This window comes from Numenius arquata, chromosome 27 (assembly GCF_964106895.1).
Source record: "Numenius arquata chromosome 27, bNumArq3.hap1.1, whole genome shotgun sequence".
NCBI lineage: Eukaryota > Metazoa > Chordata > Aves > Charadriiformes > Scolopacidae > Numenius > Numenius arquata.
Window position 1 is genome coordinate 1,918,429 of NC_133602.1, and position 60,485 is coordinate 1,978,913.

The 60,485-nt window shown below is 62.8% G+C and overlaps 8 protein-coding genes across 9 annotated transcripts in view; 5 read left to right on the top strand and 3 right to left on the bottom strand.

The window, feature by feature from the left end:
• Positions 1-1,094, bottom strand: part of IQGAP3 (IQ motif containing GTPase activating protein 3) — an 18,219-nt gene extending 17,125 nt beyond the window's left edge. Inside the window, exon 1 of the mRNA XM_074164407.1 lies at positions 966-1,094. Within this exon, the coding sequence (XP_074020508.1) occupies positions 966-1,094 (129 nt within the window). The remainder of the gene's footprint in view (positions 1-965) is intronic.
• Positions 1,095-2,803: 1,709 nt separating this feature from the next.
• TTC24 (tetratricopeptide repeat domain 24) lies at positions 2,804-5,617 on the top strand. Its single transcript, XM_074164408.1, has 6 exons — positions 2,804-3,536; positions 3,620-3,832; positions 3,913-4,041; positions 5,076-5,197; positions 5,316-5,420; positions 5,543-5,617. Exons 1-6 carry the CDS (start codon positions 2,804-2,806, stop codon positions 5,615-5,617), a joined length of 1,377 nt encoding a protein of 458 aa, XP_074020509.1.
• Positions 5,618-8,405: 2,788 nt separating this feature from the next.
• NAXE (NAD(P)HX epimerase) lies at positions 8,406-11,245 on the top strand. The gene is given in 7 exon segments (XM_074164477.1): positions 8,406-8,465; positions 8,467-8,600; positions 9,831-9,939; positions 10,040-10,150; positions 10,290-10,403; positions 10,505-10,652; positions 10,749-11,245. Coding segments are annotated over 7 exon segments (879 nt in total). The 3' UTR covers positions 10,952-11,245.
• Positions 11,209-13,792, bottom strand: GPATCH4 (G-patch domain containing 4). Its single transcript, XM_074164476.1, has 7 exons — positions 13,689-13,792; positions 13,242-13,315; positions 13,066-13,158; positions 12,736-12,843; positions 12,455-12,555; positions 12,275-12,325; positions 11,209-12,134 (listed from the first exon to the last, which is right to left on the bottom strand). The coding sequence occupies exons 1-7, from the start codon at positions 13,762-13,764 to the stop codon at positions 11,570-11,572; spliced, it is 1,068 nt and encodes a 355-aa protein (XP_074020577.1). The 5' UTR covers positions 13,765-13,792; the 3' UTR covers positions 11,209-11,569.
• Positions 13,793-23,831: 10,039 nt separating this feature from the next.
• UBQLN4 (ubiquilin 4) lies at positions 23,832-36,219 on the bottom strand. Its single transcript, XM_074164462.1, has 11 exons — positions 36,061-36,219; positions 33,762-33,913; positions 31,044-31,249; positions 30,449-30,711; positions 29,035-29,193; positions 28,122-28,347; positions 27,612-27,751; positions 27,082-27,165; positions 26,331-26,446; positions 25,516-25,693; positions 23,832-25,075 (listed from the first exon to the last, which is right to left on the bottom strand). The coding sequence occupies exons 1-11, from the start codon at positions 36,217-36,219 to the stop codon at positions 24,923-24,925; spliced, it is 1,836 nt and encodes a 611-aa protein (XP_074020563.1). The 3' UTR covers positions 23,832-24,922.
• Positions 36,220-37,623: 1,404 nt separating this feature from the next.
• Positions 37,624-43,316, top strand: LAMTOR2 (late endosomal/lysosomal adaptor, MAPK and MTOR activator 2). 2 transcript variants are annotated; one of them, XM_074164559.1, is made up of 4 exons: positions 37,624-37,732; positions 41,654-41,816; positions 41,955-42,044; positions 43,045-43,316. In XM_074164559.1, the coding sequence occupies exons 1-4, from the start codon at positions 37,665-37,667 to the stop codon at positions 43,099-43,101; spliced, it is 378 nt and encodes a 125-aa protein (XP_074020660.1). In that variant the 5' UTR covers positions 37,624-37,664; the 3' UTR covers positions 43,102-43,316. The 2 variants fall into 2 exon arrangements, with proteins under 2 accessions (XP_074020660.1, XP_074020661.1); XM_074164560.1 differs by lacking the exon at positions 41,955-42,044 and having other exon boundaries at positions 37,665-37,732; positions 43,045-43,101.
• Positions 43,317-43,720: 404 nt separating this feature from the next.
• Positions 43,721-48,751, top strand: RAB25 (RAB25, member RAS oncogene family). Its single transcript, XM_074164392.1, has 5 exons — positions 43,721-44,031; positions 45,022-45,217; positions 45,338-45,531; positions 46,232-46,312; positions 47,910-48,751. Exons 1-5 carry the CDS (start codon positions 43,992-43,994, stop codon positions 48,038-48,040), a joined length of 642 nt encoding a protein of 213 aa, XP_074020493.1. The 5' UTR covers positions 43,721-43,991; the 3' UTR covers positions 48,041-48,751.
• Positions 48,752-49,967: 1,216 nt separating this feature from the next.
• LOC141475905 (ras-related protein Rab-11A-like) lies at positions 49,968-54,761 on the top strand. Its single transcript, XM_074164463.1, has 5 exons — positions 49,968-50,007; positions 53,740-53,935; positions 54,004-54,197; positions 54,286-54,366; positions 54,622-54,761. The coding sequence occupies exons 1-5, from the start codon at positions 49,968-49,970 to the stop codon at positions 54,759-54,761; spliced, it is 651 nt and encodes a 216-aa protein (XP_074020564.1).
• The last annotated feature ends 5,724 nt before the right edge of the window (positions 54,762-60,485 follow it).

The following is a 60,485-nucleotide window of genomic DNA, read 5'->3' on the forward strand; positions in this document are numbered from 1 at the left end:
GGCACACACGGGGGTGCGGGGGGGGGTCCATGGGTGCGGGGGTGGCACACACGGGGGTGCGGGGGCAGCCCATAGGTGCGGGGGGTGGCACACACCGGGGTGCGGGGGGAGTGTCCATGGGTGCGGGGGGTGGCACACACCGGGGTGCGGGGGGGTGTCCATGGGTGCGGGGGGTGGCACACACCGGGGTGCGGGGGGGTGTCCATGGGTGCGGGGGGTGGCACACACCGGGGTGCGGGGGGGGTGTCCATGGGTGCGGGGGTGGCACACACCGGGGTGCGGGGGGGTGTCCATGGGTGCGGGGGTGGCACACACCAGGGTCCAGGGGATTCCATGGGTGTGGGGGTGGCACACACCGGGGTGCGGGGGGGTCCATGGGTGCGGGGGTGGCACACACCGGGGTGCGGGGGGGGTCCATGGGTGCGGGGGTGGCACACACGGGGGTGCGGGGGGGGGTCCATGGGTGCGGGGATGGCACACACGGGGGTGCGGGGGGCACTGGGGTGCGGGGGGGCCCATGGGTGCGGGGGGTGGCACACACCGGGGTGCGGGGGGGGTGTCCATGGGTGCGGGGGGTGGCACACACCGGGGTGCGGGGGGGGTCCATGGGTGCGGGGGTGGCACACACCGGGGTGCGGGGGGGGTCCATGGGTGCGGGGTGGCACACACGGGGGTGCGGGGGGCACTGGGGTGCGGGGGGGCCCCATGGGTGCGGGGGGGTGGCACACACCGGGGTGGCGGGGGGGGTGTCCATGGGTGCGGGGGGTGGCACACACCGGGGTGCAGGGGGGGAGGGTCCATGGGTGCAGGGGGTGGCACACACCGGGGGGGGGGGGGTGGGCACCCCCAGACACCAGCACCCTCTGGGGGCACCCCCCCCCCAGTGCCAGACGCTCAGCGCTGATGGGGGACGCGGGGGGCTCTGCACACCCCAGGGCACCTGGCTGTCAGTGGGCTCTGCCCACCCGCACGGGGGCTGCTGGGGGGCCCTTCACCCCAGGGGGCCCTTCACCCTGGCTGCACCGTGCCCCCACCAAGGTGTCCCCCATTGAATGTGTCCCCGCGCCTGCCAGGGGCTCCCCGGGACCGTCCATCGCCCGGTTCCCACCAACGCTCGCCCACGTTGCCATGGCACCGGGCACCGGCCAGTGACGGAGGTGAAACCGGAGCCAGCGGGGCCATCACAGGAACCTGCCTTCCCGGGAGACCGGGCTTTGTCCCAGTCTGTCCCTGTCACACGCCACCCTGACCCCCTCCTGGTGCTCGGAATCTCTCCGTGCTCCAGCCCCAGGCACCCGTGACCATCACCCGGGGGGCTGCGACCTGCTCCCCACGCCGGCGGGACTCAGAGCCCCTTCGGACACCCTCCGTCCCTGTCGGAGCCCATCGGACACCCACTGTCCCCATTGGATCTCCTTTGGGCACCCTCCACCCTCGTCGAAGCCCCTTTGGACACCCTCCGTCCCCATCGGAGCCCCTTTGGACACCCTCCGTCCCCATCGGATCTCCTTTGGGCACCCTCCATCCCCGTTGGAGCCTCTTTGGACACCTTCTGTCCCCATCGGAGCCCCTTTGGACACCCTCCATCCCCGTTGGAGCCCCTTTGGACATCCTCTGGACACCCTCCGTCCCTGTTGGAGCCCCTTTCGAAACCCTCTGTCCCCATCGGAGCCCCTTTGGATACCCTCCATCCCCGTTGGAGCCCCTTTGGACACCCTCCGTCCCCATTGGAGCTTCTTCAGACACCCTCTGTCCCCATCGGAGCCCCTTTGGACACCCACTGTCCCCATCTGGAGCCCCTTGGGACACCCTCCATCCCTGTCAGAGCCCTTCAGACACCCACTGTCCCCATCGGATCCCCTTTGGACACCCTCCATCCCCGTTGGAGCCCCTTTGGACACCCTCCGTCCCCATTGGAGCTTCTTCAGACACCCTCTGTCCCCATCGGAGCCCCTTTGGACACCCACTGTCCCCATCTGGAGCCCCTTGGGACACCCTCCATCCCTGTCAGAGCCCTTCAGACACCCACTGTCCCCATCGGATCCCCTTTGGACACCCTCCATCCCAGTTGGAGCCCCTTTGGACACCCTCCGGACACCCTCCGTCCCCATCAGAGCCCCTTTGGACACCCTCCATCCCCGTTGGAGCCCCTTTTGAAACCCTCTGTCCCCATCGGATCCCCTTTGGACACCCTCCAGCCCCGTCGGAGTCCCTTTGGACACCCTCTGTCCCCATCGGATCCCCTTTGGACACCCTCCATCCCCATCGGAGTCCCTTTGGACACCCTCTGTCCCCATCGGAGCCCCTTTGGACACCACCGTCCGCTCCGCAGCCCCTTGGGACACCCTCCCTCCCCGTCCCCATCGCGTGGCTCCTGGTGGCGATGCCCCGTCCCTCCCCTCCCCGCTCTCCGCACCCTTTGCCCCCAACCAGCAAACCGTAAGTGTGTGCAACCGGTCATTCTGCCCCCAAAAGAGACATCCCCCCCCCCCCTCCCCCCCCCCCCATGTTGCAGCGTGTCCCCCTCCTCCTCCCCAGTAACCCCCTTCTCCCTGGTGGCCACCAAGCTCTTCAGGAGGCAAGCACCGAGCGCAGGAGCTGGGCTGGGGTCCTCCATGGAAAGGCCTTTTTCCTCCCGGAAGCTTTAGCAGCAAACAGGCTACAAGACTTTTCTAACTTTTTAATTTTTCTTTTTTTTCTTTTTTTTTTTTTTTAAATGATATAAAATAACGCCGCTGGTTTCAGGAAGCCCCCGGAAGTTTCAAGAAGTTTCTCTCTTGCAGGCGGGTCGCTCACGCTACCCATGGCGTCCGGGGATGCTGCTGACCCGGGGGCACAGCCCGCAGCCCCGCCAGCCCCTTCCGAAGGGAAGAAGAGCCGGAAAAAAAGGAAAGAGAAGCCGGAGGCCGGGAACGATGCCCAGGAGGGAGAGGACGAGGCGGCGGCCGAGATGGAGGGGCTGATGCGAGCCGGGGGCCGGGCGCTGGCGCTGGGCGACGCGCGGGAGGCGGTGGGGTGCTTCAGGCGGGCGCTTCTCCTCGCGGGGGGCACGGCCACCCCCCAGCTCCGCAGGGCTTGTGCCTTCAACCTGGGGGCTGCCTACGTGGAGACCGGGAAGCCCAAAAAGGGTCTCGAGTTCCTTCTCCGGTCCCAGCTCTCGGAGGGAGATGTTGGGGAGCACTGGGGGGACCTTTATTTCAACGTGGGAGCGGCTCGGGAGGGGCTGCGGGATTTTCCGGAGGCTCTGGAGTATTTTGGCCGCGGTGGCGCGGGGGGGGCCGGTGGCCATGCGGGGACGCGGGTGCAGATGGGCTGCTGCTACCTGGGGATGCGGGAGCCGGGGCGGGCGGCACGGTGCTTCCTGGAGGCGGCGCGGGGCTACGCGGCGGCGGCCAGCCCCGAGGCCGCCGCGGTGGCCCTGAGCAGAGCCAGCACCTCCATGCTGCAGAGCCAGCGCTTCGGGGCGGCGGAGATCGCGGGGGTCCTGGCTCAGTGCCGCTCGCTCTGCGAGAGCATCCCCGACCCTGCCCTACGAGGTAACGCCACCCCACAACCTGCCCTCTCCGGTGCCCGGGGGGAGAGCGGTGCCCGCACCCGGCTTTTCCTTTCCATCCCGCAGGGAAACTCTACAACGACATCGGTCTCGGCTACTCCCAGCTCCGCATCTTCTCCTTGGCCACCGAGAGCTTCCAGCGAGCCCTGGCCCTCTGCGGCGAGGAGCGGGACCGTCGCGGGGAGGCTGCGGTGCTGCAGAACCTGGGTGCTGCCCACAACGCCCTGCGCAGCTTCGGCACGGCCCTGGGCTGGCACCGGCGAGCGGCGGCACTGCACGGTGGGTCACACCGGAATCGCTCGCTACCGGCTTTCCCGGACGTGCCAGGCAGGGATGGAGCCCCGTGTTCCCCGTTCCAGGCTCTCTCGGGAACCGGAGGGCGCAGGGACAATGCTTCGGAAACCTGGCATACGCCTGCAGCCGGCTCGGGAACCAGCAGGCTGCCGCGGAGAACTACCTGCACGCCCTGCAAGCCTTCCGGGAGACGGGTGAGGGGGGGACAGGGAAACCATCCCTGTGCTGGGGGGTCTGCAGCATCCGGATGCCAAGCAGAGTTGAGCCAGGCATGTACTGTATCCAAAGGGCATCACAGAACCATGGAATGGTTTGGGTGGGAAGGGACCTTAAAGACCATCCAGTCCCCCCTCCCAGCCCTGGGCAGGGACACCTCCCACCAGCCCAGGTTGCTCCAAGCCCCCTCCAACCTGGCCTTGAACCCCTCCAGGGATGGGGCAGCCACAGCTTCTCTGGGCAACCTGGGCCAGGCTCTCACCACCCTCACAGCAGAGAACTTCTTCCCAATATCTAACCTAAATCTCTCCTTTTTCAGCTTAAAACCCTTCCCCCTCGTCCCATCGCTCCCCTCCCTCATCAAGAGTGTCCCCCCCCCCAGCTTTCCTGGAGCCCCTTTAGGGACTGGAAGGGGCTCCAAGGTCTCCCCGGAGCCTTCTCTTCTCCAGGCTGAACCCCCCCAACTCTCTCAGCGCCCCCTCCCAGCAGAGGGGCTCCAGCCCTCCCAGCATCTCCGGGGCCTCCTCTGGCCCCGCTCCAACAGCTCCGTGTCCTTCTGCTGTTGGTGGCCCCAGAGCTGGAGGCAGCACTGGGTGGGGGGTGTCTTCCCAGAGCAGAGCAGAGGGGCAGAATCCCCCCCCCTCGCCCTGGGGATGCAGCCCAGGGGGTGGGGGGCTTGCTGGGCTGCCAGTGCATGTTGCCGGCCCATGGCCACCTTTCCCTGCCCCCCCAGACCCTTCTCCCTGGGGCTGCTCCCCATCCCTCCATCCCCAGCCTGGGCTGGGACCGGGGGCTGCCCCCACGCAGGGGCAGGACCCTGCCCTTGGCCTGGTTGGACCCCATGAGGGTCACACGGTCCCACCTCTCCAGTCTGTCCAGGTCCCTCTGGATGCCATCCCGTCCCTCAGGAGTGTCACCGCCCCACACAGCGTGGTGCATCATCAGTGCTCCCTCCCTGGGACCTCAGCTGTGATGTGCTGGGCCAGCTCTGATGCTGCCCTTCCCTTCCCAGGGGACGTGCAGGGACAGTGGCAGGCGTGCGAGGGACTGGGAGCCGCCTGCTTCCACCTGGGAGACCCCCAGAAAGCCGTCGGGCACTACAAGGAGGCCCTGACGTTGCTTTCCCACTGCCAGGTAAGACTCACCAGGGAAAACCCTGGGGCCGGACCCTCCCCGTCCATCCCGGGGCGACTGTCCCATCCCTGGGGACATTCCCACTCGTCCCAGCCCACCCGGGCTCTCTCCTCCACAGGACGCCCCCAGAGCTGCCCGTGAGCGGGTCGTCCACAAGCTCACCGAGGCCATCCAGCACCAGCTCTGCCTCCACGGCCGTGGGGGTGCCCGGGCGCCCGCCCCGGTGAGTGTCACCCCGGGGGTGGGGGGCAGATCGGGGTGTTGGAGACTGATGGGGTGGGGTTGTTGGAGAGAGGTGGTTTTGGGGGCAGAAGGACACCCCAGGCCATCCCTGCATCCTCGCAGGACCCCCTCCGGCCGCGGTTCCGCTCCACGCTGCCCCACGCCAGCGAGACACGGCTGCAGGGGAGCGAGGCGTGAGTAGGGAAGCTGCCGTCCCGTCCGTCCTTCCTCCATGGAGGAGTTTTCCCAGCATCATCCATGAGATAAATCCTCCTTCCTTCCACCCCAGGTCCTTCAGGGGGAAAGCCCAACCTGGGGACAAGCTGTACGCGCCTGCGCCAGGTCCACATCCCGGGCATTCAGGTAAGAACATGAAATAAAACCAAAACGAAACCCAAACAATTTCCTTGAGCTGTACATCCGAATTTTTCCGGATCCAGGGCTCCGGCATGGTCCGGTACCGCACTCCTGCCTGGTTGCCCTACCTCCCCGCAGGCACAGGAGCAGCCCCAGCTGACGGCCCCGCACTGGAGCCCCAGGACCCACGCAGCCACCTGGACATCTCTGGGGAGGATGAGGATGGTCCCAGCAGAGCTCCAGGGTCTCACAGTCAGCCCCGCGCTAACGGGTGGGTGGGCGAGGGGGGGGCACCCCAATAAATACAGCTTCTCGCACCCACGTACCCCCTGCAAACGTAAATGCAGCGGGTGGCATTGCCCCGGGGACTTATTGGGGATAAAGGAGAAAATGCAGAGATTTTAAAAGATGTGTAATTCTGGAGAGCCTGTTTTGGGGTAACTCAAGCTGGAATTTGGGGAGGTTTAGGTATCGATGTGACAGTGGGGTTTGTCACACTGGGAGAGTTGGGGGGGTTCAGCCTGGAGAAGAGAAGGCTCCGGGGAGACCTTGGAGCCCCTTCCAGTCCCTAAAGGGGCTCCAGGAAAGCTGGGGGGGACACACTCTTGATGAGGGAGGGGAGCGATGGGACGAGGGGGAAGGGTTTTAAGCTGAAAAAGGAGAGATTTAGGTTAGATATTGGGAAGAAGTTCTTTGCTGTGAGGGTGGTGAGAGCCTGGCCCAGGTTGCCCAGAGAAGCTGTGGCTGCCCCATCCCTGGAGGGGTTGAAGGCCAGGTTGGAGGGGGCTTGGAGTCAACCTGGGCTGGTGGGAGGTGTCCCTGCCCGGGGCTGGGGATGGGACGGGATGGTCTTCAAGGTCCCTTCCCACCCAAACCATTCCACGCTTCTATGCTCTCCATCTCCTCCTCCTGAGCCATCATCTCTGCTTTGCCCCCAGTAACCTGACCACCACCCACCCGTGCCCGGCCCCACCGCGCCACCGGCCAAGTAAGTACCGAACACAACCGGAGCTTGGTTTCCCCAACAAGCCAAGGACTGTGTTTCTCATGTTGCGTTTCCCAGGGCATCGTGGCCACCAACCCCCCCGGCGGAGGCCCCCGGAGCGGTAGGTGACACACCGGAGGAGCGGGCAAGGGAGCGGACGGGAGGCCTGGGCTCCGGGGTGTCCTCTGAGGGGAGGGTTCAGGAATGGAGACACCCCCCCCTCAGCGGGGATTGGGACACCCCCACTCCTCGCAATGGCCGTGTCCCCAAGCCCAAAATCACAGGGGCTTGGCGTTTTGGCACCTTGTAGCCAACCCTGTAGGCAGGGCAGCAGATCTGAGGGTAGACTGAAGCATCCATGTATGAAATCCCCCACTGCCCCCCTATTCTGCATCCCACCGGGCACCCCACACCCCATAACGCCTTGGTGGCCTCGCTGTCCTCCAGCCCCACCGCCAACCCCACTGCCAAGCCCCGCACCGGGAGCAGGATGCTGTCCCTCATCTGCAGCCTCGTGTGACAATGGAGGACACCGGGAGACGGACGCTTCCCAACGGGGGTCAACCAGGAACGTGACCGGGCAGCAGGATCCTGCCTGGACCTGCAGGGCAGGGACGAGCTGCTGGTGGGAGCCTGTTCATGGAGCTTGAATCATGGAATGGTTTGGGTGGGAAGGGACCTTAAAGACCACCCAGTCCCCCCCTGCCCTGGGCAGGGACACCTCCCACCAGCCCAGGTTGCTCCAAGCCCCCTCCAACCTGACCTTGAACCCCTCCAGGGATGGGGCAGCCACAGCTTCTCTGGGCAACCTGGGCCAGGCTCTCACCACCCTCAAAATAAAGAAGTTCTTCCCCAGATCTAACCTAAATCTCTCCTTTTTCAGCTTAAAACCCTTCCCCCTCGTCCCATCGCTCCCCTCCCTCATCAAGAGTGTCCCCCCCCCCCAGCTTTCCTGGAGCCCCTTTAGGGACTGGAAGGGGCTCCAAGGTCTCCCCGGAGCCTTCTCTTCTCCAGGCTGAACCCCCCCAACTCTCTCAGCCCCCCCTCCCAGCAGAGGGGCTCCAGCCCTCCCAGCATCTCCGGGGCCTCCTCTGGCCCCGCTCCAACAGCTCCGTGTCCTTCTGCTGTTGGTGGCCCCAGAGCTGGAGGCAGCACTGGGTGGGGGGGGTGTCTCCCCAGAGCGGAGCAGAGGGGCAGAATCCCCCCCCTCGCCCTGGGGATGCAGCCCAGGGGGTGGGGGGCTTGCTGGGCTGCCAGCGCACGGTGCCGGCCCATGGCCACCTTTCCCCCCCCCCGAGCCCCCCCAGACCCTTCTCCCTGGGGCTGCTCCCCATCCCTCCATCCCCAGCCTGGGCTGGGACCGGGGGCTGCCCCCACCCCGGTTGAAGCACACGGCTGGGGGGGGGTGGGGGTGAGCCCCCCCCGGTTCTGACCCCTCTCCGTTGCCTTCCCGTGCTGGGCACCGGGGGGGGGGGGGGGGGGGTCGGAGGGACGGCGGCTCCGAGCCCGGCACCGCCCCGCGGCCTGGTGGGGGGGGGGGGGGGACACGCTCCGCCCCGGGGCCGCCCCCGCGCCTGCTCCGTGCGGGGCCGCTCCGTGCCGAGCTGCGGGCCGTACCGGGCCGTACCGGGCCGTTCCCGCCGCATGCCGGGCCCGCGGGCGCTGCTGGGGCTGGGGCTGCTGGTGGCGGCGGGGGCGGCGCGGGGGGGGCGGGCGCTGCCCGGGCCGGGGCTGGGGCTTGGGCTGGGAACGGGGCTGGGAACGGGCCCGGTGCCGCCCCCACCGCGCCATGCACGGGGCCAGCGCCGGACACGGCCCGGGGGGGCTCCGCTTCCTCGGGTACGGCTGAGGGGGGGGGAACCGGTGGGGTTTGTTGGGGGGGCCGTGGGGTGCTGGGAGGGGGGTGGGGGGGGTTCGGGGGGGGGAACGGAGGGTGCAAAGGGGTCGGTAGGATGTGGGGAGGGTGCAGAGAAGTCGGGGGGGGGCACAGATGAGTCGGGCAGGACATGGGGGGGTGCGGAGGGGTCGGGGGGGGAGACGAGGGGGTGCAAAGGGGTCAGGCAGGACGTGGGGGGGGGTGCAGAGAAGTCGGGGGGGCAGACGAGGTCAAAGGGGTCACGGGTGGGTGCAGAGAGGTCGAGGGGGGGGAACGGAGGGTGCAAAGGGGTCGGTAGGATGTGGGGAGGGTGCAGAGAAGTCGGGGGGGGCACAGATGAGTCGGGCAGGACATGGGGGGGTGCGGAGGGGTCGGGGGGGGGAGACGAGGGGGTGCAAAGGGGTTGGGAGGAGACGGGGGGTGCAGAGGGGTCGGGGGGGGGAACGGAGGGTGCAAAGGGGTCGGGCAGGACGTGGGGGTGGTGCAGAGAAGTCGGGGGGGGCACAGATGAATCAGGCAGGACATGGGGGGGTGCGGAGGGGTTGGGGGGGGCAGACGAGGGGGTGCAAAGGGGTCGCGGGTGGGGGCAGAGAGGTCGAGGGGGGGGAACGGAGGGTGAAAAGGGGTCGGTGGGATGTGGGGAGGGTGCAGAGAGGTCGGGGGGGGGCACAGATGAATCAGGCAGGAAAATGGGGGTGCAGAGGGGTCGGGGGGGCCAGCAAAGGGGTCAGGTGGGATATGGGGGAGGTGCAGAGGGGACAGGGGAGACACGGGGGGGTGCAGAGGGGTTGGGGGATGGCTGAGGGGTTGGGGCATTACGGGGAGGGGGGGGGGTTTGCAAAAGCTGTCCAGGGGACACGGGGGGCTGCTGAGGGGTCAGAGGAGATGGGGGGGCTGAAGGGACACAGGGGGACTGCAGAAGGGTCGAGAGGGATACGGGGGGGCTGGGGGATACACAGAGGGTTGCAGAGGGGTCGGGGGGGGTGCAGAGGGGTCAGGCAGAGGTGCGTGGAGGGGGGGGGCTCAGCATGGGGAGCTGGACCCTGTCGTGTTCCTCCCCCCCCTCCACGCTGGAGCTCTGTTGAGGGGAGCAGCTGCCCCCGGGCTGCCCCAGCGCCCACAGGGCCAGGGTCTGGCCAGGTCTTGAGTGCCCCCCCCCCCCCCCCGGTGGGTGCCACCTTCAACCCCCCCAGGCAGGAGGAGGCCCAGGCCATTGACCAGGAGCTCTTCACCCAGTACAAGTTCAGCGTGGACCAGCTGATGGAGCTGGCGGGGCTGAGCTGCGCCACCGCCATCGCCAAGGTTGGGCCCTTGAGAGGCTGGGGGGGGGGGGTCCTGGCCCCGTGGGGTGACCCCCCCCCCCCCTTCCCCCCATAACCCCACACCTCCCTTTCCACCCCAGGCCTACCCACCCAGCTCCTTCACCACCAGCCAGCCGGCCGTGCTGGTGGTGTGCGGGCCGGGCAACAACGGCGGCGACGGCTTGGTCTGCGCCCGGCACCTGAAAATGTTTGTGAGTCTCTCCCATGAAAGTTCCCCCCCCCCCCATCCCCGGGCACCCCCAGACCCACGAGCTTTGGGGTCCCCCCCCCCCCCCTCCTCTGGCTGCTCCTGCTGCCAGCGTCCCGCTCAGCCCCCTCCCGCTCCCGCAGGGCTACCAGCCGACCATCTATTACCCCAAGCGCCCCAACAAGCCCCTCTTTGAAGGTCTGACCACCCAGTGCCAGAAGATGGACATCCCCTTCCTCCCCGAGTTCCCGGCCGAGGTGAGGAGCAGCCCCCCCCGGCCCGGGGAGCACCCACCCTGGGAGCCGTGTCCCAGGGCCGTTTGTCACCCGTGGATGTTTGTGTCGTCCCCCCCCCGCAGGCTGCGCTCATCGATGAGCTCTACGGCTTGGTGGTGGATGCCATTTTCGGGTTCAGCTTCAAGGGAGCGGTGCGGGAGCCCTTCGGCAGCATCCTCGGCACCCTGGAGCACATCACGGTGCCCATCGTCAGCATCGACATCCCCTCGGGTGAGTAACGGCCGGACACCCCCCCCACCCCCCCCGCAGGAAGGTGCCCGGCTGGGGGTTTCCTGGCTCCAGCGCATCCTGGGGGCTTTGTTGCAGGTTGGGATGTGGAGAAGGGGAAGGCGGACGGTCTCCAGCCCGACATGCTCATCTCCCTCACGGCACCCAAGAAGGCGGCCAAGCATTTCACCGGCCGCTACCACTTCCTGGGGGGCAGGTTTGTGCCCCCCGCGCTGCAGGAGAAATACGCTTTGAACCTGCCGCCGTACCCCGAGACGGACTGCGTCCTGCAGCTCACCTAGGGCTGGGGCTCCGCGGGGTGCAGATGAGGGCCAGGTTCTGCCAAGCTCTCTGCCAGGAGGATGCTCAGCACCTCCCTGGGCTCCAGTTCTACCCAGCTCCACCAGCGGGATCGAAGTTCAGGACAGAACAAAGCCCCCGGGAGCTTTTTGGGGGGCTGCCAGGCGGGCGGTGTTGGGGGTTGGTACCGAATCGGGGTGCTTCGAGGTGTAGACGCGACGCAGGATCCCGGGGCTCACCACAAACCTCACCCTTCAGGGTAGTTTCACTGCAATAAAGATTTATTCAAGCCCTTGAAAAAATATTTCCATTCTCTGTGGGGTCTGTCCCCCTGCGTCCCCCTGCGTCAGACCCACAGCAAATAGGTCCCTGCCCCCCAGGGCTTGGTGGGAACTGGGGTCACCCCTGATGGGAGGAAGGCTCAGGGAGTGAAATAAAGCTCGATCCAGCTCCAGACCAACCAGTCCCAGCCCAGCGTCCCCAGGCAGCGAACACGCAGTTGGGCCACAGCGCTGGGCTCCACCTGGGAAGAGCCCGGAGCACCCTTGGGCACTCCCCAGCGCCATCAAGCAGGATCGGGACCCTCACAGCCAGACGGGACCAGCAGCCTTCACCCTTCATCACTCTGGCTCCCTCTTCTTCTTCTTCTTCTTCCTCTTCTTCCTGGGGCTGTGCCCAGCCTGGTCTGGCCCATCTGTGTCTTCTAGAGGTACCTCTGTCTCAGCCGGCTCTTCTGTATCATTCTCCATCTTCTTCTTGTCCTTCTTCCTCTTGTTCTTCTTCTCTGTCTGAACTGGCTCTTCTTTGTCCTCCTCCTCCTCCTGCTTCTTCTTCTTCTTCCTCTTCACAACCTTCTCCTCCTCTCCTGCCACCTCCTCTTCTTCGCTTGGCTCCTGGTTCTCCTGGTTCTTCTTCTTCTTCTTCTTCCTCTTCATGACTTTATCTTCCTCTCCCGCCACCTCCTTTTCCTCGTTTGGCTCCTGGCTCTGCAGCACCTCGGGATCAGCTCCATCCCTGGACCATTTCCTTTTTTTCTTCTTTCTTTTCTCCTGCCCCCCTGCCGGGGGGCTGCTCTCCGGGGGCTGCTGCCGCCGCTCCGTGTGTCGGTAGGTGGCCAGGAAGGCTCGCTCCTGCTCCTCCAGACGTGCCAGCTTGGCGCTCATGGTCAGGCCGTGACGGGCACCCCTGCAACGATGGTGGGCACACACAGTCCGGCACCTCCCTGGCAGGGAACGTGCCCCCCCCCCCCCCCCCCCCAGCCCAGCCTGCTTTCAAGCCCACCAGGAGGGGGGAGCCCAACCATGCAGCCCCCCACAACCACTTACTTGTGCGCCGTGCGGCCCCCGCACGCTCGCATCAGCTCCTCATCCGTCAGCCTGTGGGATACAGACGGGACGTGTCACCCCCAGAACTGGCACTGGGGGGGGGGGGGCACAGTCCGGAGCGGGGCTCCCCCTCGCAGCCCTCGTTGCCCACCGCCACATGCACCCCTGCCCCAGCCTCGCCTCCTGGCCGAAGAGAGGTCCAGCTTCTCCTCCTCCTCGCTGCTCTCAGAGGCAGGGGGCACCTTCGTGGACTCCTCCCCGCGTGCCGTGAGCGTGGCTGACTGCGGCGGGGAGAGGCAGAGGGGCCATGAGAAAGGGGGACACAGAAAAGGGGGCCCTGGGGGGCCACAGCAGCGATGGGCTGGGGGTTGGCCGCGCTGCCATGGCGGGGTGCGGAGTTCACAGCAGCCTTCACAGAGACGCCGGCTGCTCCCCGAGCCACGTCCCCGGGGCCGGGTTACCTTCACGAAGCGGCCGTACAACATGCTGTCGGTGCTGCCGGCCTTGCGGGGCTTCTTGTTGCTGATCTTGAGCCCCTCCTCGGAAAGCGTCTTCATGGAGATGCCATCCTGGGGGGAAGAGGGACGCAAAAGGCTCAGGAGCGTTTTGCCCGAGGGGCTTCATCCGCTCCAGCAGCGCATCTCTGCCACCACCGTCCCCGTGCAAGATGCTGCGGGGATATACAGTGGCAGTGGGCTACATGGGGGACCCCAAGGGAGACCCTAAAGCCCTCCCCTGCCTTCAGCCCCATCCCGGCCCCACCAGGGTGTCCCCAGCCACCAAGCCCCTACCTGCCCGGCCTCCACGGTGATGTTGGCAGCTGCCTTGTTGAAGACGTGGTCCCACCAGTGGAAGGAGAACGGCTCTGCCGCGTCGTGTCCCACCTGCGGGCGACAGAGGAGCCAGCGGAATGGCCGCAGCCGGCGGTGGCTACTGGGGCCGAGCAGGGGCAGGGGGCTGCACTCACCCCCGCCGTGTCACACTTCACCTTCACCCGGATGGCCTCGGCGATGCCGTCCCCCCGCTTCCCCAGCCCCTGCCCTGGGGACAAGGGCACCCGTCACTCGCCGCAGCGGCTGCCCCGGTGGCCACCGGGGGCGGGGGCTGCTGCGAGACCCCCAAGCGCGGGGGCGTGAGGTCGAGCCCTGCTCCTGCGGGAAGGGGACTGGGGACGGAGGGGGGAAACGGGCCGTGAGAGAGAGGAGGGCCGGGGAACGGGGACCGCCGGGGAACGGGAACCGCCGGGGAACGGGAACCGCCGGGGCCTGCGGGGGGCCGGGGTCTGGATGGGGGGGGGGGGGCCGCGTGTGTGCTAAGGCCCGCGGACCACCGGGGCCTGTGGACCGCCGGGGGCCCTCAGGGAGGAACAAAGGCCGTCGGGACATGGCGGGGAACACCCCAGGGCGGGCCCCACCTCGCCGCCAGCCGTGCCGCCGCAGCTGCCTCTCGGCGAACCGCATCCCGCGGCCCGGCGGCTCCGGCGCGCTCATGGCGGCGGCTCCACGGCGGCGCCGGGCAGGAAGCGGCGGGTGCGCATGCGCGGGCGGGCGGGGGCGGGGACTGCGCAGGGGGGCGGGGCCTGCGCAGGGGGGCGGGGCCTGCGCGGGGGGGCGGGGCCTGCGCGGGGGGGCGGGGCCTGCGCAGGGGGGCGGGGCCTGCGCAGGGGGGCGGGGAATGCGCAGGCGCACTGGGAGGGCTGGGCAGGGGGCTCTGCGCATGCGCAGGGGGCGGGGGCGCGCCCGGGGCGAGGGCAGACGTGTGGACATGGATGGACATGGATGGACATGGATGGACATGGATGGACATGGATGGATACACGGGGACACACACATAGACACGTACAGACGTGTACACATATACGCACATGCACACATGCACATACACAGTCATATACACACGTATACACATATGCACATATATATACATGTATGTACAAGTGTGCACATGTATACACACAGACACACGTAGACACGCATATATGCACACAAATATACACATGGATACACATGTACACACACGCGTGTGTACACACATACACATGTATACACACATACACAAACACGTGCACACAGAGACACGTGCATACACACCTATACACACATGCACACATGTACAAAACCATGCATGCACATACACACGCATACACACCCACTCGCGCGCACACAGGCACACACATGCACACACACGTGGACACACATGCGCACCCACCCATCTCCACCAGAGCATTGCACACGCACAGATGCACCCCCAGCTGTGTGTGCAACACACACACACACACAGAGCTCACCATGTGTTGCACACATGCACACACGTGTCATTTTGCACACACACACCCACGTGTCTTGTGTTTCATGCCCACAGGCCTCTCCCCACATGTGCCTGCCACCTCACACACGTGCTGGTGCCCGGGTGTGTGTGCATGTGGGTGGGTGCACACATGTGTGCACAAAGACACGTGTGCAGACACACCTATACACACACATGCACACACATGTACAAAACCATGTATATACATGCCCATACACACACGCACACACATGAACATGTGTTCACACGCACGCACACCCACTTGCATGCACACACAGATGTGTGTGCACGTGCACACACACGTGTACACACACCCCCATCTCCACCAGAGCATTGCACACGCACAGACGCACCCCCAGCTGTGTGTCCCCCACTCACACACACGCAGCTCACTGTACGTTCCACACGTGCACACACGTGTCATTTCACACACACACGTGCCCACGTATCTCATGTGTTTCATGCCCACAGGCCTCTCCCCACGCGTGCCCCCGCCTCACACGTGTGCTGGTGCCCAGGAGGGAAGGGGTGTGTGTGTGCGTGTGAGTGCACACGTGTCTGCACACAGACACGTGTGCATACACGCCTATACACACACATGCACACATGTACAAAACCATGCATGCACATGCCCATACACACAAGCACACACACCTACACGTGCACACACATACCCACTTGTATGCACACACGTGGGTGCACATGCACACACACGTGTACACACACACATGCACCCACCCATCTCCACCAGAGCATTGCACACGCACAGACGCACCCCCAGCTGTGTCCCCCACTCACACACACACAGCTCACCGTGCATTACACACGTGCACATATGTGTCATTTCACACACACACGCGCCCATGTATCTCATGTGTTTTGTGCCCACAGGCCTCTCCCCACGCGTGCCCCCGCCTCACACGTGTGCTGGTGCCCGGGAGGGAAGGGGGGTGTGTGTGCGTGTGAGTGCACACGCGTGTGCACACAGACACGTGTGCCCGGCCCAGCACAAACCAGTGCTCGCCCCCGCGGGCTGGGGGGGGGCCCGATCCTGAGGGGCTGCCCGTCGTCCCCCCCCCGGCCGAGCCACGCCGCGTCCTTGTCCCTCCCAGCCCCGGCCCTTCGCCGGCTGCCACTCGAGCTGTCACCAAGGGCCACCTACTGCCAGGCCCCGCTCGCCACAGGGCTCCCAGCCGCTGGCAGCTGCCGGGCTCGGGCACCCCGGGTTTGGGCAACCTGGGCTCGCCCCCCCCCTCGCCCCGCTGCCCGGGGGCCCGTCCGGGAGGTGCCACAGGGACAGGGATGGCGACACGCACCCGTGTCACCTCCCCCTGAATTCCCGTCGCTGCGGCCCCTAAAGCGGGGGGAGGACGCGGTCCGGGGGGGAGGGGGGTGGGGTGGGAGGTGGGGCCCCCCCCCCAAAATGTTCGCCTCCCCCTGCTCGGGCCGGGCAGGGGCTGCCCCGAGGTGCCACCAACTCCTGGGTGTCACCGCGGCTCCTGCTCTCCGACGGACGGACGGACGGACGGACGGACAGCCCCCGAGGTGAGCTGGGGCACGGGGAGGTGCGTGACGGGGTGTGGGGCGTGCAAGGTGTGCAACGGGGTGCAACAGGGTGTGCACCACAGGGTGTGCAATGGGGTGCGTGATGGGGCGCACACGGGGTGTGGGGCGTGCGAGGTGTGCAGTGGGGTCTGTGGGGTGTGCCTGGGGTGTGCAGTGCACTGGGGGGCACGATGGGGTGCACACGGGGTGTGGGGCGTGCGAGGTGTGCAGTGGGGGGGCACACGGGGTCTGCTGTGCAACGGGGCGCACGATGGGGCGTGCATGGGGTGTGGGGCGTGCAAAGCGTGCAACGGGATCTATGGGGCGTGCAAGGTGTGCAACGGGGTGCACAGGGTGTGCGATGGGGTGCATGATGGGGTGCACACGGGGTGTGGGGTGTGCAAGGTGAGCAATGGGGTGCACATGGGGTCTGCTGTGCAATGGGGCGCACGATGGGGCGTGCATGGGGTGTGGGGCGTGCAAAGCGTGCAACGGGATCTATGGGGCGTGCGAGGTGTGCAGTGGGGTCTGTGGGGTGTGCAGTGCACTAGGGAGCATGATGGGGTGCACGCGGGGTGTGGGGCGTGCGAGGTGTGCGATGGGGTGCACAGGGTGTGCAATGAGGAGCACGATGAGGCGTGCACAGGGTGCTTGACAGGGTGTGCACATGGTGTGGGGTGTGCAAGGTGTGCAATGGGGTGCACGACAGGGCGTGCATGGGGTGTGTGGCGTGCAAAGCTTGCAATGGGGTCTATGGGGTGTGCACAGGGTGTGTGTGGGGTCTGGAGTGCGATGGGGTGCATGAAGGGGTGTGCAATGGGGTGTGCACGGAGTGTGGGGCGTGCAAGGTGTGCAACAGGGTGCACGATGGGGAGCACGATGAGGCGTGCAAGGGGTTGCTTGACAGGGTGTGCACACGGTGTGGGGCATGCAAGGTGTGCAATGGGGTGCACATGGGGTCTGCTGTGCAACAAGGTGCACGATGAGGTGTGTGACGGGGTGTGGGGCGTGCAAAGTGTGCAACGGAGTATACAGGGTGTGCATGGGGTGTGTGTGGGGGTCTGCGGTGCAATGGGGTGCACGATGGGGCGTGCACGGAGTGTGGGGTGTGTGAGGTGTGCAATGGGGTCTATGGGGCACACACAGGGTGTGTGATGGGGTGCACTGTGCAATGGGGTCTGGGGGGGTACATGGGGTCCGTGGGGGGGTGCACACGGGGTGTGTTGTGCAATGGGGTGCGTGACGGGGTGTGCAAGGTGTGCAGAGGGGTCTGTGGGTCGTAATGGGGTGCATGGTGGGGTGTGGGGTGCGCATGGGGTGGATTGTGCAATGGGGCCTGGGGGGGGGGGCGCATGGGGGGGTGTGCAGTGGGGCCTGGGGGGGCCGCATGGGGTGCGTGGGGGGCTGTGCAGTGGGGCCTGGGGGGGAGGGCATATGGGGTGCGTGGGGGGGTGTGCAGTGGGTGCCGGGGGGGGGGGGCGTATGGGGTGCGTGGGGGGCTGTGCAGTGGGGCATGGGGGGGGCGCATGGGGTGCGTGGGGGGGTGTGCAGTGGGGCCTGGGGGGGGGCGCAAGGGGTGCGTGGGGGTGTGTGCAGTGGGTGCCGGGGGGGGCACATGGGGTGCGTGGGGGGGTGTGCAGTGGGGCCTGGGGGGGGCACATGGGGTGCACGGGGGGGTGTGCAGTGGGGCCTGGGGGGGCGCATGGGGTGCGTGGGGGGGTGTGCAGTGGGGCCTGGGGGGGGTGGCGTATGGGGTGCATGGGGGGGTGTGCAGTGGGTGCTGGGGGGGGCACATGGGGTGCGTGGGGGGGTGTGCAGTGGGGCCTGGGGGGGGGCGTATGGGGTGCGTGGGGGGGTGTGCAGTGGGTGCTGGGGGGGCGCATGGGGGGGTGTGCAGTGGGGCCTGGGGGGGGCGGCATATGGGGTGCGTGGGGGGTGTGCAGTGGGGCCTGGGGGGAGGGCGTATGGGGTGCGTGGGGGGGTGTGCAGTGGGGCCTGGGGGGGGGCGCAAGGGGTGCGTGGGGGTGTGTGCAGTGGGTGCCGGGGGGGGCACATGGGGTGCGTGGGGGGGTGTGCAGTGGGTGCTGGGGGGGCGCATGGGGGGGTGTGCAGTGGGGCCTGGGGGGGGCGGCATATGGGGTGCGTGGGGGGTGTGCAGTGGGGCCTGGGGGGAGGGCGTATGGGGTGCATGGGGGGGTGTGCAGTGGGTGCCGGGGGGGGCACATGGGGTGCGTGGGGGGGTGTGCACGGGGCACCCATGGCGCGTGCGCTGTGCACAGGGTGCACCCACACCCAGCAAAGGCCCCAGCCCCGCACTCTGCGCGGCCACAACCGGGTTTCACTGAGGCTGGGGGGGGGCGGGGGCCACCCCTGCCCTGCTCCGGCCCCCCCAGCCCCACTCCCTGCCCTCTCCCCCCGCTCCCCTGGATCTGAGTTGGGGGGGGGGGGGGGGTATCCCCAGGGTGGGGGGGGTATCCCCAGGGTGGGGCGGTGCCGGGAGCCCCGAGCCCGTGGGGCAGCAGCCTTCACCCCTCCGTGCCCCCCCCCGTCTGCTCCCCGCTCCGAGTAAAACCAGCAGCCTCCAGTTTGGTGGGACACAGGGAAAGGGAGGAAGGAAGGACGGGGATGTCCCCAGCAGGACCCCCCGGGGAAAGGGGAGCAGGGCAGGACCCTTCTGTGGTCCCAGGTCCTGGGGGGACCCTTCGGCTGCAGTGTGGGGAGCCGGGGGGGCTTCTCCTCCCTCCACGGACACCCCGGGGCTCCCGGACAGGGGATGGGGGCCGAGCTGGGGCTCAGACCCGTCGCTGCCACTGGGGACCCTTGGGCACAAGCGCTTGTCCTTTGCGTCACCGCTGCCAGCAGCGGCCCGAGGGCTCTTCTCCGGCACCCCGGACCCTCTCCTGGTGCACCCACCGGGCTTCACGGGTGACAGAGCCCCTCGTGCACCCACGGGTGCATCCACCAGCCCCCAAGGGACCCTGCATGGGGCCAGGCAGGAGCAGGTGCAGACCCGGGGGGACAAAAGGTGCCCAAATGTCACCCCTCTCGCTCTCTCTCTCCGCAGGGCAGCTCCGGTGACGTTATCCAGCCCCCGCGTGTCCTCCAGCGACGCTCCCCATCGCGCCTCCTTCAGCCCCGGGACGGGCTGGAAGACTCGTGATTTTGTTGTTTCCAACGTCAAGGGGAACAAACAACAAATCCCAGTCTCCAGCCTTCCCCGCGGCACGGGCTCCCCACTGGTGGGCATCGCTGGTTTCCGACCCCGTGCGTTGGGAACACTGGGAACGCCGCAAATCCCAGGGAAACAGCCGCCGGGACCGGGCAGGGACCTGCTGGGAGCGGGGCATCGACGTGCCGGAGGAACGAAAAATAAACCAAGTGAGAACAAGGTGAATACGGACCCGAGTGTGACAGGGTGACGGCCGGCAGGCAGCGGAGTGAGCTGGCCACGGCCCAACCACTCCCTAAATCGTGGGTTTCTGCCCCAAAATGGTGCGGGATTGAGCAGAGAGATCAGGGGTGACCCCCTCCCCTCCTGCAGTTAGGGATTAACTTTAAGGGGGGGGGGGGAAAGGGAGGTTGAGCTCGCACCCCCGTAAATCAGGGCTGCGGCCGCAGGTAACGGCGTGGCCGGGACCTTGGTAAATAAAAAAAACATGTTTTTGAAAGAAATTTAGGTGTTGGTTTCCTGCGCTGCCTCCCTCCTCCAAAATTAAGAGGTTGGAATTCCAAATTGAAAGTGTTATCGGGGGGGGGAAAGGCTGTGGTTCTTCTCCAAGGATGGGGGAGGAATAAAGGGAAAATAAGTCCTTGTCACCAGAAATCTCTCCAGATCAATCAGCCGGATTCACCACCACCCGCCGAGGAAATTGCTCCGTCCGCGACGTTTTAAAGGAATTAATTCTATTTATCAGAGAAAACAGAGAGGAAAAAGGCAGGGAGGAACCTCGGGGCAATTCCTCGGGGAAGGAGAGAGACACCGGCGAGAAGGTGCAACTGTTCCTTTGAAAGGGGGTTTTTGAAGAGCACGTTGCGCGGGATTAGGGAAAGCTCTCTGGGGGGGATTAATGTTTCACTAAAACCCTCCCTTCTCACCGCTCCTCAGAGCCCAGCCCAGCCAGAGCCGAGACCACGCTGGGGAATGGCGCTGGAGCGGCTCCATCCATCCCAGCTCCATCAACCCAGCTCCATCCGTCCCACCTCCATCAACCCACCTCCATCAACCCAGCTCCATCCGTCCCACCTCCATCAACCCAGCTCCATCCGTCCCACCTCCATCAACCCAGCTCCATCTGTCCCACCTCCATCATCCAAGCTCCATCATCCAAGCTCCATCCGTCCCAGCTCCACCCGTCCCATGGACAAGGACAGTGGGACCAAGGGCACCCTCAGGGAGATTGCCCGTGACACCACGCTGTGTGGGGTGGTGACGCTCTCCCGAGGGACAGGGTGGCATAAGAGGGACCTGGACAGGCTGGAGAAGTGGGACCGTGTGACCCTCATGGGGTCCAACCAGGCCAAGGGCAGGGTCCTGCCCCTGGGTGGGGGCAGCCCCCGGTCCCAGCCCAGGCTGGGGATGGAGGGATGGGGAGCAGCCCCAGGGAGAAGGGCTTGCGGGGGCAGGGAAAGGTGGCCATGGGCTGGCAACATGCACTGGCAGCCCAGCAAGCCCCCCACCCCCCGGGCTGCATCCCCAGGGCGAGGGGGGGGTTCTGCCCCTCTGCTCCGCTCTGGGGAGACACCCCCCCCACCCAGTGCTGCCTCCAGCTCTGAGGCCTCAGCACAGGAGAGACATGGACCTGTTGGAGCGGGGCCAGAGGAGGCCCCGGAGATGCTGGGAGGGCTGGAGCCCCTCTGCTGGGAGGGGGGGCTGAGAGAGTTGGGGGGGTTCAGCCTGGAGAAGAGAAGGCTCCGGGGAGACCTTGGAGCCCCTTCCAGTCCCTAAAGGGGCTCCAGGAAAGCTGGGGGGGGACTCTTGATGAGGGAGGGGAGCAATAGGATGAGGGGGAAGGGTTTTAAGCTGAAAAAGGAGAGATTTAGGTTAGATATTGGGAAGAAGTTCTTTATTTTGAGGGTGGTGAGAGCCTGGCCCAGGTTGCCCAGAGAAGCTGTGGCTGCCCCATCCCTGGAGGGGTTCAAGGCCAGGTTGGAGGGGGCTTGGAGCAACCTGGGCTGGTGGGAGGTGTCCCTGCCCAGGACAGGGGGTTAGGACTGGATGGTCTTCGAGGTCCCTTCTACCCCAAATTATTCCATGACTCTATGAAAATCCCTGGGGAGCAGGAAGGAGAGCACAGGGGTTGGCAGCCCTGACCCGTTGCTGGGGGAGCTGCAGCGCTGGCAGCTGAGCATCAGACGCCCCCGGAGGCTGGGGGCCGAGAGCAGCCTGTGCTGGGCTGGCACCAGGTGAGGAATGATCTCAAACCGACATAAAGGCGGATGCTGCCACGTGGAGAGACGGGAGAAATATGTTTTCCTGCTCCAGGAGCTGCGAGACGCTGAGGAGTGACCGGCCCGGGAAGCCCCAGCGTTTCCCCCTCCTCGCTTCTCCCCCAGGGCGATGACAATCATCACCCTCCCTCCACGGGATGCGCCGGAGAACGGTTTCCACGGGTCAGAACCCTCTCTGGAAAAGCCAGACCTCAGCTTGAGGAAAAAAATAAAATAAAAAAAAAAAAATCCTGGGAAGGAGTTCTACAAGCAGCAGATGAGTCCTCCCTGGGAGCTGCCAGCAGCCTGCCCACGCTGCCGCAGGGTCCCTGCCCCACGCGGGGGCTTCCAGCGCCAGCGTCACCATCGCCCCAGCGATGCCAAAGCATCACACCAGCTCCGCTCCAGCCCGGCAGGAGCCCTCCCTCTGGATAGGGTCTTTCCTTTGGACCCACTGGATCCTCCCCTCCACGGGTCAGAAGCTCTCGTCCTGCCCCTGAGCCACCCCACCCCCAGATCCTCACCGTGGGTGGGATTTACACCCCACCAGCGCATCTCACCGACGGGAGGGAGGTGGCAGGAGATGGCTCGCCAGGAACAACGGGGTTTGGGATTAGTGCTGCTTTTCAAGGAGGTTCAAACACAAAACACAACCTTACGACAGAGACGGGGAGGGGGGGTTTACGTCGCACTCCCCGCGACCCAGAGGGTCTCCGCTCCCCTCATTTACCTGGTAACCCCATCCCCCCCCCCCCCCAGCACAGTCTCTGCTTGGGGACAGACCCCAGCACAGGCCATGGGCATCCGCCAAACCCAAGAGATAAAACCGGCTAAAACCCCAAAATACTAACCAGCAAGCACCGCGGTGGCGACAGAAAAGCCACCAAAGGGGGTGAAATCCCCAGGCACCAGCACTGCCCAGCTGTGAGCAAACACCTCGGGGTGAGGAGAAGAATCCACGCCGTGGATCACAACATCCAACTACAGAACTACTAAATCACTGCTGGCTTGTCCTACACATATCCCAGAGTCCCCAGTTCAAAGGACGCTTCCCAACCGGCATTTTTAAGGCCAGATTTTGGGCAAACCTTCAGCATTTCTGCCATACTTCAGCATCAAATCCTGCCCCAATCACAGAATGCTATGGGGTTGGAAGGGACCTCTGGAGATCATCTAGTCCAACCCCCTGCCAGAGCAGGTCCCCCCAGAGCAGGTCCCACAGGAACGTGTCCAGGAGGGTTGGGAATGTCTCCAGAGAAGGAGACTCCACCACCTCTCTGGGCAGCCTCTTCCAGGGCTCTGCCACCCTCACAGGAAAGAAGTTCCTCCTCATGTTTAGGTGGAACTTCCCATGTTCCAGTTTGTGCCCGTTCCCTCTTGTCCTGTCACTGGGCGCCACTGGAAAAAGCCTGGCCCCATCCTCCTGACACCCACCCTTGAAGTATTTCTAGGCTTTGATCAGATCCCCCCTCAGTCTTCTCTTCTCCAGACTAAAAAGACCCAAGTCCCTCAGCCTTTCCTCCTAAGAGAGATGCTCCAGGCCCCTCATCATCTTTGTAGCCCTCTGCTGGACCCTCTCCAGCAGTTCCCTGTCCTTCTGGAACTGGGGGGCCCAGAACTGGTCCCAGTGCTCCAGCTGTGGCCTCCCCAGGGCAGAGCAGAGGGGGAAGATGACCTCCCTTGAGGTCCTCCACGCTCTTCTTGATGCCCCCCAGGATGCCACTGGCCTTCTTGGCCACAAGGGCCCATTGCTGGCTCATGGTCATCCTGTTGTCCACCAGACTCCCAGGTCTTTTTCCTCAGAGGTGCTCTCCAGCAGGCCACCCCCAACCTGTACTGGTGCAGGGGGTTATTCCTCCTCCAGGTGCAGCACCCTACACTTGCCCTTGGTGGAACTTCATGAGGTTCCTCTTCACCCGACTCTCCAGCCTGTCCAGGTCTCGCTGGATGGCAGCACAGCTTTCTGCTGTGTCAGCCACCCCTCCCAGCTTTGTGTCACCAGCAAACTTGCTGAGAGGACATTCCATCCCTTCATCCGGGTCATCGATGAATATATGGAAGAGGACTGGACCCAGTACTGACCCCTGGGGAGCCCCTCTCCTTAGGGACCTCCAACTAGATTCTGTGCCACCAAGCGGGGAGCGAGCCTGGCCGGGCGGGAACGACACCCCACGCTGCCTGCGAGAGGGACGAGAGAGATTAATTACAAATAACTAGGGGAACTCAATCAGCTTAAACGTGGCAATCAAGGAAGATACATGGAGTGCAGGGAGACAGATGGTTGTGCGCATTTATTTTTCTTTGATAAAAATGGTATGCAAATTACACAGCCACGGAGGCTCCGGGGGAAGTATCACCCTGCTGGTCCTTGGGGAGTTTCTTGGAGAGTCGTAACATTCAAACACACCGAAATGGAAGGGGGGGCAGGGAGGGGTGGGACGGAGGATGGATCTAAACCGGGAATAACATGAACTTCAACATTTTCCAGTGAAGCAAAAAGATCGTTAACGGTTGGTTTTTTTTTTTTTTTTTGCTTTTTTTCCCCTCAATTTCCTTTTTTTTACACTTTCAGGAATGAGGCTACTGAGCACACGAGCCAACGAGCCCCTGCCCCGGCCGCGCAATGGGCAGAAACACCCCTTTGGAACACCTTCTTCCCTACAGCTCTTGCAACACAGGTTCAAGAACAACAAGCCTGATCCCTCAAAGGGCATCGAGGCTCCTCTACACCATCCCAAAAGCGCAAAGAGGCCACGCTTCCAATGTCTTTTCCACGCACATCAGCCCTCTCCCGGGAGATCGGGGGCACCTGTACGCAAGGGACACAGGCTCAGTTCAGCCAACGGGACACTAAGACAAACGACAGCAGAAATTTCCAAGTCATTTCAATTTTTCTTTTGATCCGTTCCCGATAAGATGCTGGGAGAAATAACCAAAAACCCAATCTTGGCTCAAGTTTTAAATATTTGCCTGAAAGGAGGGCTGGGGGAGGGAATCATGTACAGTTAAAATCAAGCTACTCAAAACACAATCATTCAGGTAAGTAACTAGAAGTATCGCCTCTACCATCTAGAGAGAGAGAGAAGAGTGTCTGAGACAGAGGGCATATTTAGGAAAAAATACACATCTGAAGTCTCTGTGGCCACGATGAGAACTGGAATCCACATACAAGCCAGTTAAAGAGCATTTCAACATGAAATCTTAACTTAGTAGGAAGGTCGGGGGTTAAGCTGTATCTTTTTTTTTTGTTTGTTTTAAATACATGGACAGCTGTCAGATATGAAAATGATGGTGGGCTTTCCTGAAAGATCCCCCTGTGCATGTGTATGGATGCGTGTGCTGACATCTGCGGGGCAGCGTGACAGGAGTTTAGGAGGGCTGGGAGCCCAGCAGTCTCTCAATAGCTGCATTGATGTCTCCGCCAGTGGCTATAAGCGCCTGGAGGTTGGCCTCACGATTAATGAAGCCCATGGCGTTCAGCTGCTCCAGCTGCTGTTGGAATCGCACTTCAGGACTCTGCGCCTACGGAGGGAAAGGACAAAGACCTCAGAGTGGGAGAGGAGCAATCGGCATCGACACGGGCAGGGCCAGCAGCGGCGGCTCAGCCGGGACCCTGAGCTCGGCTTTAGGGGTACTGACATACTCCTGGCTCCCCACACCACCGAATTAAGGCTTAGCACAGCAGCCACCCTGCACACAGTTAGTCCAAGTTCTGTACCTACGGTGACAAGGAGCACCAGGAGGAGGATCCCTGCCACTCTCAGCTTCAAACCTGCGCAAAGGGTTACCGCACCCCAAAGAACCGACCATCCTGAGACACCAAACTCAGCATAAAGCAGCACAGCCAAAAGAAATCCATCGGGAATCACATCCCTAGAGTTTGGGGGGGTTGGAACAACCTCTAGCTCACCCTGGATGTCCCTCCCCAGGAGTGCATCACCGCGCAGCTGGGTGTTACGTACTTGGGAGCTTCCTCCGGCCAGCAGCTGGATCATCTGCTGCATGAGCTGCTGTTGGGGGTTACCACCCCCAGCTGGAGAGGCACTGGCCGGCGTCGAAGCGGAGGGAACGGGGTTCTCCGGGATTGTGCTTCCTCCTGTGGAGGACGGGGGCATTCGGGGCATGCCGAAGGAGCCAAGGCTGCAGAGGAAGGCAGGGCGCGCTCAGAGACAAGCTGGCACTGCTGGGTGTCCCCCGAGTGCCGGGCAGCGCGGGAACCAGCAGGCTCTGCCAGGCTGGCCCTCACTGGAGCCTGTGCTACAGGATTGCTTTGTTAATTAAACGGGCTGTGTTTGTACCCTGGTCACACACAGTGCCCGGAGAACGCAACCCGAACAGAGGCGCGGGCCTGAAGGAGCTGCAGAGACTGAACGTGACCCAAGCTGCCGGAGAGCAGGAGGCCTGAGACCGGTAGCCCAGCCCACCCCCAACGTGCCCACCCAGCCTTGTGGCTGCGCATCTCGTCCTGTGCTCCAGAGATAAAAATTCTTGAGTTCAGCCAATACCCAACACAGCAAACAAAAGATGAGGGAGGGACCAAGTGCTTTCCAAACCTTGTCTCCAAAAAGAAAGGGTCAAGGACTTCCCACATGAAGTACAAATAAGCAGAAAGTGCTAATTAGCTGTAACTCCGAGGCCTGCAGGCGCACACAGACACAGACGTCCACACGACAGAGCACCCTAAGCAGCTCTCCTCGGTGAATCAACAGCCAGTCTGCCTGCTGGTATCGAGCATGTCAACTCTGCCTGCAGAAACCCACTCCCAAGCGCTCGTTACCTTGGCACTAGTCCTGGGGCCTCCGTTTGCAGCGTCTGGAGTCCCTGCTGGATCTGGAGGAGCGCCTGCATGGCGCGGGGGTTGGTGAGGATGGAGAGGGAGTCTGGGTTCTGCATCTGGCAAGAAAGGCAAAAAAGACACAGCGGTACCAAACAGCGAGAGCTGCGGCAGCCAGAGATCCACCAGCTTTAAATCCAAACAACAATTAGCACAGAACAACAATTAGCTCTGCCTCTTGCCCTGCAGCCGGAGGAAACCTGTGAGTCTGGTTCCTCCTTCGAGTCCCCAGACTGCAGGGCTCAGCTACAGAGATCCTCAGAGTTTAGAGCAAATCTCCTCCACGAATGAGGTGAATTAGATTAGAACGGGGGGCACGTGCCTTTGGAATTACAGTGATTTTATTTGATTTACCTGAGTGAACCAGCTGCTCTAGCACAATTAGGCGGTTTAATTTTTGTAGACTCGTTACAGCGAGAGACTGTCCACACGGGGGTTTCACGTAGCATAACTAGTCTCATTTGCAGCCCACCTTTAGATGGATTACTTAATTTAGGTTGCCTTGTCTAAATAAGCTCTTCCTTTCTCTCTCCCCTGTGCAAACCCCTCTCTTCCACAGCCCAAACCACCCAAGCCCCCAGGATTCCTGGTCCACGGACTAAGCGGCCGAGTGACTCCCTTTGCTACGGAGGCCAGAAAAGCTCTGGAGCCGGGGGGGGCTGAGAGCAGCACAGGGCCAGGGAGGGGCCTTTACCTGCTGCAGGAAGACAGGGAGCTGAAGGCGGAGCTGTTCTTGAAGCTGTGGATTCCCAGCAAAGAGGGGGACATTTACCATGATCTAGCAAGAGACAGCACACGTAGGTAGGGTCAGAGGGTTGCTGCCACCGGCTGTTAAGCCCTACATAACTAAGCCATGAAGAACAAGTCAGTCATGCCCCTGTCTCCCTCCCTGGGCTTTCAACACATTCCCCTAGTACTAATAGGGACTGAAACAGGACAGCTCAATTCCTGGCAGCAGCATTGAATAGAGGCCACTGGGCCACGGGCAAAGAGAAGGGCTATTCCCATGTCCCTTCCAAAGCCACCTTTTTTGTTAGGGGCTCTGCTAAAATACAAGGTTCAGGGCTGTGACTGCCTTCAAGCTATTGAAAAATACAACAAAACTGTCTATATTCACTCAGCTCTCTGGTTTCTGCAAGAGGAACAAATCCAACTATGGAAGTGGATCACAAGCAGCGTGCTCGCGGCCTGTCTGACAACAGAAGAAAACCACAACACTTTTACCTGTGCTGCAAAGTCCGGGTTCTGGGCAAGAGTTTGCATCATGCTCCGCATATAAGGGGCAGAGATCATGTTCTGCATCAGCTGAGGGTTTTCAGAAATTTGCTGCAGGAGGCCTTGCATCTCTGGGCTGTTAAACATGCCTGCAAGGGGAAAGGGGAGGGAAGAGAAAGGAAAACCCCTTACACACCTGAGCACTGCTGCAATGCCTGAAATACAAGATATATAACAGCAATGCCTTTACTTCGCCCCTGACCAACAGGGAATGTCGCTGTGGACAGCAATGGTAGCACTTTCTTGCCACTCTCCCATGCCCTCGAGGGCTGCAGGGACATCAGAGCTCCCAAAGTAACCCTCCAACAGGCACACAAGAAATAACCCATTTGGCAACTGGGCTAGAACCATCCATCTGGAGAGCAGCCACGGGAAACGCCAGAGGAAACCGCCCTCCAAGGCGGTCTGGGTGACCTCTTCAGTCAGCAGCACCTTCTGGTTCCCCTCCTGCTTACATACCAGCCCCGATGCTCGCAGCGTTCAGCCCAAAGGGGTTGGATACAGTCGGTGTGCTTTGGGTGGTGGCTGAGCCAGTGCTGCCTTCGCTGCTGGGTGCCTGGCTCTGGGACGCAGGGGGCGTGGGGCTCCAGGGGTTCGGTAACGGCTCTCTGTTCTCCGTCCGCAAAGGCTGAGAGCTTGAGCTGTCAGAATTCCCCGTCAAGGAAGAGAAAGGATTGTTGCCAAACTAGGGAAAAAGGGAGAAGAAATAGCCATAATCAGTTAGCCCCGGTAGAGAACATCAGCCTAACCCCACCACTGTATGAGGTAGGGAACAGCCGATTGTATTCATCCGGGTCCAGCATTTGCTGAATACACGCCGTGATTTGCCTCCTGAGAAATCCATGATCCACAACACACCTCGCTCGGAAAAAAAGACCAGGCTCAAGAAGTGGCCACAGCCCTAGATTTGGCTTCCAAACGCAGGGCTTCAAAACATCCATGTAAAACCAGCACCCGGACATACCAGTAGGTAATGCTAGACTGGAGTATGTCTGCACAGCCTTCTGCAGACAGACCTGCGCTCGCTCCTCCTGCGCTTCCAGCCAGCTGGATCCCAGCCAGCTCCAATCCAGAGGCGTCAGGCTTGAGCTAATACAGTACGCCGGGCTGAGAGCAGAGCGCTCTGCTAACGAAGCAACGGGGCCTTCGCTTCGGCGAGGGCTGGCATCCAGCCTGCTCGGCGACCAAAGGAGCCAGGGCAGGTCTCCGCTCAGATACCGCATAATAAAAGCGGATGACAGGCACCGCACAACGTTCGTTCGTCGTCTAGAGCGGGAGGGGTTAACAGCCACGCTTGGGGAAGGTTGTCCTGTCAACATGGGGGTCAGGGAAAGAGCACACTACACCCCGTTCACGGGAATTCAGCCCGTACCTGCTCCCTGGCTGCGCTAAACATGGGCTCCTGGATGTCCGTGTACATCCGGCGCAGGGCGTTGTATCCTCCTGGAATGCTCTCGAGGTTACTCAAAGCACGGTCCTGGTTCCGCATCATCTCCTGCATCATGGCAGGGTTACGAGCCAATTCCATTGTCTGGGAGAAGGAGGAAAACATAGAAAGCTCAGGCTCACATGCACCATGGAAGGCCAGAGTGGCTCAGAATCAGCAGCCCAGCGGTATTCTACTGATCTGCCAGCCAAGCACTGAAAGAGTTAAATCTCAGCTCCCAGAAGAAAGAGTATAATTAAACCCGTTTCACAGCCAGAGAGCAGAGAGATCATTTATCCAAGCAAAGAGAGCCCAGGGATCCTGGCTCCTCCCATCCTTGCTCAGCTTTCTTCCTTCTCAACCTCAATTCAGCTGGATGAGATTGTTTTGTTTCTAAGCAGTATCGGGACATCCAAACACTGAACACCCATATGGTCCCACTCAAAGTAGATGGACTGGATTCAAAAAACCGAGAAGGTGGAAGAGATTGGATCCTTCCCATTTCAAGAAACCCAAGCAATTCACCCTCTCCAGACTTCTGATGGGTCTCCCCTGCAGAAAGAACATCCAGAGCTCATTTGAGGAGCTGCGTAAGTACAGATCATTCACAATTTAGTCCTGCAGCTCCGGAATGTCATGTACGGCCAACGCAGTTGAAAGAAAGATAACGAAGAAGTAGATGGAAACTAGGCTCATTCAGCAACAACCCAGAGAGACGTCCTAAAAAGTCTTCCTGGGGAAACAGCAGAGTCCTGTCCAGGGCTATTTAACACTCAGGCTCTCACTCGTCCCTCATGCTTCCCTTCCGATCACCCTTCGGGCTCCAGACGGCCAACCCTCCGAGGCTGTTCCTCTCTGCTCTGCGACTGGAGAGAAAATCCAGACCTCAAAGATCCCAGCCTACGCCTAGTGCTCTCCGCTGATACGGGCAGTAAAATCCTGACCGTACAGCTCTGTAGTCTACACTTAATCTACCAAGAGAAATAGAGAGAAACAAAAAGCTTTTGCAGTAGCTTCACTTCTCCATGACTGTTTTTTTTTTTTTATTCCTGAATCAGAACACAGTAGCCTCGTACGCAACATGCTGGGATGAGCCCAGCATCCTTCTTTTGCCCAACACATGATGGATTCAATAGCCCTGAAAGGGAGATAAGAGTTGCAAGTACGTGGATTGAGTAACAAGTATTCACACAACTCAAGACCACCATCTGTTTGGGGGGGACTCACAGCAGGAAGGAAGAGACGTCTAAAAATCACTGATGTGGCATTTACACACTCCCTCTGGGGAGCAGACACTGAAGCTGGTCCACAAAGATGCTCCTGAACGTGCTTTAAGCAGGCCCTGGTGTCACCAACTCACCTGCCTCATGAGCTCCGGGTTATTCAGCATGTGGCTTATCTCGGGATTTCGCTCCATAAGCTGCTGCATCTGGGGATTGGCCATGATCATCTGCCTCATGAGGTCAGGGTTAGACATCATGTTCTGCACCAAGGGATTCTCCATGATCTGAGAAAGCATCTCTGGGTTGGACATCAGCTGCCGCTGCATCTGCTGCTGGAGCTCCATGAAGTTGGCAGAGCCCATCCCAAGGTTGCCCAGCCCAGTGATGCCACCAAAGCCAGCTGGAGAGGGAACAACACACGGGGAGAGAGGCGTGAGTCAGTAACTGTCGGCAGCTGCAAAAAGAGGACAAGGACATCAGCCAAACCGCACCCACACTAATCGAGGGGTACCCTATACTCCTATGGCAGCCAGTTCTGTGGGAGGACACCCCCTACACATGCTTCAACAAGGGCTTTGGCATCATCCTGAGCAGGGAAACTGAGGCAGGCTGGTGGAAGCGACTCATGCAAAGCCCATAGCAAGCACAGATAAGTGCAGGGGTCAAGAACTCCATTGTCTAATCCCAGGAAATCCTTCTTTTGCATCGCACCTCCTCACAGCCATCACTTACACAGGATGGATGTAGCACTATTAGGGCCTCCGTCTCCAGGGCCTCCCATGGTCCCCGACCCACTGCTCCGCCTGCTGCCGCTCCCCGTGTCAGAACCGGCGCTGCTGGATGTGGAAGGCTGAGACGGGGCAGCAGGAGAAGAAGGGGTTGCACTGGGGGCAGAAGCAGCATTGGGGGCAGAAGCAGCAGATGTTGAATCTTGGACCCTGCAAAGAAACAAAAGGTGGCATTAAACGCTTGAGACTCAGGACCGGTGAGCAGGGGCCTCTGTGGGGGACACAGGACAGTGCACCCCACACTGCTGGAGCGCCCCTTTGCCCCCATTGTCCCCACAGCAGCCAGCCCTGGCCATTTCCATTCCCGCCCACATGGATGCACAGCTGCGCTCCCAGATGCCTTCCATCTGCTGGGATCTGCCTCCCATCCTGATGCAAAACAGCCCCGGACATTTTATCCTGGCCCACACAAAGTGGCTTGACTGGTCCTACCCCAGGTCGTATCCAGCTCTTCCTTCAACCACACTGAAGTATTTACCTCAGCCATATCCTTGAGCAATGAGTTTGCTCCAAACAGGAAAATCCTCCTGCTGCTGCCACAGAAACCACAGGAGGTTACAGCAGGGCTAGTGCATGGGGTAAACAAGAAGCTGCTTTTCTGCAAATCCTCCCATGCACTGAATGTTCCTATCAGTGCTCCCGGGGGCAAAGCCGTATCAGCAATGCTCCACAGAGAGGGAAACTGAGGCACGAGGCAGGTAGCACCCGCCCCATGAAGCTACAGAACGTTTCTGCCCAGCTCAGCTGCGAATTCACATCTCTGCCCCTGGCCATTCCTTCCACTCAAGGCTCCTCCATCCAACACACCTTGACTAGAGCTTCTTTTAACACACAAATGCAGATACCATGCCATAACCCACAGCATAGCAGATGCTGGACCCGGGCTTTATCGAGTAAACCAACCCAAGCAGTACCTCGTAATCACAGCTCCTCCTCAGGACTTTTTACAGGAATTTGAAAGAGAACATTTAAAGATTCTCTGAAGCATCTGCAGTCACGGCAGTGAGTCCTGGCCTAGTGCTGAAGAGCTTTCACATTAAATTAGACCACAAAACTCACTTTACTCCCCTCAAATAATGCTATTATGCCAGTGACAAGTAAAACAGAACAATGATTTCTTGATTTTTATTTTTTTTTTTCCCAAACCAAGACTGATTCCTTTCTCTTAACTCATTTTCCTTTTTCACTCTTATTCCAGGACTTTAAAAATCAAACCTGAAGGTCCCTGCCCGCTTTCCGGACTCACCTGAAAACCAGCAGCCACCGAGAGGGAGGCAGAGAGTGGGGAAACAAAGCAAAAAGGAAGCTGAACAAAAAAGGAAGAAGGAAGCTGGAGAAAGGTCACTTGGTTTCTCTCAGCACAGGAAGAGGCTGTAATGTCTTCAGTAAGCACTTATCTATGACTATTAGCAGTAAAAAAAAAAAAACACAAAACGGTGCAACTAAGGACAGCTCTCTTGTTTACCCTTTGAAATGGTTCACCAGTACCACAGTTCGCTGCGGGGACAGTGGTAAACAGCACCAGACGATCAGGCTGCCTGGAGCTGCGCAGTCCAGAGAGCCCTCCTGCAGAACCTGACAATACACACCTTGTCTTTGTAAAAAAAAAAAAACAAAAACAAAAGAGAGGAGGGAAAAAAAAAAAACCCAACCAAACCACTAATCTTGACTAAGGCAGTAAAGCAGCTCTCCCAGGGGACAGCAGAACTGCACAAAGAGACACGGGGAGTCCGGTCAGGCTGTAGCAGGGAGCCCGAGAAAAGGGTGGCGAAGGGGGTGTTGAGATCCACAAGACGTGGCTGCACCCGAAACACAACAACTGTTCTCCCCTTCTGTGCCACCACTCCATCGGATGGCACTGGGAGAAGCAGCCAAGCCCTGCAGGACCCTGCTGTCAATCCTGCCTCCTTTTTATCATGGGGCTCCACGGTGCAGCCGGACACCAGTGAGCCGTGCCCCAACGGGGAGCTCCCCCGGGGTACGCCCACCTCAGTGCTGCCTGTGCGGGGTCTGACAGCCCAAGACCCCCACACTCCCAGCGAGGTGCTGCATCCACCTCTCTGCACCAGCCCACACAGACATGCCTATAGGTACCACACAGCAACACCGCTCTGCCCTATAGATAGCGCTCTGCGTGTGCGGCGTGTCTCCCGTGGCACCCGAGAGAGCGTGAGCACAGGCTTAGAGCAGAAAAATGATAGAAAGCAAAAGCAAAATTGGGTATTAGTTTCAACTTCAACACAAATTCATTTGGAAAGCAATTTCTGTTAACAGCACCTTATCTTTGTTAGAACTTGTATCAAGTTCCAATGGGTTCTTTCATAATTATTAAATTATAAAGGCTCAAAATACGCAAAACCACACACAGGAGTTGTGTTAAAGAAGAGTCAACCCCCTCAGACACCCCCTTGCCACAGACTTACGACGCTGTGTAACGTAGGGAAAGGACAGGGCGAGCGATAGACCCCACAGCAAAGCCAGGGCAGGGAGAGAGCCTGGGAGGGTTCTCCTGCCGGATCACCGCTGCCCGACTCACACACACCCCAAAACAAGCACTCAGGCCTCCCACAGACTCCCTTCAGTCGCCGATGGGGCAGAAAACCATCGTTTATTCACATCATCCGTTTACCCTCAGCCCCCCCAAGATAAAACAGTTCCTTACTTCTGTGGAGTCTTAATGACCAAGTGCACAGTCAGCCCATCTTTGATCCCATGTTGATTCAACGTGTCTCCATCCTTCAGGATCTTCCCAGCAAAGATCAGAACCAGCTGATCCTGTTTGGCTTTAAACCGCCTGGAAATCTCTTCTTTGAACTGAAAAAAACAAACAAAGCATTTTTCAGGCAAAGGACCGAGACCAGAAATTTAAAGCTGATACTCCAGATATCGTATCCACTATGCAAACAGTGCGAGGAACTGACAGTCATCCAAGACTCCTCCAAGAGGAGCCCATGCAGGTACCGATTCATCACCAGTTGCTGAGGATGTTTGAGGCGTTAACAGAAAAAAAAAAACAACACCACACCACAAAGAGAAGCTCTACACTTCCAAAACATGGAATAAATTTCAAAAAGAATAGAGCAATTACCCTAAGAAGAGCTGAAGGCTTCCAAAGCCAGATCAAGTGTGTCTCTTAGGTCTAATCCAAATACACCATTTATCCTCTGAATGACTGAACTTTTTTTTTTTTCTTTTTGTCTCTGCTCATTTGATTTTTTTCCTAAGGAATGCCCAACTCTGATTTAATACAGGACAGAGCTCTATGGAAAAGGGAACAATCCTTTATCAGCCAATGGAAATAAACTAGGTCTTCTCCAATTCCTATTTCTGCAGCTGAATTCCCTGCGAGCCTGCCACGCCACGTAACACGGACACCTCTTCTTCGCGGTGTGACGGGGTGGGATTAACACCTGCCAATACGATTGTCATTGCTAGCCCAGCTGGGACATTCCCAAGCTGATTTGTGAGGAAAAAGAGCCTTGCATTTGGAAGCCACGAAGTAGGGGGAATTAGGAGGGAAAGAGAAGCACACACCTGTCCCAGAGGAGCACGCAGCCTTCGCAGCGGAACCCTCAAAAACAACACCTGGGAGAGCGCAGCCTTAACCCCCAGGTCATCCTGGTCACAAAGCCTTGTGCCCTCCTCTGCACAAAGCTGTCACTAAACATCCCGCTTACACCAACGGGCTCTCAGGAGCTGACCAGGAAGGAAAAAGAGGGCCACATGTCCTACAGCCCCTGCCTACCCCACAACTCCGCTCCCCAGAGATCTCCGCCAGGTCCTTCACGCCGCAGCCTCATGCCCTACGCCCCAGCTCAGAGCACGCAGCAGCCCAGAAGCCGAGAGCCGTGCCGATGGCACCTTGTCCCAGTGGGCACAGCCACCGCAACAGCGCTTGAGCCAGGCCTTGCACATTCCAGCCCCCTCCCGCTCGCCCCATGCCACCGTGCCCTGTGACGTTCCCTCGCAGGAGGGGCTGACGTTCCCTTTCCTCCGCTCCATCCAACCTTCGGCCCCAAAGACTCGCCCAGCCCCTCTCTTCTCGCCCGAGGGACCTGCCTCCCGGTGTCCAGCCCCACAACACCAGCTGCCTCCCCACAGGCAGGCCCACACGCACTCACATGCGGCTCTGCCCCCAGAGCCGCTTCTCCCCATCGCAGGACCCTTCCCTTACCAACCACTCAAGGAAAACCTTCCCTCCCGCTCTCCGTGCGGCCCAGCCCATGGGCTGAGTCCCCAGACCCCCACCCCCATCCTTCACAACCCTCTCCCTACAGCCAACATCCACCCCAAAGCTCCCTTCCCCACAGAGCCGCTCTCCAAGCCCCCCACACCATCCTCAGCCCACAAACCCTCCCACAGATTACCCCCAGCACCATCTTCCCCCCTCCCTGCCAGGGCTGTCCCCGTCCCAAGTGTCACCTCCTCACTCAAAGCCCCCCACAAGCCCCTGGTCTCCCAGCTCCCCCCAAACCTGGCTCCCACAAGGCCCCAAAGGCCAGGGGTGCCCCCCAAGCCTCCCTAGCTCTCCCCACAACCCGAAGCCAGGTCTCCAGAAATCCTCCAAATCCCTCTATCCCTCACTTCCAACCCAAAGCTGTGTTACCCCACTTCTCAGGGACCCCGGCTCCCTCACTCCCCCTCCAAAGTGCTCTCCCCTCCCCAAAGCCAGGTTGCTCCCCAAAAATCCCCTGCACTCAGCTCCCCAGCCCCTCACCCCCCAAAGCCAGGCCCCTCCACGTCCCCTCAGCCCCTTGCTCCCAAACCAAGCCCCATCCAGGCCCCCTCACACAGCCCCTCACCTCCAAACCAGGCCCCCCCCAGGTCCCCTCAGCCCCTCAACCAAAAGTCAGGCCCCACCCCGTCCCCTCCGCCCCAAGCCAGGGTCCCCCCCGTCCCCTCGGCCCAAACCCAGGCCCCCCTCGCCCCTCCACACTCCCCAGGCCCGCCCCCGCCCCCACCTCGCGCACGGAGGCGCCGTCCGCGATGACGATCTCCTCCTTGTCCTTAGGGGTCTTCACCGTGACGCGGATGAGAGCCCCGCCGGGGCCGCCCAGCCCCGCCTCGCCCTCCCCGCCGGGGCCGGGCCCGCCGCCGCCGCCGCCGCTCGGCTCCGCCATCTTCGCCGCCCGCCCCGCCAGCCCGGGCCGCCACCAGAGAGAGGCGGCGCGCGCCGCCGGGCGAGAGAGCGGCACCCCCGGCCCCCGGCGCCGCCGCTCCCGCCCCCTGGCGGCCCGGCGGGGAGCTGCTGCAGCGCAGCCCCGGGGGCGGGGAGGGAGGCGGGATGTTAAAGGGGCAGGGAGGGGGCAGCTGCCTGCGGTGCTGCCGCCCCACCAGCATCCCCGGGGGCTTGCCAGAGCCCCTCGGGAGCCGGGTCCGTCCCGCAGCCCCTCTTAGTATCTGGCTTCAGCCTGGACCCCCTTGGTTAGCTGGGTCCGTCCTGCGCCCCCCTCATTAGCTGGGTCCGTCCTGCAGCCCCTTCGTTAGCTGGCTCTAGCCTGGATCACCCTCATTAGTCAAATCCACCCTGCACCCCCCTCATGAGCTGGATCCATCCTGCATCCCTCACCCCTCATTAGCTGGATCTATCCTCCACCCCCCTCATTAGCTGGGGCCACGTTGCCCCCCCTCTTATTAGCAGCCTGGATCCTCTTGTTTAGCTGGATCCATCCTGCCCCCCCTATCACCCCCCCCATTATTAACTGGCTCTGCCCTGGATCGCCCTCATTAGTCGAACCCACCCTGCACCCCCCTCATTAGCTGCATCAATCTTGCACCCCCCCTCATTAGCTGGCTTCCAGGCTGGATCCCCTTGGTTAGTGGGATCCATCCAGCACCCCCCCATTAGTGGGATCCATCCCGCACACCCCGTACTCCAGCCCCCCATGTGTCCCCCCTCCCCTAAAGCTGCTCTGATGGCTCCATTTTTGCCGGATTCCCCTTAATTTGGGCTCCTGGTGGGGACCAAGCCCCCTGCCACCACGCTGCGGCCTTTTGCTGGGGCTGATCCAGGCCCTGGTGCCAACAGGGTGGCCGAGGGGTCGGTTTGGGGGTGTCCGGCCGGGGGGTCAGTCTGGGGGTGTCCGGCTGAGGGGTCAGTCTCGGGGGTGTCCGGCCGGGGGGTCGGTTTGGGGGTGTCCAGCCGGGGGGTCGGCCTGGGGGTGTCCGGCCGGGGGGTCGGTTTGGGGGTGTCCGGCTGGGGGGTCAGTCTCGGGGGTGTCCGGCCAGGGGGTCGGTCTGGGGGTGTCCGGCCGAGGGGTCAGTTTGGGGGTGTCCGGCCGAGGGGTCGGTTTGGGGGTGTCTGACCGAGGGGTCGGTTTGGGGGTGTCCGGCCTACCCCCCCCCCCTCCGGCCGGGCTTCCCTTGGCCTCGTCCCTCAGGGCGCTGGGGCAGCCCCCGGGGTGTCCCGGGGGGCAGCGGCCACCGGCAGCGGGAGCCAGGGCCTCCCCGGGACCGGGACTACATGTCCCATGGAGCCCCGGGCGGAGCACGGCCCCCGCTGAGGGAGGAGGCCGGCCGCGGCCTGCCCCGCCATCGCCGGGCGGGGAGCGGGGCGGCGGGCGCCATGCTGCGCCCCAAGGCCCTGACGCAGGTGCTGAGCCAGGCCAACACCGGCGGGGTCCAGAGCACCCTGTGAGTAGGGGCCGGGGCTGAGGGGCGCCGGGGGCGGCAGAGAGGGCTGGCTCCGTCCCCGCTCCCGCTCCCCGCCGCCACAGGGCCCTGCCCGGACGCGCTGCCTTCCCCCGGGCCCTGGAAATGGTCCCCCCCCCCGGGGCGGTGAGGGGCCGGGCGGGGGCTCGCGGGGGGCTGGGGCCGTGCAGGGTGCACGGTGCATGGTGCTGAGGCCGTGCACGGTGCCAGGGCCATGCACGGTGCACGGTGGATGGTGCTGGGGGTGTGCAGGAGGGTGCTGGGCCGTGCACGGTGCACAATGAATGGTGCTGGGGCCATGCAGGAGGGTGCTGGGGCCATACATGGTGCTGGGGCCTTGCACGATGCACAGTGCTCAGCCTTGCACAGTGCCAGGGCCATGCACGGTGCTGGGGCCACACACGGTGCACAATGGATGGTGCTGGGGCCGTGCACGATGCTGAGCCATGTACGGTGCACAATGAATGGTGCTGGGGCCATGCAGGAGGGTGCTGGGCCAAACGTGGTGGTGGGGCCGTGCACGATGCATGATGGATGGTGCCAGGACCATGCACGGTGCTGGGGACACACACGGTGCAAGATGGATGGTGCCAGGACCATGCAATGGATGGTGCTGGGGGCCATACATGGTGCTGGGCCATGCACGGTGCACGATGGATGGTGCTGAGGCTGTGCACGGTGCCAGGGCCATGCACGGTGCTGGGGCCACACACAGTGCAAGATGGATGGTGCCAGGACCATGCAATGGATGGTGCTGGGGGCCATACATGGTGCTGGGGCCATGCACGGTGCACGATGGATGGTGCTGGGGCCATGCATGGTGCACAATGAATGGTGCTGGGGCCGTGCACGATGCTGGACCATGTACGGTGCACGATGGATGGTGCTGGGGCCATGCAGGAGGGTGCTGGGCCAAACGTGGTGGTGGGGCCGTGCACGGTGCACGATGGATGGTGCCAGGACCATGCACGGTGCTGGGCCGTGCACGGTGCTGGGGCCACACACGGTGCACGATGAATGGTGCTGGGGCCGTGCACGGTGCATGGTGCTGAGGCTGTGCACGGTGCCAGGGCCATGCACGGTGCCAGGGCCATGCACGGTGCACGATGAATGGTGCTGGGGCCGTGCATGGTGCACGGTGCATGGTGCTGAGGCTGTGCACGGTGCCAGGGCCATGCACGGTGCACAATGAATGGTGCTGGGGCCGTGCACGATGCTGAGCCATGTACGGTGCACAATGAATGGTGCTGGGGCCATGCAGGAGGGTGCTGGGCCAAACGTGGTGGTGGGGCCGTGCACGGTGCACGATGGATGGTGCCAGGACCATGCAATGGATGGTGCTGGGGGCCGTACATGGTGCTGGGCCATGCACGGTGCACGATGGATGGTGCTGGGGGTGTGCAGGAGGGTGCTGGGCCATGCACGGTGCACGGTGCAGGGTGCTGAGGCTGTGCACGGTGCCAGGGCCATGCACGGTGCACAATGAATGGTGCTGGGGCCGTGCACGATGCTGAGCCATGTACGGTGCACAATGAATGGTGCTGGGGCCATGCAGGAGGGTGCTGGGCCAAACGTGGTGGTGGGGCCGTGCACGGTGCACGATGGATGGTGCCAGGACCATGCACGGTGCTGGGGACACACACGGTGCAAGATGGATGGTGCCAGGACCATGCAATGGATGGTGCTGGGGGCCATACATGGTGCTGGGCCATGCACGGTGCACGATGGATGGTGCTGGGCCATGCACGGTGCACAATGAATGGTGCTGAGGCCATGCACGATGCTGGGCCATGTACGGTGCACGATGGATGGTGCCGGGGCCATGCGGGAGGGTGCTGGGGCCATACATGGTGCTGGGGCCGTGCCAGTGCATGATGGATGGTGCTGGGGCCTTGCACGATGCACAGTGCTCAGCCTTGCACAGTGCCAGGGCCACGCACGGTGCTGGGGACATGCACAGTGCACAATGGATGGTGCCGGGGCCGTGCATGATGCCGGGCCATGTACGGTGCACAATGAATGGTGCTGGGGCCATGCAGGAGGGTGCTGGGCCAAACGTGGTGATGGGGCCGTGCACGGTGCATGATGGATGGTGCCAGGACCATGCACGGTGCTGGGGACACACACGGTGCAAGATGGATGGTGCCAGGACCATGCAATGGATGGTGCTGGGGCCATGCAGGAGGGTGCTGGGGCCATACATGGTGCTGGGCCATGCACGGTGCACGATGGATGGTGCTGGGGCCGTGCATGATGCACGGTGCTCGGCAGTGCACGACGCTGGGTTGTGCACAGTGCTGGGCCATGCACGGTGCACAGTGGATGGTGGTGGGGCCATGCACGGTGCCAGGGCCACGCACGCTGCGTAGCGCATGGTGCTGGGGCCGTGCATGGCGCACGATGGACAGGGCTGGGGCCATGCACGGTGCTGGGCTGTGCACGGTGCTGTGGCCGTGCACGATAGATGGTGCTGGGGCTATGCACGGTGCTGGGCCACGCACGGTGCTGGGGCTGTGCGTGGTGCTGGGCTATGAATGGTGCCAGGGCTACAAACAGCACCAGGGCTCTGCACGGTGCAGGGGCAATGCAGGGCATGTGGTGCTGTGCACAGTGCCAGGGCCATACATGGTGCTGGGGCCGTGCATGGTGCACGATGGACAGGGCTGGGGCCGTGCACGATGCTGGGCTGTGCTTGGTGCTGGGGCCATGCAGGATGCACAGTGGTGTGCACGGTGCCAGGGCCATGCACGGTGCTGGGGCCACGCACAGTGCACGCTGGATGGTGCTGGGGTCGTGCAGGATGCACAGTGCTGGGGCACACACGGTGCTGGGGCCATGCACGGTGCACGATGGACAGGGCTGGGGCCGGGCACAATGCTGGGCTGTGCTTGGTGCTGGGGGCACGCAGGATGGATGGTGCTGGGGCCATGCACGGTGCACAATGGATGGTGCTGGGGCCGTGCAGGGCACACGGTGCTGTGTACAGTGCCGGGGCCACGCACAGTGCACGATGGATGGTGCCAGGGCCGTGCACGGTGCCGGGGCCACGTGTGCTGCATAGTGCATGGTGCACAATGGACAGGGCTGAGGCCGTGCGCGATGCTGGGCTGTGCTTGGTGCTGGGGCCGTGCAGGATGCACAGTGCTGTGCACGGTGCCAGGGCCATGCACGGTGCTGGGGACACGCACAGTGCACGATGGGTGGTGCCAGGACCATGCACGGTGCTGGGCCAAACATGGTGCTGGGGCCGTGCATGGTGCATGATGCACGGTGCTGGGAACACGCACGGTGCAAGATGGATGGTGCTGGGGGCCATGCAGGAGGGTGCTGGGGCCAAACACGGTGCTGGGGCCGTGCACGGCGCATGATGGATGGTGCTGGGGCCACACACAGTGCACGATGGATGGTGCCAGGGCCGTGCACGGTGCCGGGGCCACGTGTGCTGCATAGTGCGTGGTACTGGGGCTGTGCATGGTGCACGACGGACAGGGCTGGGGCCGTGCACGGCGCTGGGCTGTGCGTAGTGCTGGGGCCGTGCAGGATGGATGGTGCTGTTGGGCACAGCGCGTGGTGCCAGGACTGTGCACAGTACCCAGTGCCGTGCACGGTGACAAGGCCACGCACGGTTCTGGGCTGTGCACAGTACCCAGTGTAAGGGCTGTGCCCAGTGCTTGCCCACCAGGCTCGTGCCCAGGCTGCAGCAGGCACCGCAGGCCCACGCTGCCCTGTTTGGGGTGGGGGCACCCCAGGGCTTCCTGGCCTTGAAGCCCCCCACCCCCTGCCAAAATCCCCTTCAGACCTGGGGTATCCTGGGGGTGTGTGGGGGGGGAGAATCGCTCTGCCCCCCAGCACTGCAGTGGGGTCTGGTACCAATTTGCTCCCCCCCCCCCATCTCGTTTCCAGGCTCCTGAACAACGAGGGGTCCTTGCTGGCTTACTCGGGCTACGGGGACACTGATGCCAGGGTCACCGCGGCCATCGCCAGCAACATCTGGGTGGCCTACGACAAGAACGGGCACCAGGCGTTCAATGAGGACAACCTCAAATTCATCCTCATGGACTGCATGGTACGTGGGGCTGGGGGCTTCCCCCCCCCCCCCTCCCTGGGCACCCGGGCACCGCTGTGGCCTTGGGGGTGCCCCGGGACCCTGCTGGTGGTCCCTGCCAAGCCGGGGGTGCGACGGGTGCCGTTTCTCCCTGGGCAGGAGGGGCGAGTGGCCATCACGCGGGTGGCAAACCTGCTGCTCTGCATGTACGCCAAGGAGACGGTGGGATTTGGGATGCTGAAGGCCAAGGTAATGCTGGTGGGGAGGGGACTGGGGGGGGAACAGGGCTGTGTCCCTGCTATGGGGTGGGAAAGAGTTGTCGAGGAGGATGAGGATGGGAGAGGTGGGGGAAGCTGCCATGCCTGGGCCACCTCTGTCTTCCTCTTGCAGAGAGGCTCCTCTGTCCCCCGTGCCAGCCTGGGTGCCACACACTACCTTTTTAAGGCTCTAAAATTAAATATAAATCAAAATAATCATAGAATCACTGAATGGTTTGGGTGGGAAGGGACCTTAAAGACCTTCCAACCCCCCTGCCCTGGGCAGGGACACCTCCCACCAGCCCAGGTTGCTCCAAGCCCCCTCCAACCTGGCCTTGAACCCCTCCAGGGATGGGGCAGCCACAGCTTCTCTGGGCAACCTTGGGCCAGGCTCTCACCACCCTCAAAATAAAGAACTTCTGCCCAATATCTAACCTAAATCTCTCCTTTTTCAGCTTAAAACCCTTCCCCCTCATCCCATCGCTCCCCTCCCTCATCAAGAGTCTGTGTCCCCCCACCTTTGTCCTCCCCTGCGGGCTGGGTGTGCAGTGGGGGTGCCAGCCTCCGTGCTGCACCGTGCCCCGGGCATGTCACCCCATGGGCAGGGGGTGGTGGGTGCCACAGGGGCTGGCAGGGACACGGGGGGGTCACCGGGGCTGTCCCTCGACATGGGGGATTGTTCCCATGAATCATAGAATGGTTTGGGTGGGAGGGGACCTTAAAGCCCATCCAGTCCCCCCCCCTGCCCTGGGCAGGGACACCTCCCACCAGCCCAGGTTGCTCCAAGCCCCCTCCAACCTTGGCCTTGAACCCCTCCAGGGATGGGGCAGCCACAGCTTCTCTGGGCAACCTGGGCCAGGCTCTCACCACCCTCACAGCAAAGAACTTCTGCCCCACAGCTCAGCTCATTCCCCCCCTCATGGGGGGGGGGGGGGGGGCGGGAAGGGAGGGCAAAACCCACCCTGCCCCCTCACGCCGCTCTCCCCCCGCAGGCGCAGGCGCTGGTCCAGTACCTGGAGGAGCCGCTCACGCAGGTGGCCGCATCCTGAGGGGGCAGCGGGGGGGCCCGGACGTGTCACCGCGCAAAGGACATCTGCTGCCATGCTGTCACCGGTGTTGGGGGGTGGGGTGGGGTGGGGGGGTGAGCAGCCCCCCAGGCATCCTGGTCCTGCTTTGGTGTGGCCTTTAAAAATAAGGTGGGGGGAGTGAAAAAATGGGGGGGGGGGGGGGGGGAGAGAATAAAAGTTTGTCTGATTCTTGTGTCATTTTGTGTCCTGTGTGAATAAAAGGAGGGGCTGGGGGGCGGGGGGGGTCATGCTGGGCTTGGGCAGTGCTGTGGGGGTGCCCGTACCTCCGCGATGGGGAAAGACAGGGCAGGGGGTGCGAGGGGGTCGTGTTAAGGGGGGGACAAGAGAGCCCCGACCCCCCTGCCCGGTTGTGTGTGTGTGTGTGGGGGGGGGGGTCGCTCCTTCCCCTCCCCAGTTTCCCCAGTTTCCCCAGTTTCCCCGTCTTTCACACGATGGCAGCAGAGGCGAGGGAACGCGTTCGCCCCCGGTATGAGCCGGGCTGGGGGGGGGGAGGTGTCGGCTCTGTCCCCGCTGCCCCAGCCCGCCCCGCGCCGGCCTCGGCACCCGGGATCGGGCCCCGGCTCCTCCCCCCCGTGACGGTCCCGGGGGTGACACCACCTGCCCGACCGGCGCCGCGACACCCGCTCCCACCCCTCGAGTCAACGCCGCGGCCGCACCGCCACCCCCCCCCCCAACCCACGGGGGACCCCGCTCTCTCCCCCGGGACCCCCGCTCGGTCCCCGCCGAGAGGAAACTTTGTCCCCTCCGTCCCCCCCCTCCCCGTCCCCACCCCCCCACCCCCCCCCCGGGTGGCGCCGGTCCCGCCCCGCTCCGTCTGCTCGGTGGGGAGGAGGAAACCCGGCGGCGGCGACATGGGCAGCGCCGAGGAGGATTATAACTTCGTCTTCAAGGGTGAGTCCCGGGCTCGGTGTCACCCCCCCCGGCCCCAAACCGGGTGGAGCGGGAGGCCGGGGGCCGCGGGGAGGGAACTGGGGTGCTTTCCGCCCCCCCCCCCCCCCCCCCCCGCCCAGGGCTGCCGTGTCCCCAACTGGGGTGTTGTTGGCCGTGGGAAGGGTCAGGGAATCGGGGAGCGGGCACCGGCCTCCGCCACGTCCCCGGCTGATGGCAGCGAGGTCAGGGCTAGTGAACGGCACGGGGGGCACGGGGACACCGATGCCCACCCCAGGGTCGCTCCTGTGGGACACCGGGCGCGTTGGTGGCCCGCGGTGGGGGCTGAAGTGGCCGGGGCTGAGCGTGTGAGACACGAACGCCGCCTGAGCCCATTAACCCCCGGGAGCAGCGCGGGGGCACTTAAAAGTCATTCTGCTGCGGTGACCTGGGTGCTGGCACACGCAGGGGACGTGGGGGACAAACCCGGGCTGGAGAAACGGGGGCACAGCCTCGTGCCCCCCCAGCTTGAGCTCTGCAGGTGCTGCCTCTGCCGGGTGCTGCCGGCCGGACCCCGCAGGGACCTCGTTGCCCCCCCTGGGCAAGCGGAGATGGGCAGGGTCTGGCGTGCCACCAGCTTTGGGTGCCCACCGCAGCAGGGTCACCTGTGGCCAGGACAAGCCCGGTGGCCGTGACCCCCCCGGACAGCAGATGGGGAGCGTGGCTGGGCTCAGCCGAGGGGGCTGAGAGCTCGTGATGCAGGGACGGGACCCCCGTTTGCTGAAGGAGCGACGGTGCCGGGTCCTGCCCGGCCTCAGTGCCCGGGTCTGGGGTCATCAGGCAACAAGGGACCCCCCCCGCCATTACAGGGTGGTCCAGTTGCCACACGTCCAAAGCAACTGGCTGGTCTGGCTCGGGTCAGAAAGGGTTATTTGAATTATTGTGAAGTGTTTTGGGGCCGCCTTCTCCCGCCTCCTCCACAGCTCCAGCAGGTTTTCTCCCTTCCTTCCGCAGTGGTCCTCATCGGGGAGTCCGGGGTGGGCAAAACCAACCTGCTCTCCCGCTTCACCCGCAACGAGTTCAACCACGACAGCCGCACCACCATCGGCGTGGAGTTCTCCACCCGCACCATCCTGGTGGGAGACGCCGTGGTGAAGGCTCAGATCTGGGACACGGCCGGGCTGGAGCGGTACCGCGCCATCACCTCCGCGTAAGGATGGGATGCCGGGAATCGGGGATCCCCCCGGCACCTGGGTGGTGATGCCCTGGTAGCCCCATGGGTGAAGATGCTGCGTCTGGAGCGTGGGGTGATGGTGGGGTTCTCCCGTAGGTATTACCGGGGGGCCGTGGGTGCCCTGGTCGTCTTTGACATCACCAAGCACCAGACGTATGACGTGGTGGACCGCTGGCTGAAGGAGCTGTACGACCACGCCGAGGCCAGCATTGTTGTCATGCTGGTGGGGAACAAGACCGACCTCGCGCAGGCTCGGGAGGTGCCCATGGAGGAGGCCAAAATGTTTGCAGGTAGGGGCTGGCACCCTGCCCCCAGGGTTGGGGGCTTGTCAACCCCCCCCGACTGCGGGGACCCGCACCACTGTGGGCAACCGACGTATCTAGAGGGGCTCGGAAATGGAGACGTGCCCTCACCGGGGTCTGCATCGTATAGAATCGTAGAACCGTGGAATGGTTTGGGTGGGAAGGGACCTTAAAGCCCACCCAGTCCCCCCCCCTGCCCTGGGCAGGGACACCTCCCACCAGCCCAGGCTCCTCCAAGCCCCCTCCAACCTGGCCTTGAACCCCTCCAGGGATGGGGCAGCCACAGCTTCTCTGGGCAACCTGGGCCAGGCTCTCACCACCCTCACAGCAAAGAACTTCTTCCCAATATCTAACCTAAATCTCTCCTTTTTCAGCTTAAAACCCTTCTTCCAGCCTTTTCCCACCTTAGCTCTTCACCTGAGAGTTTGTCTTGATAGAGATTGTCTCTTTAATCATATAGAATCATGGAACCATGGAACGGTTTGGGTGGGAAGGGACCTTGAAGCTCATCTGGTTCCCCCCTGCCCTGGGCAGGGACATCTCCCACCAGACCACGTTGCTCCAAGCCCCCTCCAACCTGGCCTTGAACCCCTCCAGGGATGGGGCAGCCACAGCTTCTCTGGGCAACCTGGGCCAGGCTCTCACCACCCTCGTAGTCACCGTCTCGGGGGGGCTCCTCTCATTGCAGACAACAACGGGCTGCTCTTTGTCGAGACCTCGGCGCTCGACTCCACCAACGTCGAGCAGGCGTTTGAGACCATCCTGAAGGGTACGTGCACCAGTGCCACGGGGTTCCGGGGCATCGCGGTGTCCCTTACCGGGGACCGGGGCTGGGCAGAGGCCGTGCGGCGCGTCCCTCCCCTGCCCTGCTCCACCTGAGCTCTTTGGGGCAGGTTTCGGCGTCGTCTTTCTGGCTGGTTTGGTTTCCGGCCGTTCCTGCTGGGCGTTTCTCCGCACCCCATGGCTTTGTTCCCATGGCCCCGGGCATCCCCGAAGCCCCGGGGGCTCCTTCTCCCCCTGTAATCCCTGATGCTCTTCCTGTTATCCCGGGCTCCTGACTCAGTGTCTCCAGCACCCTGCCCAACCGGCCCGGGGAGGGCCAGGGGGACGGGGACGGCGAGGGGTCACGCTCGGCCAGGAGCACTGCTCTGGGAATGGCAGCACCGGGGCAGGAGCATGATGAGATGTGCCGTGCCGTGCCATGCCACACTGTGCCGTGCCATGCTGTGCCACGCCATGCTGTGCCACACTGTGCCGTGCCATGCTGTGCCATGCCATGCCATGCCACACTGTGCCGTGCCATGCTGTGCCACGCCATGCTGTGCCATGCCGTGCCATGCTGTGCCACGCCATGCTGTGCCATGCCATGTTGTGTCATGCCATGTTGTGTCATGCTGTGCTGTGCTGTGCCATGCCATGCCATACCATGCCATGCCATGCTGTGCTGTGCCACGCCATGTCGTGCCATGCAATACTGTGCTGTGCCATGCTGTGCCATGCCTTGTCATGCCATGCCATGCCACACTGTGCCGTGCCATGTCGTGCCATGCTGTGCCACACTGTGCCGTGCCATGCTGTGCCATGCCATGTTGTGTCATGCTGTGCTGTGCTGTGCTGTGCTGTGCCGTGCCATGCCATACCATGCCATATCATGCCATGCAATACTGTGCCATGCCACGCTGTGCCGTGCCATGCTGTGCCACACTGTGCCGAGCCATGCTGTGCCATGCCATGTTGTGTCATTCCGTGCTGTGCTGTGCTGTGCCATGCCATGCTGTGCTGTGCCATGCCATGCCATGACATACCGTGCCATGCCATGCCATGCTGTGCCACGCCGTGTCATGCCATGCAATACTGTGCCATGCCATGCTGTGCCATGCCTTGTCATGCCATGCCACGCCACGCTATGCCATGCCATGCTGTGCCGTGCCTTGTCATGCCATGCCACGCCACACTGTGCCGTGCCATGCTGTGCCATGCCATGTTGTGTCATGCCGTGCCGTGCTGTGCCATGCCATGCTGTACTGTGCCATGCCATGCCGTGCCATGCCAAGCCGAGCCAGCCTGGCCGGGTGAGCTGCCAGCCCCAGCACAGGGTGAAGCACTAATCCCAGGTTGGGCAAGAGGAAGTTGCCCAAGCGCAGGGTGTTCCCCGGGCGCCGCAGGGATGTAACCTGGGGGGGGCTGCTCCCTTGTCACCCCTCAGCTCGTCCCCTCTGCGTAAAGGGGAAGGGGAGCCACCAGCGTGCCAAGCCGCGGGTCACGGGGCGAGCAGTGGGGGCTGCAGGCTCGAATCTGTCCCTGCGTCCCCGGGGGGGCCTGTGGGTGCCACACAGACCCCCCCCCCGGCACCTCTTGTTTTGCAGAGATCTTTCACAAAGTGCAGAAGCAGAAGCAGAGGAACAGCCAAAGCAACACGGTGTCACTCGCCAGCGAGAGCCCGGAGAGCACGGCCCCGGCGCAGCCGGAGAAGCGCCCGTGCTGCGTGGCCCTCTGAGCCGGCCAGGACCCCCCGGGGACCCCCGGGGAGCCCCGCAGCCCCGGGACACGCCAGTGGCGTCAAGCTGGGTCTGCCTCCGTGTAGACTCCTCTGGCCACCGGCACAGGCTGGTGCCACCCAGCCTGCGGTGCCACCCCCGTCCTGGGGCAGTGGGGACCGGCAGCCCGGAAAGTGCCCAAATTCTGCCATAAAGGGTGAGAAGCACCAGTGCCGGGAGCTCTGCTCTGTCTGCTTCGTTATTGCCGGGCCTTGATTAGCATCACCACCACCCCCACGGACCCCCCCAACCCCTCTGGACCCCCGGTGCAGAGGACTGAGATACCCCCGGGCACCGGCTGGGGAAGAAGCCGGGAGGTTCTGGCCACCGTTGTGCCAGCGATGGTAGCCACTCTGTGTCTGACCCTGGAGTTGCTCCCGTGTGTCCACCCAGTGCCACGCGCTGGGGATGTGGTGGTCCCCGCAGGTCTCCATCACCACCGGGGACTGGTCGGGGGTCACCCCAAGCCCTGTGGAGCGACATGGCATCACCCAGCCCTGTCCCCATCCCAGATAAGGGACAAGGGTGATGGCAGGACCCAGAGAAGGTCGCTCCCGCCTGTGGGGCGGGATGGGGTCGGTTCCGAGGGGCCCGGGAGCAGCTCCATGTCCCATCGTGTCCCATCACCGGTGACGCAACCATTAAAGGACTTGCGAAATGCGGGTTTGCTGAGCTGGAATTCCTGCCTCTTTGTGGTCCCATCCCCCGTCCCCACCTTCGTGCTCCCGCTCACACAACCAGCCCGGCCCGATGCCGCCATCCCAGTGCCCCCTCCCAGCCCGGTGCCACTGTCCCCCTGTGCCCTATCCCAGCCCGATGCCACTGTCCCCCCGTGCCCTCTTCCATCCCAATGACACTGTCCCCCTGAACCCCCTCCCAGCCTGATATCACTGTCCCCCTGAGCCCCCTCCCAGCCCGATGCCAGGGTCCCCTCTGTCCCCTCCCATCCCAATGCCATCGTTCCCCTGAGCTCCATCCCAGCCCAATGCCACCGTCCCCCTCTGCCCCCTCCCATCCCAATGACACTGTCCCCCTGAGCCCCCTCCCAGCCCGATGGCAGGGTCCCCTCTGCCCCCTCCCATCTCAATGCCATCGTTCCCCTGAGCCCCCTCCCATCCTAATGCCATCATCCCCCTCTCCCCCCTCCCATCCCAATGCCACCGTTCCTCTGAGCCCCCTCCCATCCTAATGCCATCGTCCCCCTCTGCCCCCTCTCAGCCCAATGCCATCCTCCCCCTGTGCCCCCTCCCAGCCTGATATCACTGTACCCCTGAGCCCCCTCCCAGCCCGATGCCACCGTCCCCCCTCTGCCCCCTCCCAGCCCCATACCACAGTCCCCCCGTGCCCCCTCCCCACACAGCCTTTCCCACCCCGTGTCCCCACACCCTCGCTGGCTCGTAGGGGACAGCTGGCAGTTTGGTGGTCCCAGCCGTGAGGTGGCCTCAGCAGTGACCCTCGGAAATGGGGGAATCGCTGCCGGATCCTCAGCACCTTCCTCTAGTTCCGGGCACTCGCTCTCCCTCTGCGTGTCAGCCCCTTCCCGTCCCCGTGGCCGTGACAGTGGCCGTGACTGTCCCCATGGCTGGTGGCCTTTCCCTGCTGCCACCCAGCGCTTCGCCTGAGGATGCCCCGGGGACCCTGGGGAGGTCACGGGGGGGGGGGGGGGGGGGGCTGAGTGGGGAGCAGAGCCCACCTACCTGCCCCCCCCCTTACCTGGCCCAGGTGAGCACACCTGGGCGGTGACAGACAGCCCCGGCCACCAATGGGCGCGGAGGAGGAAGGGCTGTGGCCACCAATGGGCGAGCAGGGGACAGCCCCCGCCAGGGCTGGGTAAGGCCCGGAAATCCCAGTTGGCCCAGTGGGAGCGGGGCTGCGGAGCTGGGCGAGATGCGGGGCAAGGACGATGAATACGACTACCTCTTCAAAGGTGGGTGTCTTGCCCTGCCGCTGCCGCTCTGGCCATGCCTGCGATGAGCTGTGCTCGGTCTCAGCCCGTGCCGCTCTGGCCATGCCTGCGATGAGCTGTGCTCGGTCTCAGCCCGTGCCGCTCTGGCCATGCCTGCGATGAGCTGTGCTCGGTCTCAGCCCTCTGCAGAGTGGTGCTACCTCCATCCAGCACCTTCGGGATGGAGCTGGAAGCCGGGGCTTTAGCTTGTACTGGGATATAACACCCAGCTCCCGGTGCTGGGGATCTGGAGGGGCTTGCTGGGGCGCTCCCCTGTGCTGGGCAGAGGTGAGGGTGGGTCTTGGTGGGGCTGGGGCTTCAGGGTAGAGGCTGAAACGTTGCTGTGGTCCAAGGGTTTGCACAGAGCTGGTCTGTGGCTGTTTGTGGCCCTAGTGCTAATTAAAGCAGCTCGTTACTGCTGGGGGGGCAAGTCTGGAGCCCTCACCCGGGTGCAGCAGTCAGGGGAGGGGTGGCCGTGCCCGGGGCAGGGTGCTGGTAGCCTGGGGAGGCAGGGGCAGTGGGGAAGGCTGGTCACGGTGGCTGCTGTGCCCCTCGGGGGGGGCTTGGGGGCTCCCCCCTGTGTGGCTGGGGCGGGAGGAGCGGTTCTGGGGGCTGAGGGAGTATTCCTGAGAGGAAGAGCTGCCCTTGCCCAGCTGCAGCTAAGGGAGAGGACCCGGGGCTCCGGGGTTGTCCTTCCCTGCGCTGGTCACGGTGTGACATCTCCGGTGTGCGAGGGGGGACGGGGCTGGGCCCTCGGGGACACGACACTGGTTTTCCCAGAGCCCAGCAGCCCCATCCGAGCCACCACCCCGGCCACACGCTGGGTTTCCCTGCCGTTAGCAGCTCTCCCCGTGCCCTGGGCGGCTGGAGGGGCGCTGGGGGAAGCCCGGGGGACAACGTCACAACGTCCCGAGCCATAAAAGCCGGGGAATGAGATCACCGGGTGGCCGGCCGTGAGTCAGCCTCCCCGCGCAGCCCTGCCCCAAAGGCCCCCAGTAATTCCAGCCACCGACACGCCGGTGGCCCCCGGCTCCTCGCACACCTCCCCTGGCTCCTGCCCAGGAAAATCCTCTTCTCCGGAGTTATTCTGGGACCTGGTGAGGGGGGGGAAACTCTGATGCAGCTGGAGCCGGGTGGTGCCTCAGAGCGAGGAGCTCCTCCGGCTGGGGTGTCCGTTGCTTCTCGCCCAGCGCTGTGCCAGCAGCGTGGCTCTGGGTTGGCCCTGGCGCGTTGTCCTCCTGCGGTGCCCGTCCCCTCCCTGTGATCCAGCAGGAGCCAGAGCCGAGAGCAGCTCCACGCTGGGCTCTGCCTTCCCCTCCTGGCTCTCGTGGGGGTCTCTGGAGTCCCTAAAACAATCAGAGAACTCGGTTTTGAACGTGGGGTCTGCTCGTCCCTCCTGAAGGAGGTGACACGTCCAAGGGAGACGCGATGTTCAGGGCCACGGGGCTGGGCCAGCGCTCTCGGGGGCCCGATGGCTCTGCTGAGGCCAGTTTCTCCCCTGGGAGATGGTCACCGCTCGAAACGGAGTTATCCCGGTTTCCACTGAGCTGGGAGCATCAGCCGCCTTCTCCGGTTGCAAAGCACGATGCGAATTCCAGCTGCGCTCAGGAGAAGGCCTTGGATGCTGCTGGAGGGGACTTGGGAGAGGTGACAAACGGCCCTGGGCACGGCTGCTCCTTGGACCCTTCCTCGGGAGCCCTGTGCGCAGCCCCGGGCTGTTTCCATCCCCGCCTCTGCGGTGGGACGTGACGTGTCACGGATGCTTCACCAGGATTCACAGGATGCTTTAAACTGTGTGTTTGGAGGCAGCGAGGACGGAGGGTGCTCTTGTGGGTGGGGTGGGGGACGCTGCTCGGGTCCCTCTTGCCCTCCACGCTCGGGGGGGTTGGCGCTGAGCACGTCCCCGCTCTGCACCGTGGTTCCGGATCCATCCAGCCCCCTCCCTGCACCCCTGGCGTGGTGCAAAGCCCGTGGGAGTGTGATGAGCGTGCCATGGCTGTGGGGGCTGCGCAAGGTGGCTCCGCTCCCTCCCCCAGCCCGCTTCCCTAAGGCTCTCCCCCACCAACACTGGTTTCACTGGCTGCAGGGGTGATGCTCTTGCCTCAGTTTCCCCCGGCCACGCTTGGTGCTGGCCCCTGGTAGCCAGGGCTCTCGTGGCCACGCCGCCCTCCTGTCCCCAGGCCATGGTGGGGCTGGGGACCGGGGGCAGCAGGAGCACGGCTCTGCAGGGACAGGGGACGTGGCGGTTGAGCCGGGGGAAGCGGCAACTTCCCCTTGTTCAAAGGCCAAGCCCGGATCAAAGCGGCGAGGCTCGGTAAGCGTTAACGAACCCGGCTCATCAGCGGCCTGCACTTTTCTGCTATTTTGGCCAGGGTAGTCCAGGCTGTCGTGGTCCTCCTGGGCCTCCGCGGAGCACGCGGTGGCTTTCAGGGCTGCACGGAGGGGCCACCCATCCCTCCGTTACCGGCTGCCCCAACGCAGGGATCACCATTGGGGCTCCGGCGCCTTCCAGCCGCCCTCGGTGATCACCGGGAGCTGCTCCACGTGCCGTCGGGCTTCAGGAGTGAGGCTAATTCCTGCCCGTCCTGCACCAAGGGGTTTGGAAGGGGATGGCTGCGCTGTCGGAGGCTTCTCATTCCAGCCCGGGCAAGGGAGCCGAGCCGCTGGGAGCTGGAGCTGCTGGGAAGGGGTTATCCGGGACACGGAGCTGCGTCCCCAGAGGATGGTGGCTGCTGAGCCTCGAGGGAGCGTAGACATGTCTCACCTCAAACCCTGCAGCGTGTCTTGCAGCCCTGGTGACCTGCAGCCGTGGGGCTGTGACAAACCCGGCGTTCTCCCCGGCGCGGTCACTGGGAGGTTGCGATCTCAGCCCTGCTGCTGTCTGGTCCCGGGGGGGAGAGGTGTCCCCCCAAGTTTGGTCCCAGGAGGGTGGGTGAAGCGAAGCGGGGCTGTGTGTGAGCACACCTGGAGGACGAACAGAATTGGCAGTAGGGGGGGGGGGATAAAATAATAATTAATAATAAAAATCAAAACCTGTTGAGTCATAAACTCAACAAACTTGATGGGGAGCCACGTGATAAAGCCGGCCCAGAGCCTGTTGTGCCAGGTTTTACAGGAACCAGCCAGATCTGGGACAGGCAGAAAATGCACTTAACAAACCCACACCCAGGGACTTCCCGGCTCAGGGGCTGGATCCGTGGCAGCGGAGGAGGAGGAGGAGGAGGATGATGATGATGAGGATGATGATGCTTCCTTTCAGACCAGGTCTTTAAGTCCTTGTGTGCCCTCAGGGTTGGAGCTTGGGCTGGAAATAGGAGACCCAGGTCTGCTTGACCTCTCTGCCCCGGCTGTCTCTGCGCTGCTCCTGGTTTTCTTCCCATTTCTGCATCCAGCACCTTCCCGTCCCCGGTGCTGGGAAAGAAACCCCCGGTGACTTCCAGGCGATGGCAGGAATTTTCTTGAGGGGCGTTTACTGGGAGCTGTGGTGCTGCTGGGACAAGTGGAGGCTGCTGGTCCCCCTCCCCGAGGGCAGCGTCGCAGTTGCAGCCCCCTCGCCCGGCGGCTTCTCCCTGGGTTGGGGTCCAGGATGGGGGGCAGATGGGGAGACCCCCGTCCTGGCCCAAGTTTGCTGGGATGGTCGGCACTACAGGATGCAAATGCCTTTGCTGGGTGTCCGGGGGGGGTGACACTGTGCTTGTGTGTCCCCCCCCCCAGTTGTGCTCATCGGGGACTCCGGGGTGGGGAAGAGCAACCTGCTCTCACGCTTCACCCGCAACGAGTTCAACCTGGAGAGCAAGAGCACCATCGGGGTGGAGTTCGCCACAAGGAGCATCCAGGTGGACAACAAGACGGTGAAGGCTCAGATCTGGGACACGGCCGGGCAGGAGCGGTACCGGGCCATCACCTCAGCGTGAGTGTCCTTGTCCCCCACCCCTGTCCCTCGCCCGGAGCCCTGCCGTGACCCTCGCTGTCCCCCAGGTACTACCGGGGGGCGGTGGGAGCTCTGCTCGTCTACGACATCGCCAAGTACCTGACGTACGAGAACGCCGAGCGCTGGCTGAAGGAGCTGCAGGACCACGCTGACGCCAACATCGTCATCATGCTGGTGGGCAACAAGAGCGACCTGCGGCACCTGCGGGCCGTGCCCACCGACGAGGCCAGGAGCTTTGCAGGTATCGCCCCCATCCCGCCCTGTCCCATCCCATCCCAAGGGGGGGGCACAGCTCATGGCACCCGCCTGAGCTCGCCCTGTCCTTGCAGAGAAGAACGGGCTCTCCTTCCTCGAGACGTCTGCTCTGGACTCCACCAACGTGGAGACGGCTTTCCACAACATCCTCTCGGGTAAGGGGCAACCAGGAAAGTGGGGGGGGGGGGGGGAAGGAGGGATGAGGGATGGAGATGGTTTTGGACATGGTGTCCTTCCAGAACCCCACTGGGGACATTCTGGGGTGGGATCCTGCTCCCCTGGATGGGGAGATATGGGCACCTGCACCCCTTGAGCTGGGTGTTTTGGGAGGGGGTATGTCCCCCACTGAAATATAAACTTAAAGAACTTTTTTTTTTTTTTGCCTTCTCTCCCCCCTCTCTCGCTGGCAGAGATCTACCGCATCGTGTCGCAGAGGCAGATCACCGGGCAGCCCGAGTCCGAGTTTGGCCCCACCACGACCATCGAGCCCATCCGGGTGCTGCCCACGCAGCAGGAGGGCAGGCAGGCGCCCTGCTGCCAGAACATCTGAGCCCCCGGGGGTGCCCCCGCCCTGACACCCCCAAGCACACGGTGGCATCGCGTTCCTCGCCCTCTACCTCTGCTCGCTGCAGCCCCCCCAGGACAGGGCGGGCTGGCGGCTGCTTCCGCACCGCTGCTGCTGTGTGCACCATCGCGCTGCCCCTCTGCTGCTCCCCCTGGGTTTATGTGGGACCCACACAAATTGGGGGGGGGGGGAAAGCATCAGGGTCTCTCCTCTCTCTCCCCGTGGCTTGGGACATGCCATCCCCTCGTGTCCCTGCTTCCTCCACCCTGAAGGTGACTCAGGGTGGCACCGAACAAGCCCGAACATCGTCACTCCCTTGTTTGGTGCCACGTTCCTGCAGCACCCCCGGGCGCAGCCCTTCAGGGCGGGGGGGTACATGGGGTGCACCCCTCTCCTGCCCGGTGGGGCGAGTGCCTGTGCCCGGCCCTGCCCCTGCAGCACCCGGGGCTGGGTGCGCCTCTGCGTGTCCCCGGGGCAGCCCCGGGCCACCAGTGTGGGGTGCGGGGGGTGACACCCCTGCTCCTGCCCCGTCTTGGTGGCGTCAGCCCCTTGAGGTGTCCCTGTTGGAGGTGTCCCTGTGACACAGCCCTGGCAAAGGGGAGACCCCGCACCTCTCCCACTGCTGCCCCAGCCCGGGGGGACCTGGGGAGCGTGTCCTTTGGGTGGGGACAAAGTGGGGTCCTGGGGCTTTGGTGGGATGAGGGCAGGGATGTGTCACGGAGGGTGGGCACCTGGTCTCTCCCATGTCCCCCGCTGCCAGCACATGGGTGCCCTCGGCCCCGAGGAGCCTCCCCCGTGGCTTGAACCCCCTCCCCTCGAGGGTTTCGCCGCCGGTGACAGCGTGGCCGGGCCCGGGGACGCGGCTGCCGCTAGATGGAGCGTCTGCTGCGCCCACGGGGTGACAGCGGCCCCGCGCCCCCCCCCGGGGCGCAGCGGGTACCCCCCGGGCGGACCCGGGGACAAGGCGCTGGGACAGACTGGGCTGAGCCCGGTGCCTGTGTCGGGGGGTGACTGGGGGGTGTCACTCGAGGGGTGCGGGCGCTGGGGTGGCCTTGCTGGGACAGCCTGTCCCCAGTGCTGGGAGCGTGTCCCCATCCCGGCGTGGGGGTTTTGGGGGGGGGGAGGGGGGTCTCTGTCTCTCCGTGGCTGCCCCCGGTCACCCCCCTCACTTGGCCTGTGCCAGGGTCTCGCCTTGGGGCCCGATTTACCGATGAAACAGGAATTTGGGCAAAAATCCCCAAATAAAGTTGCTGCTGGAGATCCTTTCTCTCTCTGCCTGTGTCCCTCCTGGGGACCAGGGATTGTCCCAGCCCTGTCCCCACACCTCGGGGCAGCACCCCCGAGGGATGAAGGGGGAGGAGGAGGAGGGTGGGGAGGAAGGTGGGACCTGGGCCAAGGGGGTGTCTTGCGGGGGGGGGGGGGGGGGGGGGGGGGGCTGGAGGGGGAGGTTGGATCCTGCCGCCGTGGCACCGGGGGTGGGCGGGGGGGGAGAGCACGGACCGGGCACCGGACCGGGCACAGAAATGGCTGTGCCGTGTGGGTGCCAGCCCCGTTTGGGTTGAGGTTGCCCCTTTTTTGTCCAACCACCAGCCCTTGGTTCGAGCCACCCCGTTGCAGCGTGTCCCTGCTGTCCCAAGGGCAACCTCATCGTCCCCGAGCTTGCCAGACCCATCCATGGCCACCTCTCTTTGTGTCTGACCGTGGCTGGCGGCTGTCCCCAGATCGGTGACAGTTCTTATCCCACGCTGCCAAGCGTCCCCCCCGTCCCGTCCGCCATCTGCCCGCACCCAGACGTGGTGCCAAGGGGTGATGTCACCCCCAAAGGAGGGTGCAGGGGGGGGAGGACGCTGCCCCCGGTACCCCGAAGGGACAGGGTTTGAGCCAAGCGTCCCTTGGGGCTCGCTGCCGTCAGAGGTGACATCCAGCCGGGCGCTGGCACGGGCGCATGGGGCGATGAGCTCATTTGGGCTCACGGAGACACTTTGAGGCTCGGCAGCTCCGTTTTGTTCCAAGTTTTTCAGCTTTTATACGATTTTTGCTGGAATGAAGTCGTGGGAAGGGTGAAACGGGGCCCGGGCTGGCGGCCGAGGCTCGGGGAGGTGGGACCAGCAGCCAACACAGGGGAGCTGACACTCCCCCGAATTAAACTCTTTTGCTCTAACAAACCCCCAAAAGTGTTGCTAAAGGCGTGGGGGACCCATGAGGGGTGGGAGAAGGAGGTTACGGCCCCACCGCCCCCCCCCCCCCCCCCCCCCGGGCCCAGCCCCGTTCCCACCCACCCCCTCCCAAAACCCAGACAGAAACCGAGAGCAGACACCAAGTTTCTTAAGTAATAATACTTTAATAAAATTAAGTTCTTAATGTAATTTAGCACATTTAATACATTAACCCTTTCCCTTCTTTGTTTTCTACAAGTTGTGCAACATCATTATTTTAATTTTTTATTTTATTTTAATTTTTTTCCTTCTCCCCTTATACTATATGCCTCAAAAACTCAGACAACGAGCCTAACTCTACTTCTATGTTCGGTTATATCTCTCTCTCAGGCTCTTTCTTTTTTGCGTTAACGCCGGAGAGATGAAAATACCTGGATGGACCATGTGATCGGTTTCCAATAGTAACAATCCCGACTACAGGTTTCCTATGACGTTAAAAGAAAAAGAGAGCGAAAAAAAAGAAAAAAAAAGAAAGAAAAAAAAAAAAAAAAAAGAAAGAAAAGCAAACGCAACGTAAGAGGGAATGGACTTTAAATGGAAGGGCCACACAGTCAGGAGGGCCGGGCTAACGCCGGGCTACTCTGTGGCCGGCTGGCTCAGCGCGAGGGGGGTGGTACCGTGGAGGAGGACCCTGTGCTTGCACCCGGATCCGGGGAAAGCAGATACACCCAAACTTGTACAGCGATTTTTTTTTTTTTTTTTTTGGAGAGCGGACGAGAGAAAGCTGCAGCAGCGCTGGGTCAAGCAAAAGCCACGAAGGGCTGGCGGAGGGGCTGCGGTCCCCTGAAAGCCACCGGGTATGGCCGAGATGGGCTGCTGAGGGTCCCCAGAGGCTGGGCCTCACTCCTTCCGTGGGAAATCCCACCGGAGCTGCTCTGCCGGAGTCATAGAATCATCAAATCCTGACAAGCCGGAGCCTGGATCGCTCCGACAGTGGGGCAGAGCGGGAGGAAAGCCTCAGCCGTGCAGCCGGGTACCCGGGGGCTGCTCCGGGCATCCCTGGGGAGTCCCCTGGAGCTGGGATCGGGGTTGGCTCCGTGGCACGGCAGCGTGAGCGGGTTCTGCAGCGCCCACAGCTCCAACAGACCCACCAGGTCGGGACTCATCAGCGCTGGGGCCACTGCCTTCCATGTTTGCTTAACGCTGCTGCCAACCCAGGAGCAAACCCCCAGCTACAAAACCGGATCTGGCCCCTGATATTTCTTTTTTTCTCCTCTTTTTTTATGATTATCTCGAACAGAATTCATAAGGAAAAAGGAAAAAAAAAAAAGATCTTTTTTTTTTTTTTTTTTTTTTGATGGTTTTGATCGTTTCACAGACGAGCAAAGCAGCCTGTGACCGTGTCTCTCTGTCCCAGCTCCCGGGAGCCCAGAGAAGATCCCTGTGGCCACCAAGCTCTCTCTCGCCGCTCCGTTTCTCTGCAAGTTGTTTCCAAAGCACCATCGCAAGCCCAGGAGAACACGTTCTGCCGTCAGCTGCCGGGTAAAACGGTGCCACCATCGGAGGGTGACTTCATTTGGTTTTTAATCCCTGCGCAGCCACCGGTGGACCCACTCCAGGTTTTACATTAATGTCACTTTACCAGGGGCGTGGGGGGGGGGGGGTGACTTTCAATTTGCCCCGTTGGCAGCCCTGGAGCCATGCTGGAGTGGAACCAGCGGTAACGCCGAGCCTGCCGGGGCTGGAGCGACCTCCCATTCCAGCAGAGTAACCCCATTGAAATGGGGGAGCTCCGGGGGAGGGAAGGCAGGAGCTGCCCGACCCCCACCGTCTCCAGCCGGCACCGAAATCAGCCCGGCACGGTCACGGCTGAATTCTCCACCGGGTCAACTGACAGCAGAACGTGACTTGGAGTTTCTACAGTAACGTGAAAACCCACAAGAAAATACAGAGATTGCTCCCTAACATCCTAGAAAGGGTTTTTGGAAGAACCAGCCCCATCCTGGCTCTGCTCCTGCCGGTGCTGCCACCGAGAAATCCCGGCTGCGGGCTCGGCGGGGGCAGGAGGGGACCCCACTACCATTATACAAGTTCCTATAAAGTGCATCCTCTCTCCAGCCCAGGGCATCACCGTACGATGGCCACCACTGACTCGTCTTCAAGTATTCAAACCAAAAAAAAAAAAAATGAGGTAAAACAAAAACGAAAGAGCGAACAGGCCGCCTCGCCGCCCCTGCCCGGGAAGGACCAGGCGCTTGATTCCACCAAGCACGAACCCCTCCCAGAGCGCCGGGGTGGGGGGGGTACACACACCCCCCCCCCCCCCCCCAAACAGCGTGGCGGGGAGCGTCCCGTGGGGCGAGCTCTGATTCACAGTGCTATCCGCAGAAACCGAGTGAGAACTGTCTTCGCTTTCCTGTCCTGCCCTAACTGCATGGCTTTGCTGAAGGAATGCTGGTGGAGCGGCCGCCTCCGCCCCAGCCCCAGGGAGGGAGCGAGGGGCGGCCGCCGGCGCTTCTCCGAGGCTTTGGGATCCATCTGGATGCTCCCGAGCTGCAGGACATCCCTGGGTTCGCTACGGCTGAGCCACGGCGCAGAGGACAGGAGCGAAAGCTCAACCCAGAGGTAAAACCACCTTCTCGAGAGCGTTCTCTGCTTCCCGAATAATAACGGAGTCGATGCGAGGTCATTTATTTTCGAGCTATAGCGCGTAAACGGTGATTTCGGTGCAGCGAGAAGCAGCCACCGACGCTCCGGAGAAAAGTGCTGGCCTGGCTCTGAGATGTAAGGACCAGGGTTTCACCTGGGGGGGGGGGGGGGGGCACATCCTGCCCCACTGCCGGTGCTGGGGGCTGCGCCCCCCGAACCCCCCGAAGCCCATGTGTCGTCCCCGCCATGCGAACGGACCCGCCGTCCGGCCCCCGCATCCCGAGGCTGCTCCGTCGGGTGGGGAACCGGCCACCAACACCCTCCAGCCTCCTCCTGGGCTTTCACAGCCAGAAACCGTGCGCTCGCGGTGAAACGTCACCCTCCCGAGAGGTGACGGCGCGGGGCCGGCCGTCGGGATGAGGGATGCCGAGGCCCGGCGTGGCTGCGGGAAAGACGTCCCAAGCCAGCGGAGCCTTTTGCCAACGCTTCACCCGCGGCTCCGGGGCTCGGCCCCGATGATTTGAGGCTGAACAAGAGCACGCGGCGCAGAAAAACCACCCAAAAAAGGGCAAACCCGGCATCCCGAGAGACGCCGGTTGCTGAACAGGTTGCTCATCCCGAGGCGCGCATCGTCGTCTCCCTGGTGCAATGATTTGGTGGGTGAAGATATAACCAAAAAAAAAAAAAAAAAGAAAATCAAAGAAAAAAATATAAAAAAAAAAAAAAAAGAGGGAACAAACCAACCCTAACGTCCTGTGTCTCTGCCCGGCTCCGGGGACAGAAAGCCTAATTCCCGCGGCGCCGGAGGAGCCCCGCGCCGTCGCCCCAGCACCTTCCAGCTCTGTCCGTCACCTTACAGAGGGGAGTTTGTCCAATTGTCCTTTCTTTCGCCTTCCCACCCTGG

Coding starts and splice junctions, on each gene's coding strand:
- UBQLN4 (XM_074164462.1), bottom strand. CDS start 36,219: ATGGCGGAGCCGAGCGGCGGCGGCGGCGGCGGGCCCGGCCCCGGCGGG. Junction 28,348..29,034: donor TTAGCGCAGCCAGGGAGCAG/GTACGGGCTGAA, acceptor CTTTTTCCCTAG/TTTGGCAACAATCCTTTCTC. Junction 27,752..28,121: donor CGCTGCGAGCATCGGGGCTG/GTATGTAAGCAG, acceptor TTCCCCTTGCAG/GCATGTTTAACAGCCCAGAG.
- LOC141475905 (XM_074164463.1), top strand. CDS start 49,968: ATGCGGGGCAAGGACGATGAATACGACTACCTCTTCAAAG. Junction 53,936..54,003: donor TACCGGGCCATCACCTCAGC/GTGAGTGTCCTT, acceptor GCTGTCCCCCAG/GTACTACCGGGGGGCGGTGG. Junction 54,367..54,621: donor TTTCCACAACATCCTCTCGG/GTAAGGGGCAAC, acceptor TCTCGCTGGCAG/AGATCTACCGCATCGTGTCG.
- GPATCH4 (XM_074164476.1), bottom strand. CDS start 13,764: ATGAGCGCGCCGGAGCCGCCGGGCCGCGGGATGCGGTTCGCCGAGAGG. Junction 13,316..13,688: donor GCGGCACGGCTGGCGGCGAG/GTGGGGCCCGCC, acceptor CCTTGTCCCCAG/GGCAGGGGCTGGGGAAGCGG. Junction 12,844..13,065: donor TCACCGTGGAGGCCGGGCAG/GTAGGGGCTTGG, acceptor TCTTCCCCCCAG/GATGGCATCTCCATGAAGAC.
- TTC24 (XM_074164408.1), top strand. CDS start 2,804: ATGGCGTCCGGGGATGCTGCTGACCCGGGGGCACAGCCCGCAGCCCCG. Junction 3,537..3,619: donor CCCCGACCCTGCCCTACGAG/GTAACGCCACCC, acceptor TCCATCCCGCAG/GGAAACTCTACAACGACATC. Junction 5,421..5,542: donor GTGCCCGGGCGCCCGCCCCG/GTGAGTGTCACC, acceptor GCATCCTCGCAG/GACCCCCTCCGGCCGCGGTT.
- LAMTOR2 (XM_074164559.1), top strand. CDS start 37,665: ATGCTGCGCCCCAAGGCCCTGACGCAGGTGCTGAGCCAGGCCAACACC. Junction 37,733..41,653: donor GGCGGGGTCCAGAGCACCCT/GTGAGTAGGGGC, acceptor TCTCGTTTCCAG/GCTCCTGAACAACGAGGGGT. Junction 41,817..41,954: donor TCATCCTCATGGACTGCATG/GTACGTGGGGCT, acceptor CTCCCTGGGCAG/GAGGGGCGAGTGGCCATCAC.
- RAB25 (XM_074164392.1), top strand. CDS start 43,992: ATGGGCAGCGCCGAGGAGGATTATAACTTCGTCTTCAAGG. Junction 44,032..45,021: donor TTATAACTTCGTCTTCAAGG/GTGAGTCCCGGG, acceptor TTCCTTCCGCAG/TGGTCCTCATCGGGGAGTCC. Junction 45,532..46,231: donor GGAGGCCAAAATGTTTGCAG/GTAGGGGCTGGC, acceptor CTCTCATTGCAG/ACAACAACGGGCTGCTCTTT.